This window comes from Gigantopelta aegis, chromosome 12, assembly GCF_016097555.1.
Source record: "Gigantopelta aegis isolate Gae_Host chromosome 12, Gae_host_genome, whole genome shotgun sequence".
NCBI classification, from domain to species: Eukaryota; Metazoa; Mollusca; class Gastropoda; order Neomphalida; family Peltospiridae; genus Gigantopelta; species Gigantopelta aegis.
This window is the reverse complement of record NC_054710.1, coordinates 46106661-46178749: the sequence shown is the minus strand read 5'-3', so window position 1 is coordinate 46178749 and position 72089 is coordinate 46106661. Positions and strand designations below refer to the sequence as shown.

At 37.9% G+C, this 72089-nt stretch overlaps 3 protein-coding genes across 3 annotated transcripts in view; 1 reads left to right on the top strand and 2 right to left on the bottom strand.

The window, feature by feature from the left end:
• LOC121386106 overlaps positions 1-6212 on the top strand; it is a 170565-nt gene extending 164353 nt beyond the window's left edge. The window contains exon 16 of the mRNA XM_041516903.1: positions 869-6212. Coding sequence (XP_041372837.1) covers positions 869-2780 — 1912 coding nt within the window. The 3' untranslated portion in view covers positions 2781-6212. The remainder of the gene's footprint in view (positions 1-868) is intronic.
• Positions 6213-11698: 5486 nt separating this feature from the next.
• On the bottom strand, positions 11699-47199 carry LOC121386104 (trehalase-like). Its single transcript, XM_041516902.1, has 14 exons — positions 47099-47199; positions 42296-42446; positions 40450-40471; positions 40112-40253; positions 37231-37318; positions 36006-36106; positions 34081-34173; positions 29435-29674; positions 23852-23901; positions 18526-18726; positions 16620-16852; positions 14401-14625; positions 13705-13758; positions 11699-12459 (listed from the first exon to the last, which is right to left on the bottom strand). Exons 1-14 carry the CDS (start codon positions 47188-47190, stop codon positions 12286-12288), a joined length of 1866 nt encoding a protein of 621 aa, XP_041372836.1. The 5' UTR covers positions 47191-47199; the 3' UTR covers positions 11699-12285.
• Positions 47200-57624: 10425 nt separating this feature from the next.
• LOC121386966 (sulfotransferase 1A1-like) lies at positions 57625-68095 on the bottom strand. Its single transcript, XM_041518020.1, has 6 exons — positions 67932-68095; positions 64866-65016; positions 63324-63493; positions 62570-62673; positions 60748-60922; positions 57625-57753 (listed from the first exon to the last, which is right to left on the bottom strand). Exons 1-6 carry the CDS (start codon positions 68086-68088, stop codon positions 57629-57631), a joined length of 882 nt encoding a protein of 293 aa, XP_041373954.1. The 5' UTR covers positions 68089-68095; the 3' UTR covers positions 57625-57628.
• Positions 68096-72089: the final 3994 nt, after the last annotated feature.

Here is a 72089-nt window from a genome sequence, read left to right as displayed (position 1 = left end):
TAAGATCATTGGCTTACTCACCACATCACTAGGATCACTAGCCCTCTATGGACTCCCAACCAGTGTCCTCTGACTTGCACGTTGAAGGCTGTGAAATACACTGTCCTGTTTTGGGAAAAATACACACAGCAGATTCCTTACTGTGTAGGGGAGAGGGGGTGCTATCGTTTTCTATATATATATATATATATATATATATATATATATATATATATATATATATATATATTAATGATGGTGGTTGTCTCATGCATGTTATACTTTGTAAATTCATTTTACAGCTCTAAATGCGATAGAAACATTTTTTTTTCTGTGTAGCACGACTGGTATATCAACGGTGGTGGTATGTGCTATCCTGTCTGTTGGATGGTGCATATAAAAGATCCCTTGCTACTAACGGAAAAAATATAGCGGCTTTCCTCTCTTTAGACAATATATCAAAATTACCATCTGTTTAACATCCAATAGCTGATAATTAATAAATCAATGTGCTCTAGTTACCCCCCCCCCCAACCTTTTTGTGGATAATGGGCCTTTAAAAACATTGCCACCACTGCACATAAACAGCTATAAAATGGTGTATCAGTGTGCTGTAGTGGTGTTGTTAAACAAAACAAACGTTTTTCTCTCTAAAACCATATATCAAAATTACCATCTGTTTGACATCAATTAATAAATCAATTAGTTCTAGTTTAAAACAAAACAACAAAACTTTAACAGCTATAAAACAGTGTATCAATGTGCTCTAGTGATGTCGTTAAACAAAACAAACTTTTAATTTTTTTTAGTGTCTTTAAAGAAATTATCACTTCCGCATGTAAACCGCTATAAAACAGATTATGTAACAATGATGTGATTCGTGTTTCAGTCAAGCTCCGCCAAAATGGGATCGTTGGCAACAACCTGGAGGAGGAGACTCTATGAGGCGCGACGAGGGCGGCCACCAGGGGGTGTACATCCTGCCCCGCACAGACGACGTTGACCCCGGCTACACTATGCGGTCGTCGTCGTCCATCCTGCGGGACCGCCGACTCTATGATCGCGACCACCCCATGTACGACCCCGCTGCTGGGTACCGAGTTGCCAGGCAGGAGGATGAGGATCCGAATCTCGTCGCCGATCTGTCACTCTCACGGTTGTCTGGCAACTACCCGAGGTCTCCTAGAGACTTTCCTGATCATCAGAGTCGTTTTCCCGATCATCCGAATCGTTTTTCAGACTCTAGTTGGCCTCCAGGATCAACATCACCGACAGCAGCATCAAGGTCGTATCCTTCAGACTACAACCCAGCACCACCCTCTAGTGCCAGACCAGGAGCATACCCTACAGAGACCTCTCCTCCTCCTCAGAATCCCTCCAGACACAGCCGGTGGTCGGACCCTCGAGATGAGGATCCCCGGCAGCAGAACCCATCCTTGTCATACGAAGGTCCGTACCACAGTTTCGAGGATGAAGATGACGAGAATGGGTTCCTGCCACCGACGCCGCATCATCATCATCAAAACGTGCCTTCCAGTCGTCCAGCGTTCCCACGCCACAGTTCGATGAAGCCCGCCCATCAGACTTACCTCACAGGTGAGCCGGTCCCACCGTACGCAATCGATGACATCAGTTCAGTCCTACAGTCCCCGTTCTCCGATCCATCGCGCGAGGACAGATCTCCTCCCAGTCACTATCCTTCATCAGCCAGCCTGCCCAGCCAACCAGCTTACCTTCCCAGTCAGCCAGCTTACCTTCCCAGCCAGCCCAGCTACCTCCCGAGTGAGATCAACAGACCCAGAGACTCAACGCATGAGCCGTTCAGACCTTACGAGCAGCCGAGAGTGTATGACAGAAACGTGAGAGGAAGCGATCGCGACTATCTGCCCAACATCCCCGAGGACAGCCAGGACACTAGTGGTGCCACACCTGACGGTCGAGGCGCGTGGGGTTCGCCGGTCAGGTCCCCAGGGGACGAGAATAACAGCAGTACGGGAAGTAGCGGCGGCCGTCCGATCGGCTACACGCGCGATCACCTGCAGGGCGTGGTGGACCGCGTCAGACAGGGCCCGCGAGGCAGAGCAGACGACACGCTCGACGACGGCGGCTTTCTTGACGCGTCTGGCTTGAGGCAGCAGTCTCCATCTGACGACAGAGTGTTTCGCTTCCCGGACCCCAAGCCAGCCAGACCTGGGGGAGAGAATCGCCAAGTGCCGTACTACACCTCTGACGTGGCCCCTTTCAAACCGCCGCGTCTAGGTCAGTACGGTCCAAACGTTCCCGACAGGCGTCCGCCGTCTCGGTCACGCGACGACACGGGTCCGGACACAGTGAGCCACAGTAGCGGTATAGGCAGTAGGAACACGTCCAACAGCAACAGCTCGTTCCCTAACCGCCTGGGCAAGAACAGCATGTCGTACAGCTCGCTCCTGACGCCGCAGGAGCAGGATCTGAGTCAGGACTCCTCCCCATTCCTGGACGGCAGTGCCAACAACCGCCGGGACACGTCTGGAGACGAAAACTATGAGTTCGATTCCCTTGGGGCGCTAGAGTCCGACATCCTAGACGCGCTACGCAATTATTCCCGCCTCAGCGATAACGGGCAGGTGTCGGCCAGCGATTTGTACAGCAACCTGTATCCGAAGTCGCGCAAACCGAGCCGCTACTCCGATTCGGACCAGAGGTTTAATAAACTGAGGGAGGAGTTTAAGCAGTATCGACAGAGGCAGGTGGAGATTACGAGAGAAAGTGCTGGACAAAGTTCCGAACCCATGTATCCTATGGATAGTGAAATGTTGTGATATTGTAACGAAGACTTACGTTCTGTGTCAAGTTATCGATTACCAACAGCAGTGCTTAGTTAAAAAGACTTTCCTGATTTGTGCTGCCATTGTAAGGTGGTTGTGATTAATAGGGGCGTTATAACGACTATAATCACATATCAAAGATACATTTTCTTGTTCAGAACCTAGTGTGTGTTGTAGCCAAAACTGGATTTTACTAACCTATAATTTCGTAGGCCTATAATGTGACTCAGAGGTGGGAATTCTCCTCGCATCAGCTGTTTTTCTCTCATGGAACATTACGTTTCCTCGCATTTTAATCGTCCTTTCCTCCAAAATGTGTCGGATGGCACAGATTTTAACCTAGGATTTCAAGAATTTCCGGGACCCCTCTAGATTTCCTCTTTTTTACAGTTCCTCAATTCCCACCCCTGCTACATAGAAACGAAATACAGTGCTTTAGATGTCGCTAATTTGGGCGCCACATTTGGGGGTTTTCAAATCTGTTCTGAGCACAGAGAGGTCTTTTTCGTACAGTAATGTTAACAGCTGCTGAAGCATTATGAATATTCAGAAAAGAAACGCAATTCAAATTATTTTAATCTCAACTTAACATTTCATTGGTTTTGTACTTTACTTGGACGTAATTACTGTGGGCATGCACATTGTGTGAAGAACACTGTCATTTTTACTCGTGCATTACGAAGCCCTCGGAAGTATGTAAATGTACATAAAGCATTACACAATAAAATAAAGTTTGAGCTGCAGCCATAGGCGTACAGGCTCCCATTTTTGCCGGAATTAAACGGAAATGCCCGAATCAGCGTAACGACATGCATTCATATTCGCATTTTTACCAAACAGCTGTATAGGGTTGCAAACGAAGCACTACGCATTTTTACTAATTTACAACTAATATTGTGGGTAGAATGATAGAGATACATGGTAAAAATGTCTCTGGTTAGCACATTTTCCCCGAATATTTCTATAATTTGTGCCTGAATTTGAGGTTTTCCTCCAGCACTAGTTGCCCCTTCCCCCACCCCCACCCCTCTTGTCTCATATGCTTACGGCTGCAGCAAACTTTAGGATGACCAGAAAACATTGAATATAGGAACTTTGAAATTCTAAACAAGAACATGTATTTGGGCCTAAAACAAATTGTGTGTTTTCTGGGAACTTGCCGAAAACAAAATAGGTAGAGTAGGTCAGAGTTCTAATTCACAAAGGTCTCTTAGGCTCTGCTAGACAACAAAGCATCCTCTTTGCAAGTCTTTTAGCATTGCACTGCGAGATCGCAAAGTTGCGAGAGTTTAGTGAATTAGGCCCCAGCTTTTAAATTTTATTATAATGGGTTTTTTTCTAAACTATATTTATCCCACGTTTTCAGAAAATGTTAAGTATGTACTTACTTCAACTACATATTACTAGTAATAAGAAACAAAATCAATAACAAAAGAAAGTACATTTTAAAAATAGGGTTGGCACTTTTTTGTAGGTAGGATCGGGTTCCCCAAAACACATTTTTTAGGCCTTGGTATGTAATTTTAGTCGTAATACATGTTCTTTGAATGTAAATTGAACGTGGAAGCAGCATACACCTAGAATTATTTCATACAGTGGAGTGTTGCTAGACAATGGTGTAATCAGGCATTGTTGAATTCCAAGCTCTGTGCAAATATTCCACATCCATAAATGATAATTTTGTATTTCATGGCGTGTACATCTGTATGTTTTCATGAAACACAAGGTGTGTGTGTATTAATTATGCATAATAATATGTGTACGAACTTCTCAGCACTGGTGTTTATATCTAAAAATGAATTCAGATTTCTACATATCAGACGATTGATGTTAAAAATAATAACACACACGATTTCATTTTTTTTTAATGTATATACCCAGAATGAAATTCGTCACAATAGATGAATTCTGTTCTTGATATACTGGTTATGTTGGAAAACTGCAAGGCGCAATTTTCTAAATGTTAGATGTTCACATTTTGTTTTGTGCGTTACGTGTTTGTACTGTTGACCTGTCAGTGAAAGCAAACCTTACCTCCCTTTCTCTTACCTCCCTTTCTCTTACCTCCCTTTCTCTCCTTGTGTTCAGCTATTTGGTGTAATCATGCAGCATGTAGTATATATACTGAACGACAAAGTAAAAGCAAATATTTAATATATTTATCTTTCATAATAAAATTAATTTGACACTGTCAAAATGGGCCTAAAATGCTGACAAGACATTAAAATTTTAATAAACACAAAAACAATATATTTAAAATGAATAATTTATATAAGTTAAGAAAACTAAATCAGCATTTGCGATATCAACCACGATATGAGCCCCACGATACGATACATCGATTGAGAGAAGCTGTACCGCGATATGAGCCCCACGATACGATACATCGATTGAGGGTATAGGGATACGTATCGTATCGCGACCCACGCAACGTGATATGTATCTTAACACAACCCACATTTCGGGATAGGTATCGTATTGCAACCCACGTAAAGTGATACGTATCGTATTGCAACCCACATATCGGGATACGTATCGTATTGCAACCCACCTAACGTGATATGTATCTTAGCACAACCCACATATCGGGATACGTATCGTATTGCAACCCACCTAACGTGATATGTATCTTAGAACAACCCACATATCGGGATACGTATCGTATTGCAACCCACCTAACGTGATATGTATCTTGACACAACCCACATATTGGGATACGTATCGTATTGCAACCCACCTAACGTGATATGTATCTTAGCACAACCCCCATATCGGGATACGTATCGTATTGCAACCCACCTAACGTGATATGTATCTTAGCACAACCCCCATATCGGGATACGTATCGTATTGCAACCCACCTAACGTGATATGTATCTTAGCACAACCCACATATCGGGATACATATCATATCGCGACCCACATATCAGGATACTTATCGTATCGCGACCCATGTAACGTGATATTATCTTATTGCGACATGCGTGTTGGGATACATATCGTATCCAGACCCACATATCGGGATGCATATTGTATCGTGATATGTATCGTATCGCGACCCACGTATAGCAATATGTATGTTATTGCGGCGACCCACATATAGTGATACATATCGTATCGCTACGTGCCCGTATCGTTACACCTCTACCATTTTGTATGTATTTAAAACTTGTAAAAGGCAGCATTTTATCTTAGTAGCAATTTACATTAGCTTCGTGTTCATCATCAGTTGTGGCTAAGTCCTTCAAACAAAATACGTAAATATTTCGTCAGAATGTGTAAGTACATAAACAAATGTCTATATTTGATGCCTCCTCCGAGCTTGAACCACTCACTGTCCTTCCACCTCCATTTTTTTTATCAGTCTGACAAGGGCGGATTCAGAAAATGTTTTACGGCGGGGGGGGGGGGGGGGGGGGGGGGGGGGAGGGGGAAGTAATGGAACAACTTGTCAAAAAGGAATTTCTGTGTGGGAAAAAAACAGTAGGGGGAAAAGGGGAGCACTTGAATATTTTTAAGAGGGGGGGGGGGGGCGAGTTCCCCTGCTCCCCTGGATCCGCCTCTGTCTGCTATTAAGTATGCTTTTCGATGTTTGTCGTGTCGACAGTAACTGTTTATAAATAGTTCGTCTGATACATTCCACTAGAACACATTGTTACTGAAAGGCGGGACCAATGGTATAGAAAGGAAAAACAGCACAAGGAAGATTCATTTGTGTTTTTGTTATGGGTTTACCACCCAGCACTTGATTTCACGTCTTTAGTATGCCGGTTAGTTGTTTTTTTTTACATCGATAGCGGAAAGTTATACTAGGCTTTAGGTGAGACACGTTCCGTGTACCATGACGTCATTGAATTGGTGCGTATAATATTGGTGTGTGCGCATGCGTGATTTAGTTGGTGTGTGCGAGTATGATGCATACTTTGAGCGAGTGTGTGCACCAGTCTTGTTAAAGTCGGATCTTACTGGTCTTCGTATGTCGATCTGACATGAGTCAACGTTATGAACTGTGTTTTTGAATGCAATAAACCACAGGGACTTCCAGTGATGTCTTCGGCAAGTCTTTCTCTACAGTATATACTGACATCGGTTGAAAACGCAACAGTTTGGGCCCAATTTCACAAAACACCGTACGAGTTTTGCACGTAAACGTAAATCTTCGACTCAACCACAATTTTTATTACTACTATAGTACAACAAATATAGTTGTATACATATTTCACTTACTTTTGTCCTTAAAATTGTTCCATCTTCCGTAATGATGTAATTTTCTGCGTGAAATAGACGTGCAAATGAATGACCGGTGTAACTGCTGGTTTCAGGCGTAAACTTACGATAATTTGTGAAATAGATGTCAAACACGTGCAAATGAATGACCGGTGTAACTGCTGGTTTCAGGCGTAAACTTACGATAATTTGTGAAATAGATGTCAAACACGTGCAAATGAATGACCGGTGTAACTGCTGGTTTCAGGCGTAAACTTAGGATAATTTGTGAAATAGGCCCAAGATTCGTAGTGGTAAAAAAGGATATGCGAATAAAAAATAAAACATTTTGGTATATAATAAATAACTCCCAAATTGTATAAGGGTTCGGGTATATTGTGTGTTTTATAGCACCTTACACATGCGGTAGCAACAACAACTTAAAACTGATGTGAGTTGTGAGTTGTGAGTTGTCATTGGCGTTAAGTAGATAGTGTATAGATAAAACGTGCTGTGTCGTAAAGATCGCTACAAGTCCCTATGCCTGTATTAAGGCGACGCAACATTTTACAATACGAATATTTTTTACAAACAAAAGTACACGAGTAAAGGATAACGCTTGATTTTCTCAGATCTTCAAACGGAGATTGGCACACGTGAGCACTAAGATCGGATTTCAGTTTGATTGGTCTGTGTTCAAAAGTGCGCTCGTGTGTGTGTGCGTGCGTGCGTGAGTGCATGTGTGTGACCGCCAGTCTTGTTATCGAAGATACGTTTTTGTGAGTTTACTTGTGAGTAATGAGTACAGAATAGTTGTTTCAAGTGCTCAAACAACTGAAAGGAATAAATTAATCCTATTTTGTACACCTGTTGTTTTGTCGTCTGTTTATTACAGTGGGTATCACAATATTGATGTAGCGCCGAATCTAGTGCAGTGATTGTGGATATAACCATCTTCAAACTGGACTTCACCTCGTAATGGTCAGAAAAAAACCCCCCAACCCCTTTTGACTTGAATTAAAAAGAAACTTGACAACCATATTCGCCCATAGTGAGGAGCATCGTCTGTTTATTGTGATTGAAATAACTGGTTCTTTAGTTTCCCTTTTCTAAAATGGTATATCAGAGGCCGCGGTATGTGCTATCCTGTCTGTGGGATGGCGCATATAAAAGATCCCTTGCTACTAATCTAAAAATGTAGCGGGCTTCCTCTCTATGGCACTGTTAAAATGACCATATGTTTGACATCCAATAGCCGATGATTAAATCAATGTGCTCAAGTGGTGTCGTTAACCCCCAGTACACTGTGATGAAGATACATAGGTGCAACTATAAACAAAATTTTATTGACCTAGAAGTTGTAGTTTGTGAGAAACTGATATTAAAATTGGGTCATGTTGAGAACATCCAGAAGTAGATCTCTGACAACGTACTTGTGTATCGGTATTGATCATGTATCCAAGTCTGAACCTGTGTACACACTTTTATTGACCTAGAACTTGTAGTTTGTGAGAAACTGATATTAAAATTGGGTCATCTTGAAAACATCCAAAAGTAGGTCTCCGACAACGTACTTGTGTATCGGTATTGATCATGTATCCAAGTCTGAACCTGTGTACACACTTTTATTGACCTAGAACTTGTAGTTTGTGAGAAACTGATATTAAAATTGGGTCATCTTGAAAACATCCAGAAGTAGATCTCCGACAACGTACTTGTGTATCGGTATTGATCATGTATCCAAGTCTGAACCTGTGTACACACTTTTATTGACCTAGAACTTGTAGTTTGTGAGAAACTGATATTAAAATTGGGTCATCTTGAAAACATCCAGAAGTAGATCTCCGACAACGTACTTGTGTATCGGTATTGATCATGTATCCAAGTCTGAACCTGTGTACACTGTTTTATTGACCTAGAACTTGTAGTTTGTGAGAAAGTGATATTAAAATTGGGTCATGTTGAGAACATCCAGAAGTAGATCTCCGACAACGTACTTGTGTATCGGTATTGATCATGTATCCAAGTCTGAACCTGTGTACACACTTTTATTGACCTAGAAGTTGTAGTTTGTGAGAAAGTGATATTAAAATTGGGTCATGTTGAGAACATCCAAAAGTAGGTCTCCGACAACGTACTTGTGTATCGGTATTGATCATGTATCCAAGTCTGAACCTGTGTACACACTTTTATGCTTTTACGAAGATGAAGGGGCGGGGCGTAGCTAAGTGGTAAAGCGTTCGCTTGATGCGTGGTCGGTCTAGGATCTATATCAAAAGGCCGTGGTATGTGTTATCCTGTCTGCGGGATGGTGCATGTAAAAGATCCCTTGCTGCTAATCGAAAAGAATAGCCCATGAAGTGGCGACAGCGAGTTTCCTCTCTCCCTCGATATCTGTGTGGTCCTTAACCTTATGTCCGACGCCATATAACCATAAATAAAATATTTCCTTCCTTTTACGAAGATCGGAACAATTCTTTCAATATTTTGCTCCTATCTGCCGCACTAATAGGAATATTTCCAGAAGCATGTTAAGAGGGCGAGCAGTGTTCGCAAACTTATGCCATCGTCTGCTATCTCATTCATTTAACATCAGGCGGAAAAACCCCCAGGCTAGAGAGCCCTTCTGAATATGACTTGAATAACACATTCTGTCATTTTAGTAGACCGACAAATTCTTTATTTACGTCTAACCTTGTGTACAGTTTAAAGTAAAAACAACAAAAGAAAGAAAGAAATATTTTATTTAACGACGCACTCAACACATTTTATTTATGTTTATATGGCGTCAAACATATGGTTAAGGACCACACAGATACTGAGAGAGGAAACCCGCTGTCGCCACTTCATGGGCTACTCTTTTTGACAGGGTAGTACATACCACGGGCTTTGATACACCACTGGCTGGAATGAGAAATAGCCCAATGGGCCCACCGACGGGGATCGATCCCAAACCGACTGCGCACCAGACGGGCGCTTTACCACCGAGTTACGTCCCGCCCCTAAAGTAAAAACGAGTTGAACAGTAATACTAGAATACAGCAATAAAAGTACACAAGCCACTCCTATGGACTTATGAGAGATTTTAGAGCTATTAAAAGTACACAAGCCACTCCTATGGACTTATGAGAGATTTTAGAGCTATTAAAAGTACACAAGCCACTCCTATGGACTTTATGAGAGATTTTAGAGCTATTAAAAGTACACAAGCCACTCCTATGGACTTTATGAGAGATTTTAGAGATTTAAAAGTACACAAGCCACTCCTATGGACTTTATGAGAGATTTTACAGCTATTAAAAGTACACAAGCCACTCCTATGGACTTATGAGAGATTTTACAGCTATTAAAAGTACACAAGCCACTCCTATGGACTTATGAGAGATTTTAGAACTATTAAAGTACACAAGCCACTCCTATGGACTTATGAGAGATTTTAGAGCTATTAAAAGTACACAAGCCACTCCTATGGACTTTATGAGAGATTTTAGAGATTTAAAAGTACACAAGCCACTCCTATGGACTTATGAGAGATTTTACAGCTATTAAAAGTACACAAGCCACTCCTATGGACTTATGAGAGATTTTAGAACTATTAAAGTACACAAGCCACTCCTATGGACTTATGAGAGATTTTAGAGCTATTAAAAGTACACAAGCCACTCCTATGGACTTATGAGAGATTTTAGAACTATTAAAACACTATCAGAATATTTTTTTAAATATTTTATTTACAAGAAATTATCTGAAATAGAATTAAAAACCATAAAAAATGTATTTTGTGTGTACAGATTAAAATAAAAACACAAGTTTAACAGTAATAATACAGTAATAAAAATGTACAAGCCACTCATATGAAGTTAACCGGCCTCGGTGGTGTCGTGGTAGGCCATCGGTCTACAGGCTGGTAGGTACTGGGTTCGGATCCCAGTCGAGGCATGGGATTTGTAATCCAGATACCGACTCCAAACCTTGAGTGAGTGCTCCGCAAGGTTCAATGGGTAGGTGTAAACCACTTGCACCGACCAGTGATCCATAACTGGTTCAACAAAGGCCATGGTTTGTGCTATCCTGCCTGTGGGAAGCACAAATAAAAGATCCCTTGTTGCTAATCGGAAGAGTAGCCCATGTAGTGGTGACAGCGGGTTTCCTCTCAAAATCTGTGTGGTCCTTAACCATATGTCTGACGCCATATAACCGTAAATAAAATGTGTTGAGTGTGTCATTAAATAAAACATTTCTTTCTTTCATATGAAGTTATGAAAGACTTCAGAACTATTAAAACTATCAGAAATAAAAACCCATAAAAAAATAAAATATTTATATGTCTACACGTATAAAAGTCGTGCTACGAAAACTATCAAATATGTATATGTGTGTACAGATTAAAGGGACAGACCCTAGTTTTAACCCGTGAAAATTAACACTAAGTTTAGTTCATCTACAAACCTGAAACACATTTGGATAAAGTTACAATTGAGTGAACCATGAGCCTGTGACTTTGAAATGGTAAAATACCCTCTGAAAACGGACTAATACTCGACTCCATAACTGTTACTTCTCAGACGCACGTGCGTTTTAAAAAATATGAGAAATGCATTTTGTGATGTTAAAAACACCAGGATAACCAAAAACACTTCGAATGTACGGACATTGTTAATCTAAACAATAAAATCTAAGTAAAGTATGATTTCAGTTATCAAAAACGGCTAAAATAGTAAAAAAATATACCTTAGTGTTTAAAAACTAGGGTATGTTCCTTTAAAATAAAAACACGAGTTCAACAGTAATACAGCAATAAAAATATACAAGCCACGCATATGAAATTATGACAGCTTTTAGAACTATTAAAATACTATCAGAAATATTTAAAAAGTATTGTATTTACAAGAAAAACCCACCCTAAAAACCATAACATATTTATATGTCAACACGTATAAAAAAAAGTCTGGTAACGTAATAAAATATGATGGCAACTTTTGGCTCTAATTTTAACAATATCCGGGCGGGTTGAAAGTAATGTCATTTTTTTTTCTTTACCTAAAAGGTTATGAAAGTTTACTACAGTCACTACTGCCTTTTTAACAATATCTACTCTGATGTCATCATAAAGAGGACCGTGAATAGCTTCACATTCTACATAAATAAGACCGTTAAAACACGTTCTTTTGTGAATATAAAAATATTAATATCTACCCGTTTCTAACATTAAAGGCGCTATGTCACTATGAAACATTGACAGCACACGTCGATACAACTTAGGCAAGGTTAAATGTTCACAACACTATGCTTTTTAGCTAAACAAATAGGAAATGATTAACACATTATAAATGAAAACAGAACTAGTATCTTGGCACCGTGTAGAACGGCAGGCTTTGGTGTCATCGGTTTGATCACTGGTTGTCAAGGAGTCTCCATAGCGATGAAGAAAATCCAGAAGAACGCCATTAGACCACCCGAAACCAGTCTGTGAAAATAAACGAGATTGAAGTCACACAATGCCTAGCACATCAACGGTTATTGGAAATACATGATAAATAAAAAATAACTGGTTACCGTGTTAAGTTATTGGCCTTTTCCAGGGAAGGTTTGAATGGCAAAGCTGTGTCATTCGCCATTCAACCTGGGCAGGATAAGGCCGATTTCTGAAGACCGTAAGCAGCTATTTTATTTATCCTGAAATCTACATAATACGAAATATTAATGAAATGATCCGTTTTATTTCACAACTTTACCCTTTTCTGGAGTAGTAAACAAAATAGTTCTTAAATGACAACAAATTATTTCTTAATTTTAATTAAAAAGTGTCTTTAAAACGGTTTATAAAAATCAAAACAATCGAATGGAAATAAAAGATTAAGTAACTTTGAACAATACAACATTTCTTTGCTGATGACAACTAATGTAAAAGTAGTTCTGTCGTAAAAAGCTATTTATCTAGTCATCGGGGGGGGGGGGGGGGGGGGGGGGGGGAATGGGGGGGTCTTGACAATTTTTGCAGGATAAATAAACAGATCGGCGCTAGAGGACACGCGAGCTACATGAGCCCAATTATACACTAATTTCGGCAACTGTGCTCTTGTGATGTCGTTAAACAAAACAAACTTTAACTTTACTTTCGGCAGTGCTTAAAAAACACTAAATAGATAATGTCAGCTGTTTTCTTTCTTTCTTTCTCTGTTTAAAATAATAAACGATTTGTGCTATTTTTTAATGTTCAATCACTATTATGTTATTGGTTACTAAAAAAATAATAATTTTTTTAAAAAGTTGTTTGTATGAACGCATGTAAGAATAAGAATTCCTCGTTCGGCTATTGACGGAAAACCCTTAAATGCTGCGTATCTTCATTTCATTTTAATTTATTTTCGTGCTCATATCCAATTAAGGTTCAAGCACACTGTCCTGGGTACACACCACAACTATCTGGGATGTTTGTCTAGGACAGTGGGTTAGTTGTTAGTGGTTAGCAAGAGAGAGAAGAGGGTGTAGTGGTCTTACATCTATCCATCGAGTCGTTAAAACTCGTACCGGACTGCGAACCTTGTATTCGCCAGCCTTATGTCCGATAGCTTAACCACAACACTACCGAGGCCAGTGCTGCGTATTAATTTCCTGAAGAGAGTTCGATTGTTATTGTAGGGATTCTGTTGTTCATACTTCCACGAACGTCGAAATAACCACGTTCAATTATTTAAAGGTACAAACTCGCCTGTACTCCATATTCCCCGCCACCGCCACGCCCACCCACACGATTGACATCATACTGAAAGAGAGAAAATAGTTACAAAATGTATTTATTTCCTCATCAACTACCAGTCATGTGAAATTTTAAACCTTGGCCTAAGTTAAACGTATTTTGGTAGCACTATACCAGAACAAAATCTTAAAACTGCCCTGAACTTTAGAGTATTTATTTTAAATTAATACTGTTATGCCTGTCATTAGTGAAATATGCTACGCGTCTTTAATTATAAACGGTGTTTGTGCATGCGTCTCTCTCTCTCTCTCTCTCTCTCTCTCTCTCTCTCTCTCTCTCTCTCTCTCTCTCTCTCTCTCTGTTATGTGTGTGTGTGTCTCTCTCTCTCTCTCTCTCTCTCTCTCTCTCTCTCACACACACATACACACACACACACACATTATCTCTCTCTCTTTCTGTCTGTCTGTGTGTGTGTGTGTGTATGTGTGTGTGTGTGTGGTTGCTTTTGTGTGTCTTTTTGGCGTGTTCTAGGCCTTACTACGTTGTTATACCATTTCCTTTTTTAATTGACGTTAACTTTACAACTATTGGAAAAATGGCTTTTGGTATCCTAGCGTCGTCAATTCGAAAGGAACACATAGAGTACATTTCGAATTATGTATTCCGTGTGACTCAGCCTTTAGTGAGTCCACATCGTTATAATCAAACCTTTTCAAACATGTGATTTGTTTCCTTCCACCCTTTCCAGTTGGAGAAGACGTATTTCTGAGCCAAGTGTCGAGCAATCTCGCGAGATTCGGCGAGATCACTTGTTGCCAGCGTGGTTACCATGATGTGCTGCAATGGCGGCCAGACATTGGGGTAGTCCCACTGCTGACCGGAATTCACCAGAGAGGTCGGGATACCTCCGGCGAAATCGAGAGCGATGTGAGACTGAAAGAAACACAATTATAATCCTAGGCCTCGTTTTAGGAAGCGATCATAGTGCTAAAATCAACTTAAATGCACAGTTACCGTATGCACTTATGATGATCCTAACGCTAAGATCGCTTCGTAAAACACAGGGCCATACCCTAGTGTTGGGAATCGGTTGGAATTCCCATCATCGACCATAGGTTATAATTGGTTTGCACCAACCGATCAACTTTCGATTACATAATCGGTTAGAATTATATGAACATAAAGAAGGATTGGAATAATTATAAGCACTGTACAACTATTGTGTTTTACGGAATCTACACTTGCAGGGCCGTACCCTGATCAAAATCCAGGGAGGGGGTGGGGCGGCACTGCTTTTTATAAACAAATGAAAAACTATACAAATTAAACCCTGGGATGTGTATGCTATGTTTTTGGAGCAAAAAAAGAAAGAAAAAAAAGGAGGAGATTATCTGGGAGGCAACTGCCCCCCTGCCCCCGGAGGGTAGGTCCTGACCTGACAAATGGCTATTTTTACTTGTAATAACCATTTAATATATTTTTCTTTAAGTACACATGAAAACAAACATCGACCCCCAACATATTTACATATGGAGACACAATTATATTTAACATTTCCCACGACAATCGATTAAAGGCATACTGTCACAGACCACTGACCTATTTAATGGACTAACAAAGTATTACCTGAACAACTATAATTTGATTTGTCCCTAAATGTCCTTTATTCAGCCATCTTCATAACCACCATACACCATGGCAATGGTCCATAATTCAAAAACTAAAATTGCCGAGAGGGATGACATGGATTTCACTCCATCATGGTTCAGTTATGGTGATGCGATAGCTAGATTTGGTTTCCAACAATTATGTAATTTTTATTTATTATCCATTTTTAGAGAAATAAGGTCCTTAAATCTGTGACAGTATGCCTTTAAGAATGTTTATACTCGATCATCACATCGTAAGAGACAATCCGATAAAAAAAATTATTATAAAAAATCATTGGAATATCACTAGATTTTTATAATCGACACGAAGAAACCCGTCAGCAACTACGTATTTAACCGGAACATTATTGAAAGTGGGTGCTGTCGGGTTTCTTCATGTATTATTATGTATTAGTGATTAATATGTGAAATTTTTTTTTTTTTTTTTATCCAAAACAATTATCGATGGAAAGGTATTTAATGTCAAACATATGATCGTTGTTGTATTAGAGTGGGAATCTTCGACTACCGTTTGGTAAGCAGCGATTGCGTAGAATTTATATAGATTGATCTCTGACAATCTGATTAAAATTAGTTATACTGGTCTACCAGTAGATCTAACAGCATTGCGTGGACTCCCATGTCCAGGTGACATTTCATCTATAAATAACAATTTAAATATCGACCAATTAAACTTCGCCTTTTATAGCGTTATTCGGGAGCATACAAATTCTAAAAATATTGGGCAAGACTATTTATGCAATAGGCGAACTTGTTGGTCTATTTCAACATTAAAAAACAGGGGGAAAAGTACAGTAATAAACTCTGGATTGTATACTAGTATAAACAGATTTTGTGGCTATACCATCACGGGTTTTTTTCCGTCTTGAAACCAATTTTATATAAAATTTTATATTAAAATTAGTTTCCGGCATACTTCACCCGAATCATTTCGTATACCCTCGGCATAATCCCGAATGTTTTCAAATTCTTTTCAAATCACTGGCATAATTTTGCAAGTAAGGTTTTGATTGGTCGAATGAACGGTCAACTGGACATGAGCTCCAACGGGCTGCTGTTAGATCCACAGGTAATAGTAATTAACCAGTGGAGCTAATTTAATTAGATTGGATCTCTGACTGTTCGAGAGCGCGATAACTTTCCAAATGTCCGTCTAGCTCTCTTGCTGTCAAAGTACTCGGGCTAAGGTGTCGTTAAATATTCCTTTCATTTTGATTCAAGAAAAAAACCCTTGTTTAGACTGTTCGTTCAAATCACCTTCAAATAGTCCAACACCCGGGTCTCATACCACGTTTTGTTGTGATCCGCGCTGCCGACGCACTCCGCGAATAGCGGGAAGACGTTGGATGGGAAGAAGTAGTTCCTGTGAGATGCTGTCGGGTCGTAGTAATCCTGCCAAACTCCCTGAATCTCATTCCAGAGAACAGAGTTTATAGCCTCCTTCCTTTCTTCAAATGTTTGTCTGAATTCAGCAGATTTTTCATAATTTCCTAGGTAATAATATAACGTAACATTCAGTGGTTATTACCAACTACATGTGTATTACTATACCAACTATTACTATACCAATTATTACTATACCAACTTCTACTATACCAATTATTACTATACCAACTTTTACTATACCAACTATATTCCACGTATACCAGCCTTCACTGATCTGGTTTCTGTCAATAATTTCCATTTGGCTTGACGGAAAAAGAAAACTCTTTTGGATATAACAATAATGCCAATTGTTTTTAATTTTATGTGCAGTTGGCATTTTACTTGTAAACACTGGTCAATATATAAATTTAAAATACACGTGCACTGTTAAACCATTGTAAATCTGTTCATTACCTTTCAGTAATGGATTTAAAAAAAAACCCACTAGTGTATTACCCCTCCAGAACCACTAACGTTAAAATTTGATACATAATATGTTTATTGGTGTATTTTAGGTAGGGGAATATCCTCGATATTCTCCATTCGTGAAAAATAATGGAACTCGACTTTAGCGGGCCTCGTCTCAGGAATGGAGAGTTACTCGGACATTCATCTATACATATACATCAATACTCGCCTATAGTGAAGATGGCCGTCTGCTTCTCAAAGTTTCAAATTGTATTTTTTTTTATCCTACATACATACATACATACATACATATATACACATACGAAAACGGATGTCCAGCTATTAAAGACAGTTTAATAAAAGCACAATGAAATATGGAGTTTATATTAGCAAAATACGAAATTCAAACCCTTGAGCAACCGACATTCGTCAAGAGTATTGATGAGCACCTGTTATATTGTAGAACTTTGCTAACAGCTGGCACGGCGGAAGCAAATAGATATCGGAGGGGGGAGGGGGGTTGGGGGGGGGGGGTCTGACTGAGACCAAGGGCCAAGATTTTAGTGGGGTTTGGGGGATTTACTACCAATAATATTTTTGATTCAGAATTATTGGGTAGGGGTAGAGCCCACCTCCCAGCCGCCTGCTCCGCCTTGCCTTTAATACTCTTTTATTAAAATTGTATCTCTGCACAAGGCAGAGTCGAAATGATGTTTTAGGCAAACTTGTCATTGCTCCCGTGATCCACTAGCATGTGCTCGTTCTTAAGAGGACTGCCACTCACTAGGTGATCCGTAACAGGATGTTTCATCGCTACTGCACCGACCGTAGGACTGCCACTCACTAGGTGATCCGTAACAGGATGTTTCATCGCTACTGCACCGACCGTAGGAGGACTGCCACTCACTAGGTGATCCGTAACAGGATGTTTCATCGCTACTGCACCGACCGTAGGAGGACTGCCACTCACTAGGTGATCCGTAACAGGATGTTTAATCGCTACTGCACCGACCGTAGGAGGACTGCCACTCACTAGGTGATCCGTAACAGGATGTTTCATCACTACTGCACCGACCGTAGGAGGACTGCCACTCCTAAGGCTAGCCTACAAATCCCAAACGTGCACAGGATAGAGGTCAATGGAATGTAGACAGCTGTGATGGCATACAGAGTCTTGGTTGATAGGAAATGGAAATGGAAATGTTGTATTTAACGACGCACTCAACACATTTTAATTACGGTTAGATGGTTGATGGAGACTATATACTTGTTATATTGTCAAACTTGGCTAGACGTCTCACAAGAGTGCTGACTGATCGACACTAAATACCTGTTATATTGTAAAACTTGGCTAGAAGTCTCTCGTTCATACACATGATGCCGTTCAGATCTACTGGTACTATATCCTTTATCACTGTTGATTGGAGTTCAGGCTTAGACAGCGCATCATCCTTAAACCACCGAGTACTGAAGTCCCAGCCACTTTCAGCCGCGGAGGCCAGGTTAGAATACAACGTGGATTTCTCTTCGTCTACAAACATGGCAAATTAATAAACAGAGGTAGAGGAATACACGGTGGATTTCTCTTCGTCTACAAACATGGCAAATTAATAAACAGAGGTAGAGGAATACACGGTGGATTTCTCTTCGTCTACAAACATGGCAAATTAATAAACAGAGCTAGAGGAATACACGGTGGATTTCTCTTCGTCTACAAACATGGCAAATTAATAAACAGAGCTAGAGGAATACAAGGTGGATTTCTCTTCGTCTACAAACATGGCAAATTAATAAACAGAGCTAGAGGAATACAAGGTGGATTTCTCTTCGTCTACAAACATAGCAAATTAATAAATAGAGGTGGAGGAATACAAGGTGGATTTCTCTTCGTCTACAAACAGCAAATTAATAAATAGAGCTGGAGGAATACAAGGTGGATTTCTCTTCGTCTACAAACATGGCAAATTAATAAATAGAGTTAGAGGAATACAAGGTGGATTTCTCTTCGTCTACAAACATGGCAAATTAATAAATAGAGCTAGAGGAATACAAGGTGGATTTCTCTTCGTCTACAAACATGGCAAATTAATAAATAGAGTTAGAGGAATACAAGGTGGATTTCTCTTCGTCTACAAACATGGCAAATTAATAAATAGAGCTAGAGGAATACAAGGTGGATTTCTCTTCGTCTACAAACATGGCAAATTAATAAATAGAGCTGGAGGAATACAAGGTGGATTTCTCTTCGTCTACAAACATGGCAAATTAATAAATAGAGCTAGAGGAATACAAGGTGGATTTCTCTTCGTCTACAAACATGGCAAATTAATAAATAGAGCTAGAGGAATACAAGGTGGATTTCTCTTCGTCTACAAACAGCAAATTAATAAATAGAGCTGGAGGAATACAAGGTGGATTTCTCTTCGTCTACAAACATGGCAAATTAATAAATAGAGCTAGAGGAATACACGGTGGATTTCTCTTCGTCTACAAACATGGCAAATTAATAAATAGAGCTAGAGGAATACACGGTGGATTTCTCTTCGTCTACAAACATGGCAAATTAATAAACAGAGCTAGAGGAATACAAGGTGGATTTCTCTTCGTCTACAAACATGGCAAATTAATAAACAGAGCTAGAGGAATACAAGGTGGATTTCTCTTCGTCTACAAACATGGCAAATTAATAAATAGAGCTGGAGGAATACAAGGTGGATTTCTCTTCGTCTACAAGCATGGCAAATTAATAAACAGAGCTGGAGGAATACAAGGTGGATTTCTCTTCGTCTACAAACATGGCAAATTAATAAACAGAGCTGGAGGAATACAAGGTGGATTTCTCTTCGTCTACAAACATGGCAAATTAATAAACAGAGCTAGAGGAATACAAGGTGGATTTCTCTCTTCGTCTACAAACATGGCAAATTAATAAATAGAGCTAGAGGAATACAAGGTGGATTTCTCTTCGTCTACAAACATGGCAAATTAATAAATAGAGCTAGAGGAATACAAGGTGGATTTCTCTTCGTCTACAAACATGGCAAATTAATAAATAGAGTTAGAGGAATACAAGGTGGATTTCTCTTCGTCTACAAACATGGCAAATTAATAAATAGAGCTAGAGGAATACAAGGTGGATTTCTCTTCGTCTACAAACATGGCAAATTAATAAATAGAGTTAGAGGAATACAAGGTGGATTTCTCTTCGTCTACAAACATGGCAAATTAATAAATAGAGTTAGAGGAATACAAGGTGGATTTCTCTTCGTCTACAAACATGGCAAATTAATAAATAGAGCTGGAGGAATACAAGGTGGATTTCTCTTCGTCTACAAGCATGGCAAATTAATAAATAGAGTTGGAGGAATACAAGGTGGATTTCTCTTCGTCTACAAGCATGGCAAATTAATAAATAGAGCTGGAGGAATACAAGGTGGATTTCTCTTCGTCTACAAACATGGCAAATTAATAAATAGAGCTGGAGGAATACAAGGTGGATTTCTCTTCGTCTACAAACATGGCAAATTAATAAATAGAGCTAGAGGAATACAAGGTGGATTTCTCTTCGTCTACAAACATGGCAAATTAATAAATAGAGCTGGAGGAATACAAGGTGGATTCTCTCTTCGTCTACAAACATGGCAAATTAATAAATAGAGCTGGAGGAATACAAGGTGGATCTCTCTTCGTCTACAAACATGGCAAATTAATAAATAGAGCTGGAGGAATACAAGGTGGATTTCTCTTCGTCTACAAACAGCAAATTAATAAATAGAGCTGGAGGAATACAAGGTGGATTTCTCTTCGTCTACAAACAGCAAATTAATAAATAGAGCTGGAGGAATACAAGGTGGATTTCTCTTCGTCTACAAACATGGCAAATTAATAAATAGAGCTAGAGGAATACACGGTGGATTTCTCTTCGTCTACAAACATGGCAAATTAATAAACAGAGCTAGAGGAATACAAGGTGGATTTCTCTTCGTCTACAAACATGGCAAATTAATAAATAGAGCTGGAGGAATACAAGGTGGATTTCTCTTCGTCTACAAGCATGGCAAATTAATAAATAGAGCTGGAGGAATACACGGTGGATTTCTCTTCGTCTACAAGCATGGCAAATTAATAAATAGAGTTGGAGGAATACAAGGTGGATTTCTCTTCGTCTACAAACATGGCAAATTAATAAATAGAGCTGGAGGAATACAAGGTGGATTTCTCTTCGTCTACAAACATGGCAAATTAATAAACAGAGCTAGAGGAATACAAGGTGGATTTCTCTTCGTCTACAAACATGGCAAATTAATAAACAGAGCTAGAGGAATACAAGGTGGATTTCTCTTCGTCTACAAACAGCAAATTAATAAATAGAGGTAGAGGAATACACGGTGGATTTCTCTTCGTCTACAAACATGGCAAATTAATAAATAGAGCTAGAGGAATACAAGGTGGATTTCTCTTCGTCTACAAACATGGCAAATTAATAAATAGAGCTAGAGGAATACACGGTGGATTTCTCTTCGTCTACAAACATGGCAAATTAATAAATAGAGCTAGAGGAATACACGGTGGATTTCTCTTCGTCTACAAACATGGCAAATTAATAAATAGAGTTAGAGGAATACAAGGTGGATTTCTCTTCGTCTACAAACATGGCAAATTAATAAACAGAGCTAGAGGAATACACGGTGGATTTCTCTTCGTCTACAAACATGGCAAATTAATAAATAGAGCTAGAGGAATACACGGTGGATTTCTCTTCGTCTACAAACATGGCAAATTAATAAATAGAGGTAGAGGAATACAAGGTGGATTTCTCTTCGTCTACAAACAGCAAATTAATAAATAGAGGTAGAGGAATACACGGTGGATTTCTCTTCGTCTACAAGCACGGCAAATTAATAAATAGAGCTAGAGGAATACAAGGTGGATTTCTCTTCGTCCACAAACATGGCAAATTAATAAATAGAGCTAGAGGAATACAAGGTGGATGTTCCTCACAAAGATAAACAGGAAGGAAATGTTTTATTTAACGACGCACTCATTTTATTTACGGCTATATATCGCCGTGAATACAGGGTGGATTTTCTAGGTTACAATTAATAAACAGTGAAAGATTAGAGTGGATTTTCCTCACCCCCAATCAATAAATAATGAATATATAGTGGACAAATGAATATAGAATAAGCGTTTCTCATTACAATGAATAAACTGTAGCCGATAATACAATCTGGATTCTCCTCTTGCAAGTAATAAGCAATTGTAGATGAATACCCTTCATTATAATGAATAAACTATGACCGATAATACAATCTAGAGTTTCCTCTTGCAAGTAATAAACAATTGTAGATGAATACCCTTCGTTATGATGAGTAAACAGTGACAGATGAATACAGGGTTGGTTTTCTACAATACAGTTAATAAATTGTGTAAGATGAATAGAGTGGATTTTTTTCTTATTTCAATAAATAAACCGTGTTAAATAAATACAAAGTGGAATTTCGTATAATAGTGAATACAACTTGGCATAAGCATGAAGGGTGAATCGTTCTCATAACAATAAACTGGAATCAAATGAATTTATAGGCTGGATTTTCCTCATTACAATCGATAAACACAATTTGCTGATGAAAAGAGGGTGGATTTTGCTCACAAAGTTAATTAGTAGCAGATGAGTAATGGGTGGATTTTCCTCATTACAATCGATAAACACAATTTGCTGATGAAAAGAGGGTGGATTTTGCTCACAAAGTTAATTAGTAGCAGATGAGTAATGGGTGGATTTTCCTCATTACAATCGATAAACACAATTTGCTGATGAAAAGAGGGTGGATTTTGCTCACAAAGTTAATTAGTAGCAGATGAGTAATGGGTGGATTTTCGTCATTACAATCGATAAACACAATTTGCTGATGAAAAGAGGGTGGATTTTGCTCACAAAGTTAATTAGTAGCAGATGAGTAATGGGTGGATTTTCGTCATTACAATCAATAAACACAATTTGCTGATGAAAAGAGGGTGGATTTTGCTCACAAAGTTAATTAGTAGCAGATGAGTAATGGGTGGATTGTCTTCACTAAACAAACACATGAACAAAGTCTGATGAATACGGGATGCATTTTGTTACAATTACTAAACATTCAAATAAATATACGGCGGATTTTATTTACCGATGAAGTGTGGAATGCATTTATTTTTGCGTTAATTTTATTTTATATATATTTTATAATATATTACAATAAATAAATAAATAATAATATATTACAATAAATAAATAAATAAAGTCCGGTGAATACGGGATGCATTTCGTTACAATTACTAAACAGTTTAATAAATATAGTGTGGATGTTCGTTACTGTGGAAAACAGGGTTTTTTTGTGGTTTATTTGAGTATATGTATTGTTTTTTATTACATTACATTACAATTGATTTGATTTGATTTATTTTGTGTGATATGATGTGTTATGTTATGTTGTGTATTTTATTTTATTATATTTTATTTTAATATATTTTATTTTATTATTTTATTTTATTCTATGTGATGTGATATGATGCGATGTGATGTGAGAAGTATGAACAAGTGAAGTACAAAGATGGACTGGTAAGAATACAATGTATGTAATAGCCAGTTGGCAGCGTAACGCACAATGACGTACCAGTCGGCAGATGGGCTGCGGTGGCCGTGTCTTCTCTGAATGATTCTGGTCTACAAAGAAAAATTAAAAATTTGTTTTCTTTAACGACATCACTAGAGCACATTGATTAATTAACCATCGTCCAGTGGATGCCAAACTTTTGATAATTCTAACAGAGTGAAAACCTGCTACATTTTTTCATGAGCAGTAAGTGATGTTTTTTATGCACTTTCCCACAGACAGGACATCATATACCATGTTCTTTGATATACCAATAGTGTTTCCTAGCCTGTTGATATGTTCGGTACATTTGTAATTCTTCCTTTCAATAAACATTAATATGAACTACCTTGGTCTTTTGACATTTGTAATTCTTTCATTCAATAAACATGAATATGAACTACCTTGGACTATTAACATTTGTAATTCTTCCATTACATAAACATGAATACGTTACTTTGGACTATTGGCATTTGTAATTCTTTCATTTACTAAACATGAATACGTTACCTTGCACCATTGACATTTGTAATTCTATCATTACATAAACATGAATACTTTACCTTGCACCATTGACATTTGTAATTCTATCATTACATAAACATGAATACTTTACCTTGGACTATTAACATTTGTAATTCTTCCATTACATAAACATGAATACTTTACCTTGGACTATTGACATTTGTAATTCTATCATTACATAAACATGAATACTTTACCTTGCACCATTGACATTTGTAATTCTATCATTACATAAACATGAATACTTTACCTTGGACTATTAACATTTGTAATTCTTCCATTACATAAACATGAATACTTTACCTTGCACCATTGACATTTGTAATTCTATCATTACATAAACATGAATACTTTACCTTGGACCATTGACATTTGTAATTCTTCCATTCAATAAACATGAATACGTTACCTTGGACTATTGACATTTGTAATTCTTCCATTCAATAAACATGAATACTTTACCTTGGACTATTGACATTTGTAATTCTTCCATTACATAAACATGAATACGTTACCTTGGACTATTGACATTTGTAATTCTTCCATTCAATAAACATGAATACGTTACCTTGGACTATTGACATTTGTAATTCTTCCATTCAATAAACATGAATACGTTACCTTGGACTATTGACATTTGTAATTCTTCCATTACATAAACATGAATACTTTACCTTGCACCATTGACATTTGTAATTCTATCATTACATAAACATGAATACTTTACCTTGGACTATTGACATTTGTAATTCTTCCATTCAATAAACATGAATACTTTACCTTGGATTATTGACATTTGTAATTCTATCATTACATAAACATGAATACGTTACCTTGGACTATTGACATTTGTAATTCTATCATTACATAAACATGAATACTTTACCTTGCACCATTGACATTTGTAATTCTATCATTACATAAACATGAATACTTTACCTTGGACTATTGACATTTGTAATTCTACCATTACATAAACATGAATACTTTACCTTGGACTATTGACATTTGTAATTCTATCATTACATAAACATGAATACGTTACCTTGGACTATTGACATTTGTAATTCTATCATTACATAAACATGAATACGTTACCTTGCACCATTGACATTTGTAATTCTATCATTACATAAACATGAATACTTTACCTTGGACCATTGACATTTGTAATTCTATCATTACATAAACATGAATACTTTACCTTGCACCATTGACATTTGTAATTCTATCATTACATAAACATGAATACTTTACCTTGGACTATTGACATTTGTAATTCTATCATTACATAAACATGAATACTTTACCTTGCACCATTGACATTTGTAATTCTATCATTACATAAACATGAATACTTTACCTTGGACTATTGACATTTGTAATTCTATCATTACATAAACATGAATACTTTACCTTGGACTATTGACATTTGTAATTCTATCATTACATAAACATGAATACGTTACCTTGGACTATTGACATTTGTAATTCTATCATTACATAAACATGAATACTTTACCTTGCACCATTGACATTTGTAATTCTATCATTACATAAACATGAATACTTTACCTTGGACTATTGACATTTGTAATTCTTTCATTTACTAAACATGAATTGACATTTGTAATTCTATCATTACATAAACATGAATACTTTACCTTGCACCATTGACATTTGTAATTCTATCATTACATAAACATGAATACGTTACCTTGGACTATTGACATTTGTAATTCTATCATTACATAAACATGAATACTTTACCTTGCACCATTGACATTTGTAATTCTATCATTACATAAACATGAATACTTTACCTTGGACTATTGACATTTGTAATTCTTTCATTTACTAAACATGAATACTTTACCTTGGACTATTGACATTTGTAATTCTATCATTACATAAACATGAATACTTTACCTTGGACCATTGACATTTGTAATTCTATCATTACATAAACATGAATACTTTACCTTGGACCATTGACATTTGTAATTCTATCATTACATAAACATGAATACTTTACCTTGGACTATTGACATTTGTAATTCTATCATTACATAAACATGAATACTTTACCTTGGACTATTGACATTTGTAATTCTATCATTACATAAACATGAATACTTTACCTTGGACTATTGACATTTGTAATTCTATCATTACATAAACATGAATACTTTACCTTGCACCATTGACATTTGTAATTCTATCATTACATAAACATGAATACTTTACCTTGGACCATTGACATTTGTAATTCTTTCATTACATAAACATGAATACTTTACCTTGGACTATTGACATTTGTAATTCTATCATTACATAAACATGAATACTTTACCTTGGACTATTGACATTTGTAATTCTTTCATTTACTAAACATGAATACTTTACCTTGGACTATTGACATTTGTAATTCTATCATTACATAAACATGAATACTTTACCTTGCACCATTGACATTTGTAATTCTATCATTACATAAACATGAATACTTTACCTTGGACTATTGACATTTGTAATTCTATCATTACATAAACATGAATACTTTACCTTGGACTATTGACATTTGTAATTCTTTCATTTACTAAACATGAATACTTTACCTTGGACTATTGACATTTGTAATTCTATCATTACATAAACATGAATACTTTACCTTGGACTATTGACATTTGTAATTCTATCATTACATAAACATGAATACTTTACCTTGCACCATTGACATTTGTAATTCTATCATTACATAAACATGAATACTTTACCTTGGACTATTGACATTTGTAATTCTTCCATTCAATAAACATGAATACGTTACCTTGCACCATTGACATTTGTAATTCTATCATTACATAAACATGAATACGTTACCTTGGACTATTGACATTTGTAATTCTATCATTACATAAACATGAATACTTTACCTTGCACCATTGACATTTGTAATTCTATCATTACATAAACATGAATACTTTACCTTGCACCATTGACATTTGTAATTCTATCATTACATAAACATGAATACTTTACCTTGGACTATTGACATTTGTAATTCTATCATTACATAAACATGAATACTTTACCTTGCACCATTGACATTTGTAATTCTACCATTACATAAACATGAATACTTTACCTTGGACTATTGACATTTGTAATTCTATCATTACATAAACATGAATACTTTACCTTGCACCATTGACATTTGTAATTCTATCATTACATAAACATGAATACTTTACCTTGGACTATTGACATTTGTAATTCTATCATTACATAAACATGAATACTTTACCTTGGACTATTGACATTTGTAATTCTTCCATTCAATAAACATGAATACTTTACCTTGCACTATTGACATTTGTAATTCTATCATTACATAAACATGAATACTTTACCTTGGACCATTGACATTTGTAATTCTATCATTACATAAACATGAATACTTTACCTTGGACTATTGACATTTGTAATTCTTCCATTCAATAAACATGAATACTTTACCTTGCACTATTGACATTTGTAATTCTTCCATTCAATAAACATGAATACTTTACCTTGCACTATTGACATTTGTAATTCTTCCATTCAATAAACATGAATACTTTACCTTGGACTATTGATATTTGTAATTCTATCATTACATAAACATGAATACTTTACCTTGGACTATTGACATTTGTAATTCTTCCATTCAATAAACATGAATACTTTACCTTGGACTATTGACATTTGTAATTCTATCATTACATAAACATGAATACTTTACCTTGGACTATTGACATTTGTAATTCTATCATTACATAAACATGAATACTTTACCTTGGACTATTGACATTTGTAATTCTATCATTACATAAACATGAATACTTTACCTTGGACTATTGACATTTGTAATTCTTCCATTCAATAAACATGAATACTTTACCTTGCACTATTGACATTCAATAAACATGAATACTTTACCTTGGACTATTGACATTTGTAATTCTTCCATTCAATAAACATGAATACTTTACCTTGCACTATTGACATTCAATAAACATGAATACTTTACCTTGGACTATTGACATTTGTAATTCTTCCATTCAATAAACATGAATACTTTACCTTGGACTATTGACATTTGTAATTCTATCATTACATAAACATGAATACTTTACCTTGGACTATTGACATTTGTAATTCTATCATTACATAAACATGAATACGTTACCTTGGACGATTGACATTTGTAATTCTATCATTACATAAACATGAATACTTTACCTTGGACTATTGACATTTGTAATTCTTTCATTTACTAAACATGAATACTTTACCTTGCACCATTGACATTTGTAATTCTATCATTACATAAACATGAATACTTTACCTTGGACTATTGACATTTGTAATTCTATCATTACATAAACATGAATACGTTACCTTGGACTATTGACATTTGTAATTCTATCATTACATAAACATGAATACTTTACCTTGGACTATTGACATTTGTAATTCTATCATTACATAAACATGAATACTTTACCTTGCACCATTGACATTTGTAATTCTATCATTACATAAACATGAATACTTTACCTTGCACCATTGACATTTGTAATTCTATCATTACATAAACATGAATACGTTACCTTGCACCATTGACATTTGTAATTCTATCATTACATAAACATGAATACTTTACCTTGCACCATTGACATTTGTAATTCTTCCATTACATAAACATGAATACTTTACCTTGCACCATTGACATTTGTAATTCTTCCATTACATAAACATGAACACTTTACCTTGCACCATTGGCATTTGTAATTCTATCATTACATAAACATGAATACTTTACCTTGCACCATTGACATTTGTAATTCTTCCATTACATAAACATGAATACTTTACCTTGCACCATTGACATTTGTAATTCTTCCATTACATAAACATGAACACTTTACCTTGCACCATTGGCATTTGTAATTCTTCCATTACATAAACATGAACACTTTACCTTGCACCATTGACATTTGTAATTCTACCATTACATAAACATTAATACGTTACCTTGCACTATTGATATTTGTTCCGTACTTGTTCAGCACATACTGTTTTCCACTTGTATTGACTGCTGTCGTTCGATTGGTCATCCAGAAAATGTATTCTTTCTCCAACAGAGGAAGCGCCTGTTTGAGAAACATGACGTCACCAGTTGCCCTGTAGTAAAGGTCTACCATTCCAGTTAGAAGTGGGGGCTGAGATCGACGAGTGTAGTACACCCGGAGACCGTTTGGGACGAAGCCAAACCTGCAATGATATAATTGTAACAGGGTAATTTTATCATGTTTATTACATACCTATTCAATAGTACTATAGTGATAAAGACATTTTGAGACCGTGTGATAACTTTATTTGTATCGCATATATGTGCCATATGGACCGGAACTTTTAAATGGCGGAATTCCCTTTTTCTTTTTACTGCAGTTAGCGCCTTTTATTTTATAAACGTCACATATGATTTACAAATGACGTCACATTGTATTTGAAACATTACCAAAGGCTGCCGCAGAGTATGATTCTTAACGTTAAGTAAATCCATGAAAGGAGTTTTGATCATAGATTTAACAAAGTGTTGTTATGACGTTAAATTAAAAACCGTTTGTGTAAAACATAAAAGAACGTATGTAATAAATACAGAACTTCACATACGTTGTTTTCGCTTCCTATTTATTGCACTCGTTTATTTTGCGAACGAATATACCACTCGACTGCTACGCAGTATCGTGAACTATATTCTTGCGCAAAATAAACTCATGCAATAAATAGGAAGCGAAAACAACGTATGTGAAGTTCTATATATGTATGTCATTTATTTATTATATGTACCGGTATTTGAGATTTGGAATCATGGAATTTACCATTGGTCTGTTATCTTGTGTAAACCTGAATTACGTTTTCAAATTGTAGAGAGAGGCCTTGATATAGGCATTTTGCCGGTTGGCCAATCCCCAACCAGCATTATAATTGGGAATAAATATTGTTTAAACTATATGTATTTTAGTAGTTTTATTTCAGAACTCATACCAAGCTACCAAGCTTTTCACTACTCACCTGAACACATACATGCTCTCTGTCAACCCTTTCCCTTTGTGTGTTAGGCAACATACCTGGGTAAAATCTGTACAACCCTTACATTCTGGGCATTCCAACTCAGACTTTTGAGATAGACAAAACATACCAGTTTAGTAGTTTTTAAGTGTTGACGTTACCAAGATTTAGAAGATCAAATTAAGATTAGTAAATATATAAAGTATTACAATGTTAAACTGGTAGCATGTAGTTTATAGAATTAAATATAATTAATGGGTTTAATATATAAATCAAAATATGTTATGAGTTATGAGTATTTGTACGGTTTATGTACACTGTATTAGTATTTATATAGTGAATGTGTTGTAAAAAATGTTGTCTTTCGATTAAATTAGTATTTATGTATTGAAAGTGCGATATAATATATATATAATTAGATTATAATTAGAAAGGTAGTATTCTTTCTCCTAAACTATATGTTTTATACATAAACGAATTGCTAAGCGAGTTAAGCGGATCAAAAAAAGGAACTATGATACTTGATGTTCACGTATCTTGCCCCACACATCTATCACAAATTCTATAAAACATGTTGGCATCACTTTGAATAAAAATCTAAATAACTGGGATCGAACCTTACAAGCATGTAAGACTATCAAGTCTACAAGTATGGTACTTTTGCAATCAGGGTGTCACCCACGCGGCCTAAATCCAGCTACAAGTGTAAAATTAGTTAATGCTCTTTGCTTATCCAAAGCTCTATGGGTGTGAACTATGGAACTCTATTACCAAAAGCGAGTTATTAGCACTAGAAAGGGCCTTCAGATTTGCAATAAAAAGTATTCAGGGTTTACCAACAAGGACACGAACAAACATATGTTTAGGGTTAATTGGTACTATTTCAGTTGAAGCAAAAATAGACACTAATAAACTATATTTCCTAAGACATCTCCTTCGCTTACCTACATGGACGTTACACTATAAGGTTATAACAAGCAGATTATTATGTTTAAAAAATATGTGCATTTCTTCTCCAGTTGGATTTGCAGCAGACATACATAGGATCCTTTGCAAATATAAATTAATTGCATACTTAAATGACTACTATAAAACGTCCATATTTCCTCCCAAACAAATATGGAAAATAATAGTGAAGAATTGTGTCTTCGAGTTTGAGGAAACAGAATGGAAAAGACAAATATCTGTAACTCCGGATACTAACCATTTTCTACAAATCCACCCAAACCTACAAATACATAAAGCATGGGATTTTTCTCGTTCAAACCCTTTGCTAAAAGAACAGGCACATCATGTTATAAGTATATGCGCTACATGGAGGCCTCGATCATCTCAAGGTTTTTGTTCCCTTTGTAATTTACATTACTCCGATCTTCTTATACATGTTATAATTAGTTGTCAGTATTTATCTAAAACCAGAGATGACTTTTGGTGTTCAATCTTAGATATTGGTCCAATTGAGCTAAGCACAGAATTGCATTATCTTTCAGACGAGGCGTTCATTACTCAATTACTATCTTGCAATCCGCCCTTAAACCTTGATAAAGATACCACGAAATCCTATGTTGAGATTGTCATAGAATTCATATATTTATTAAGTAAAACATATTTTAACACGTTAATTAATAACTGAGATACAGTGCACAGTAAAACGGCACACCTTGTGTGCATGTACAATTGTAAAATACATTTAATATTATGTTTATTTTGAAAATCGTTTTCTTTTAATTCTTCTCTGTAGTTATCACTAATATGTATACTTGTTTGTCTCTGTGCTGTAATTATTTCTTTGTATGTATATCTGTATATCTGTTGTTTTGTTGTTACAACTCTGTTTAAGAGGAATAAAGAATATATATATATATATATTGTTTGGCGACAGTTGTGAAAGCCGACAGCAGTAACGTGGTATGTTTTTTCTTTTCTATAGTTAATCGATATGACTGCAGACAAGCGGACAGGCAGTCTTACAAAGCTTGAATGCTAAGTAATCCTCACACCGTCACGCACATAACCACACACCACATAGCAAACACCTAGTTGAAAGTAGACCATCATGATAAACTTCGACAGAACGTCAAATGCGAAATTTATTTTGATAAGTAAATTTTTGAAAGTAATTTTTGCCTTTGCAAATACCCAGACCAAGATACATATAGTTTTAACTGATGTCAGTAGTTGCATCTTTATAATATGGCACAGAGTAAACTAGCAACACTGGTTATTTGGTCTATGAAGGCATACCTGTGTTTTGTTAAAAACATGTCTACAAAAGCTATTTAATGAAATCTATATAGACCTTGACATGCATTAATAGCTGTTTTTAAATACAGTGAACAACTTGTTACAAATATAATCCGTATGTCAATTTTTAAAATTTGTTTATTCTTTTATTTGTTTATTTCTTTTTATTTATTTCTAATCATTCTCTTCTTCTTTTTTTTCATTTCTTGATTTCTTTTAATTATTTCATTTATTTATTTTAAATTACATTTGGGCATGATATTAAATGGTATAAATACTATATATAATAGAAAAAAGAATAGGATTTTTAAGGTGGTCCAACCTTTTGTAAAACATTTTAATAGTTAAAGTTTGATTTTATTTAACGACACCACTAGAGCACATTGATTACTTAATCAGCTATTGGGTGTCAAACATTGGGTAATTCTGACACATAGTTATCAGAGGAAACCCGCTACATTTTTCCTAATGCAGCAAGGGATCTTTTATATGCACTTTCCCACATCGGGTGCACTGGCTATAACGAGAAATAGCCCAATAAGTTCACCGACGGGGGTCGATCCTAGACCGACCGAGCATCAAGCGAGCGCTTTGCCACTAGGCTATGTTCCGCCAGCGTACAAAATAAATTACCTACCATCATACCAACAGATATATTTGTACTAAATAAATTACCTACCATCATACCAACAGATATATTTGTACTAAATAAATTACCTACCATCATACCAACAGATATATTTGTACTGCATTGTAAGATGTTTCCGACTTAAAAAATATTTCTACGATTAAACTTACATATTAAATATATGTTTTTGTTTAGAATATCAGTGTCTGTATATTCAATGTGTTTCTACCCATAGACAGGGTAGTACATACCACGGCCTTTGATAAACCAGTTGTGGTGAACTGGCTGGAACGAGAAATAGCTCAATGGGCCCCCCGACGGGGATCGACCCCACAACGACTGCGCATCGATCGAGCGCTCTACCACTGGGCTACATCCCGCCCCCTTGCTAGACTAACTGATGTTAATTATGGCGGTCTGATATTGTCAATAGATCTGATCATTTCTTCACTGGCCACAGCACTATTGTTTTGTACGTATTGAATAGTCAATATAGTATACTGTAGGAAGGGGCGGGGAGTGCTGGGAACAATTTTGGGGTTTGTACTATTACGGTTACCTGTCGACAACATCAAGGAAATTCTAAACAATTTTGATGTTTGTACTATAACCGTTACCTGTCGACAACATCAAGGAAATTCTGAACAATTTTGATGTTTGTACTATTACGGTTACCTGTCGACAACGTCAAGGAAATTCTGAACAATTTTATTGTTTGTACTATAACCGTTACCTGTCGACAACGTCAAGGAAATTCTGTAGCATGCCTTTGACAGTTGTGTTCATTTCACACAGTATCAGACCCTGGATTATCCAATAGGAATCCCTGTAACAAACAATATTCAATCATAAAATCATATTACATGTTCACTTGTATAATAAGTAAATATATATTTGTGTGTGTGTGTGTGTGTGTCTCTCTCTCTCTCTCTCTCTCTCTCTCTCTCTCTCTCTCTCTCTCTCTCTCTCTCTCTCTCTCTCTCTCTCTCTCTCTCCGTGTGTGTGTGTGTTTGGTGTGTAAATGTAAGTGGATACAACTCTATCAACAACTATAAAGTATTTAAGCAAGCAGCATGCATACATGTAGCTAGGAAGGAAGATACATGTTTTTAAGACAAACAGACAGACTGGCATACATTCAGGTAGGCAGACATCCAAGTGCGCCATGACGATGACCTAGACGTTACAGACAATCCGTCCACTGAAATGAATACTAACGAAACCGATTTCTGCCTGTGACGTATATGTTAACATTGGAAATGCAAATGCCTTTCGAAAATATCTTTAAACGTTTTTAAGCTTTAGGGTTTTTTTTTAGATATTATGTGAGAAATAGAAAAGTATGCACGTGTTCTCTACATGCCATTTAAAGGGACATTCCTGACTTTGCTGCAATATTTAAGATGTTATCGATTAACAGAGACTTTTTAACGATTGTAATTAAGCATCAAATATATTTTTCTGCATAAAATATTAGTGGCTGTATATTAAACGTGTTTCTGATCGTTCTAAAATTTGTACCAAGTTAAATTTCATTTTATTTAATAAAATAAATTTTTGTACGTACGAAATAGTTCGAAGACAAAATCCATTTTGGGTTTCTTACAAATATTAAGATGACCAGAAACACATTGAACATACAGACATAGAGAATACTAAACGAGTCCCCGTGAGAGACCGTTTATATTACAACGAGTGTGTTTTCGATCGTACATCACGAGCGGAAGCGAGTGATGTACGATCGACAACACACGAGTTGTAATATAAACGGTCTCTCACGGGGACGAGTATAGTATTCTATTTATTACAACGCGCTACATTATTAATTTGCGTCGCCAAATATATTTTTTGTCTCTCACTAAACAGGACACTGAACGTAAACAAAACAGCGGAGTGATTCAGAGCGCATAACCCTTCTTTGCCTATGCACTCTTTTTATACTATTAAAGTATTTATGCTTTCGCAATGTCATAGAGTCCCTCCATCCCAAAAATAAAAATAATTAAAACAAATAACACACACTAGTAGTAAACAGCTGTAAATTGTAAAGCATGTGTATACTAAAAAGCAAACATATACACAGGAATTGAAATAATTAGTTTTGAATTTGAATGACGTCAGTATTCCAATGACGTCACTTTTCATTTCCTTACAATAACTATAAATTGGGTACATGACGTTTCCGTTTTAAGAATGCTGGAAAAATTTCAGTGCAAAATATTTTTTGAACAACACACCTGAATGTGTTTGAAGAAAATCTTGTGATTAAAACATTGTACCTTTTACTAAATATGGCTTTCAGGTGAAATTACGGTAAGATATGCTACATTTATTATGTACAAAGCCAAAACAAGGGTGCGAAAAGTGATCGGAGGTCATGACCTCTCAAAAAGCATATCTGACATTGTGGGATATGAAAAATCTCTCACGGGTATCTCCGTCACCGCAGTGTAATAAACTGATATTCTAAACAAGAAAATATATTTAATCTGTAAGTTTAATCGTAGAAACATCTTACAATGCAGCAAACTCAGGAATGTCCCTTTTATTAAAAAGTATCGCAACACGCACGTTTTAAAAAAACCCTCGTAAAATCTTATCTAACATATTATTATATCTATGTGATAATCACAAACCATGGCAAAAGTGAGTACTCACCAGTAATATGCCTCTCTGAATCTGCCCCCGGGAACGATAAAGGGGTGGGTGACGTACAGCAGGGAATATCGGTCGCCGTTGTCGCGTACATCTTGTTTAATCTGAACACAAACATCGGTTAGAGCTATGATGTCATACAATATTTTATAGCTACATAGCTTTCTATGAAGTCATTAATTCAAAGCAGGTATGTTTCTAGCCATTGAAAGTCCTAAATTTACCTGTTTTCTTACAACACACAATATATATACAATTTTCCTTGAAGCAAATAGTCCAATATTGTCTTGGTAGTACCATGGTTAGCACTAAAAAATTAAAATAAATGAACATTATATTTAAAGTAACATTCCTGAGTTTCCTGCAATTTTTAAGATGTTATCGACTAACAGATACTTTTTGACGACTGTAACTACATATCAAATATATTTTTTTGCATAAAATATTAGTGGCTGTATATTAAACGTGTTTCTGATCGTTCTAATATTTGTACTAGGTTAAATTTCATTTTATTTTTCTAAAATGTTATTTTTTCGTACGTACGAAATCATTTGAAGACAAAATCCAGTTTGGGCTTCTTATAAATATTCAGACGACCAGAAACACATTGAATATACAGACACTGATATTCTAAACAAGAAAATATATTTAATATATAAGTTTAATCGTAGAAATATTTTTTAGTCGGAAACATCTTACAATGCAGAAAACTCAGGAATGTCCCTTTAAGAATACAGTACACGTTACAAACGTTTTGTCCAACCACACGTCAACATGAGAAAAATGAAAATCTTAAAGGAACTGTCCCGAGTTTTTTTTTACACTGTAATATGTTTACTACCAACAGACAGTGTTTGAGGACTAGTGTTGAATATCAAATATAATTTATCAGTGTCTGTATAAACAAGGTGTTTGTTGTCCTAATGGTTGTAGTAGTCCAAACAAGATTTTAACTTCCAATAATTATATATATTACGAAGTAAAATGTAAAGTGACTGCTATACACATTAGCACACATCGGATATATAGACACTGATGTTCTAAACAAAAACAAAAACAAAACAAATGTATTAAGTATATAATATTAAACGCTAATATCTTACAATGGCTGCAAACTCAGGACAGTCCCTTTAAACTCGTGTGTGTGTGTGTGTGTGTGTGTGTGTGTATGTGTGTCTCACGCGTTTCACGGACGTTTTCCGTAGACACATCTTAAACTCTCCATTACCTTTCTGCCGAGAACTTTCCACAAGCCACACAAAGATTTTCCAAAATTGCGCAGTTTTCCATCGGCCACACCGGAAAGGAATTGTGGACTATAATATCAACAAAGTTAAAACATTGAAACATGTCATCATGAATCTGAAACTGCTATTTGTTTACTACAGGAGCATATTTCACAAAACATCGTAAGTTTACGTCTGCTATTAGCAGTTATACCGGTCATACGTTTACATGTGTTTGGCATCTATTTCACTAAACATCGTAAGTTTACGTCTGCTATTAGCAGTTATACCGGTCATACGTTTACATGTGTTTGGCATCTATTTCACTAAACATCGTAAGTTTACGTCTGCTATTAGCAGTTATACCGGTCATACGTTTACATGTGTTTGGCATCTATTTCACTAAACATCGTAAGTTTACGTCTGCTACTAGCAGTTATACCGGTCATACGTTTGCATGTGTTTGGCATCTATTTCACTAAACATCGTAAGTTTACGTCTGCTACTAGCAGTTATACCGGTCATACGTTTGCATGTGTTTGGCATCTATTTCACTAAACATCGTAAGTTTACGTCTGCTACTAGCAGTTATACCGGTCATACGTTTGCATGTGTTTGGCATCTATTTCACTAAACATCGTAAGTTTACGTCTGCTACTAGCAGTTATACCGGTCATACGTTTGCATGTGTTTGGCATCTATTTCACTAAACATCGTAAGTTTACGTCTGCTACTAGCAGTTATACCGGTCATACGTTTGCATGTGTTTGGCATCTATTTCACTAAACATCGTAAGTTTACGTCTGCTACTAGCAGTTATACCGGTCATACGTTTGCATGTGTTTGGCATCTATTTCACTAAACATCGTAAGTTTACGTCTGCTACTAGCAGTTATACCGGTCATACGTTTGCATGTGTTTGGCATCTATTTCACTAAACATCGTAAGTTTACGTCTGCTACTAGCAGTTATACCGGTCATACGTTTGCATGTGTTTGGCATCTATTTCACTAAACATCGTAAGTTTACGTCTGCTACTAGCAGTTATACCGGTCATACGTTTGCATGTGTTTGGCATCTATTTCACTAAACATCGTAAGTTTACGTCTGCTACTAGCAGTTATACCGGTCATACGTTTGCATGTGTTTGGCATCTATTTCACTAAACATCGTGTTTACGTCTGCTACTAGCAGTTATACCGGTCATACGTTTGCATGTGTTTGGCATCTATTTCACTAAACATCGTAAGTTTACGTCTGCTACTAGCAGTTATACCGGTCATACGTTTGCATGTGTTTGGCATCTATTTCACTAAACATCGTAAGTTTACGTCTGCTATTAGCAGTTATACCGGTCATACGTTTGCATGTGTTTGGCATCTATTTCACTAAACATCGTAAGTTAACGTCTGCTATTAGCAGTTATACCGGTCATACGTTTACATGTGTTTGGCATCCATTTCACTAAACATCGTAAGTTTACGTCTGCGATTAGCAGTTATACCGGTCATACGTTTAGATGTGTTTGGCATCTATTTCACTAAACATCGTAAGTTAACGTCTGCTATTAGCAGTTATACCGGTCATACGTTTACATGTGTTTGGCATCTATTTCACTAAACATCGTACGTTTACGTCTGCTATTAGCAGTTATTCCGGTCATACGTTTACATGTGTTTGGCATCTATTTCACTAAACATCGTAAGTTTACGTCTGCTATTAGCAGTTATACCGGTCATACGTTTACATGTGTTTGGCATCTATTTCACTAAACATCGTACGTTTACGTCTGCGACAAGCAGTTATACTGGTCATACATTTACATGTGTTTGGCATCTATTTCACGGAAGACATTTACATAATTGTGGAAGATGGAGCATTTTAAGAACAAACGAAAATTAAATATGTGTACTTCAAACTATATTAATTTTCTATTAGTAGTAATAAGAATCATCATTTAGTCGTAGATTTAAGTTTACGTGCCAAACTAGGCGTACGATGTTTTGTGAAATTGGGTCCAGATCTGTTGATTTTTATTTTTCCATTAGGCATATGGGTTCGCTAATTACATTTACACGCACACGCACACACACAAGCACACACACATACACGCGCACACACAAACACATATACACACACACATAGACACACACACACCACACACACACAAACACACGGACACACACGCACACACGCACATACATACACATACACACACTTAACCACACACACATACACACACACACACATACACATACACACACATACATACACACACAACATACATACACACAACACAGACAGACACACACACAGGCACACATACACACACATGCACACACACACACACACATACAAACACACACAGACAAACACACAGACAGACAGTCACACACACACACACACACACGCATGCACGCGCGCGCGCGCACACACGAACGCACGCACACGTATATATATATTTGCTTTTCATGATAAAATGAATTCGGTAAAAAGACTGTCAACATAGGTTACATATTCAGAAGACATTGCTGTTTTTAACAGACACAAAAACTGATAGGGTAAAAGTTGAATAATTAAAAATAAATTAATATTCGCATATATTTCTTGTTATTCAGTAAACTTAGGGTAGTGATACACAGATTACGTAACTTGCAATATACACCCTATGTAAGTTGCTTTTCAACTAACATTCACTTCCATACGCAGTTTTATAATTCACACAAGCTATAATTTAATTAAATACCATATCGATAACTAATGGGATACAACGAATATGCAACCAGTTGACTAAAGGACTTCTCAGAACAAAGTGTACGTATATATTTTCAGATACTATTTTGTTGGTTTATCAGAATAAAAAAAATAAAAAAATAAAAATACTTGTCCACGAAATCGGTCGGTTCCCACGTCTCGAACTCGGTGCCGGGTCCTTCAAATGACGTCTGCACGAAAGCGCGGACTTCTGTTTTGTTTCCGAGCGACCCATTACGAATCAGCGATGCAAAGTTTTCCAAGACGGTATCTGTGAATAAGACAGTTCCAGTCAGCGAGTGTTGTTAAAAAAGACTAATTAGTAATTCAGTATGTGAATACATGTTAATTTTTTAAACACTAGCCGGGAATCAAACCCACAGTGCGCCGGAACTTCCTATAAAACTAAGCTTTAAGCTCGGCTCAAAATTCCTGTCCTGGATGGAGGAGCCGGCTGGGGTCAGCACCTGTGTCCATGACAGGCTTGCGCTAAAAAAAACCCACGTTTACTCTGAATGTGCACGTTAATCCCTATACCATACCATGCCATACCATAGGCTCAAACTACCAACTGTCACGACGAAGTTGTCCAGTTCTCCGATCTCACGACTTCTACGACTATCCAATAGCTAGTCTGGGCGCTCTCACACCTCGAGTCTCGTCGTATACAACTCCTACGACCGATCGGTTGTTAAAGGGACATTCCTGGGTTTGCTGCAATTTTAAGATGTTATCGACTAACAGAGACGTTTTAACGATTGTAATTACATATCAAATGTATTTTTCTGCATAAAATATTAGTGGCTGTATATTAAACGTGTTTCTGGTCGTTCTAATATTTGTACTAGCTTAAATTTAATTTTATTTCCTAAAAAAATAATTTTTCGTAGGTACGAAATTATTTGAAGACAAAATCCAGTTTGGGCTTCTTACAACTATTAAGATGACCAGAAACACATTGAACATACAGACACTGATATTCTAAACAAGAAAATATATTTAATAGGTAAGTTTATCGTAGAAATAATTTATTAGTCGGAAACATCTTACAATGAAGCAAACTCAGGAATGTCCCTTTAATCTGGCCCATCGCAAGTCTGGAGTTGGGGGAAATTACAACACAACCATCGAGTTGGCCAACTCCGTCGTGACAGTTGACAGTCTGACACTAGCATTAGACTACTTGAGCATAGGCGTTGGAAGATTCCTGCAACTGGAGGGGACAATTATAAATTAGCTCGCCTTTCATCTGGAGGGCGGGCTATTTTTAGAACAGTGCCCCAACTCTGTTTAACCATCGGTCTACAGGCTGGTAGGTACTAGATTCGGATCCCATGGCATGGGTTTTTTAATCCAGATACCGACTCCGTACCATGAGTGAGTGTTCAGCAAGGCTCAATGGGTAGGTGTAAACCACTTGCACCGACCAGTGATCTATATCTGGTTCAACAAAGGCTATGGTTTGTGCTATCCTGCCTGTGGGAAGCGCAAATAAAATATCCCTTGCTGCCTGTCGTAAAAGAGTAGCCTATGTGGCGACAGCGGGTTTCCTCTAAAAAAAACCCAGTGTCAGAATGACCATATGTTTGACGTCCAATAGCCGATGATAAGATAAAAAATCAATGTGCTCTAGTGGCGTCGTTAAATAAAACAAACGTTACTGTTTAACCTCTACCTCGCGCTGGCGAGAACAGTAAAGCAATCGATGGCATTATTCACCAAACGTGTACTACAGTTTATATATCATGTTCCTCATATGCCGTTGTGTAACGGCCTGAGCATAATAAAGTTCTGTTCTGTAAGTAATAATGAGAATCTATTGTTACAGAATGAAAACAAAATGGACGATTGTCCTGTCAGTTGTAATATAAATGTAAACCACAAGATGAAAGGATTCTGATTTTCATTAATATTCACGATTGTGACAATAACGAATTATTTGAGATGATTGTGTATGGCAGTTATGCCCCAGTAATCAATAGCGAATCCAGAATAATTGTGATGGTTGGGGTTAAAAAATATTAACTAGCAAAAAAGTATTGCTGAAACATAAACACACACACACACACACACACACACACACACAAACACAAACACACAAACACACACACACACACAAAATAATAATTTTTAAAAAAATCCATAAAAACACCCCAAACAACAACAACAACGACAACAAAAAGCCAAACAAACCCCCCAACCCCCCAAAAAATCAAAACAAACAAACAAACAACAACAGGCCCCCCCAAAAAAAACAAAACAACAAACAACAACAACAAACAAACCCCACAACAAAACCCACCAAACAACAACAACAACCCAACAACAACAAAGAGACAAAAAACCCAACAACAAACACTCACTTGGCGAATATCTCAATTTCATGTCTACAAACGTTTTGGAGTCTTGAAATAAGCCAGCATTCTGTACGGTTTCCAGCAGCTTGCCGTGACAGTAAATCGGCCTGGAACCAAACAGAATAGTAATCACATACGAATGTTTCGAAATAAATATTCTAACCCCCAACAAAAAAAACCCGAAAAAAAACAAAACAAATAAAACCCCCACAAACCCTCCACCCCCCCCCCCCAACCCCCGAAAAAAAAAAACAACAACCCACAAAAAAACAACAACAAACAAAACCCAAAGCAAATATTAATTTAGTTTTCTGTAATTTTATTTAAAATTATTCAGTTTTGAAGCCACTTTGTTTTTGTGCCTATTAAATGTTATAAAAGTCGTGTGCCCATTTTTGACTGTCTATTTACTTTGAACACAACAGTTATCAGTATATCTGCTGTAAAACGCAGAACTTGAACACAACAGTTATCAGTATATCTGCTGTAAAACGTAGAACATGAACACAACAGTTATCAGTATATCTGCTGTAAAACGCAGAACTTGAACACAACAGTTATCAGTATATCTGCTGTAAAACGCAGAACTTGAACACAACAGTTATCAGTATATCTGCTGTAAAACGTAGAACTTGAACACAACAGTTATCAGTATATCTGCTGTAAAACGTAGAACTTGAACACAACAGTTATCAGTATATCTGCTGTAAAACGCAGAACTTGAACACAACAGTTATCAGTATATCTGCTGTAAAACGCAGAACTTGAACACAACAGTTATCAGTATATCTGCTGTAAAACGCAGAACTTGAACACAACAGTTATCAGTATATCTGCTGTAAAACGCAGAACTTGAACACAACAGTTATCAGTATATCTGCTGTAAAACGCAGAACTTGAACACAACAGTTATCAGTATATCTGCTGTAAAACGTAGAACTTGAACACAACAGTTATCAGTATATCTGCTGTAAAACGTAGAACTTGAACACAACAGTTATCAGTATATCTGCTGTAAAACGCAGAACATGAACACAACAGTTATCAGTATATCTGCTGTAAAACGCAGAACTTGAACACAACAGTTATCAGTATATCTGCTGTAGAACGCAGAACTTGAACACAAGTTATCAGTATATCTGCTGTAGAACGCAGAACTTGAAAACAACAGTTATCAGTATATCTGCTGTAAAACGCAGAACTTGAACACAACAGTTATCAGTATATCTGCTGTAAAACGTAGAACTTGAACACAACAGTTATCAGTATATCTGCTGTAAAACGCAGAACTTGAACACAACAGTTATCAGGGCTTCTAGACTGTTTACAATATCTACTAGATATGGGACCGGCCTCGGTGGTGTAGTGGTTATGCCATCGGACTTCTGGCTGGTAGGCACTGGGTTCGTATCCCACCTGAGGCGATGGGGGATTTTTCATGCCAGTAACAGCTCCAACCCAGCGTGAGTGCACCGCTAGGCTCATTGGGTAGGTGTAAGGCCACATACACCGTGTTTTACCCACTTCACGGGTGCAATAATGGGTGTGTCTCCTGACTGTATGACCCCACAGGTTCCGTGTACCCCCATCTTCATAAATTAAGGCTAATATTCGTTCCTTGTATTCAGCCTTGATACATGAAGTCAAGATTACTGATATCCACTACTAGCGCCCTCTATTGGAAGAAAATTTGTAACACCGATTACAGTGTTCGAGATTAAAAAAAATTGGCAGTATCCCAGTTGGATACTAACATTTCAAAATCTGGTATCCCACCTGAGAATTTAGTATCCCACTTAAATGAAAGTCATAAATAACATCGTAAGAAACTTGGACGACACTGTTCTCGTAAAATTGGCAATCAAACAGAATCTGCAGAAAGATTTGCTGCATCTATTTTTGCGTAATAATGACATAAATTAATATTTAGCAGTAATCTATAATGATAAACCTACCTGTATCAATTTCCTACACACGTGGAATCAATATCTCAAATAAAATTTGAAAGGAGGAAACATCCAACAAAAACAATAGCGACTTAGCGATTCCCAGTCTATTGCTACCTCGCTAATGCTCTAATGTAGCATTAGACTGGGTATGAGCTGGGGGAGATATTTTTACGGCATAGCATTAGACTGGATACGAGCTCGAAAATACTTTTACCTAACTTCAATAAATGACCGACGTTCATTGTTTCAGCGAAAAATGAAAATGCAGGATTAAAAAAAACCCAACAACAATGTTACATTACATTAGTATCCTGGTGGGATACTGGGTTATTGAAGTCTGGTATCCAAAATTAAATTCTGGTATCCCTGGGATATCGGGATACCGTTAATCTGGAACACTGGATTATGTCCCTTACACGATGACATCGCTGACCAATCACAGCATCGGTAACATGTGACAATCTTGAAAGCAATATCAAAAATTAACTTCCGAAACCTTTTTTTTTAACATATCGTGACAAACACGACACGTTTCCACGGACGCTGACGCAGCCCGTGACCCAGTGTACGAGACGCGATACTCCAAAAGTTTTCCATAACTGCATAAGAGTCCCCCCAGGTGGGGGGGGGGGGGGGGGTGCAACTCGAGAGTACAAGGCGACACGTCTGTTCTCATCGTGAATCAGTTCGGAAGTCGCGATTTCTTGACGACATGTATCAAGGCTGAATACGAGGAACAAATATTAGCCTTGATTTATGAAGAATCTGATGGTGTACCCCAGGCTCGGGTGATACCGAGATAGCTCAATTCAAATCGTATCTGTGCACAAGGCAGATAGGAAGACTGCCACTTCGAGAAATCCATCCTACTTTGTAGGAACGCTGCCAATCCCATGGATGATTAGCCAAATCTAAAGACTGAACGTAACCTTTTTGTTTAACGACACCACTAGAGCACATTGATTTATTAATCATCGGCTACTGGATGTCAAACACTTGGTAATTTCGACATATAGTCTTAGAAGGGAATTTTTCCATTAGTAGCAAGGGATCTTTTATATGCACCATCCCACAGATAGGATAGCACATACCACGGCCTTTGATATACCAGTCGTGATACAGACCGATCGCGCATCAAGCGGACGATTTACCATTGGGTTACGTCCCGCTCCCCAACGTAACCATTTTGTCCTGTGTCAAGGGCGGACCCAGAAATTACTTTAGCGTGGATACTCAATAAACAAATTTTACATTCGTGAAATAAAAATTGCAAACAAATTATTAAAAAAGAGACAATTAATTTGGTGTGTGTATGTGTGTGTGTGTGTGTGGGGGGGGGGGGAGGCATGTCTTCTTGGTCCCCTCCCTTGGATCGGTCCTTACAGTGGATGTACCGATGATGCGCGATCGGTTCGGGATCGATTCCCGTCAGTGGGCCCATTGGGCTATTTCTCACTCCAGCTAGTGCACCACGGCTGGTACATCAAAGGCCGTGGTATGTGCTATCCTGTCCATGGGATGGGGCATATAAAAGATCTCTTGTTGCTAATCGAAAAGAGTAGCCCATGAAGTGGTGACAGCGGATTGCCTCCCTCAATATCTGTGTGGTCCTTAACCATATGTCTGTCGCCATATAACCGTAAATAAAATGTGTTGAGTGGCTGGATTTAGCTCAGTCGGCACAGTGCTCGCCTGGGGTGCTTGCGTCGCAGGATCGAATCATCTAGGTGGATCCATTCAACTGATTGGGTTTTTCTTGTTCCAACCAGTGCACCATAACTGGTCAAAGGCCGTGGTATTTGTTTTCCTGTTTGTAGGAAAGTGCATATAAAAGATCCCTTGCTGCATTAGGCAATCTAGGGAGACACCCAACGACGGCCATCAATATGCTAGGTTACAATAACGAGCTACTCTCGGCATGATAAGTTCAACATCCCTTTTTACAGACACACACATACAGCCACACACACACACACATACACATAGACACATAGAGCCACACACACACACACAGCCACACACACAGACATACATACACACAGACACAAAGCCACACACACACACACACACAGACACAGACACATACAGACACACAGACACATACAGCCACACACACAAACACATACAGCCACACACACATACACACACAGCCACATACACACACATACATACACACAGACACATACAGCTATACACACACACACACATACACACAGACGCATACAGCCATACACATACATACACACAGACACATACAGCCACATACACACACACATACACACATACACATACAGCCACACACACATACATACACACAGATACATACAGCCACATACACACATACACATACAGCCACACACATACACACACACACACACAAACACACGCATGCACGCACGCACACAAACACGCACACACACAGACATCCACAGAGAAACAGACACATACACATACGCACACAAACACGCACGCACGTACGCACGCACGCACACACACAAACACACACAGACACGGGTTGAAACTGTATGAATGTTGCTGTCCGATGTTAACCGAAGCTTAGCTGAATGTGGGTGCTGTCGGGTTTCTTTCTGTAGTGTGTGTATTAGTGATTAATATTTTGATTTTTTGGGCATGAGTTCGACCCGTACCCCACTTCCAATGGTTAAGGTAGTTTTAGGGATAGGGTTAGGATTAGTCTTTAGATCCTTTGATATAGAGGGGTACGGGTCGAACTCTTTCTACAAATCTCCATCTAGCTCTCTTACAGTCAGAATACTCGGGCTATCTTTGCACTAAATTTTCACACTTACCTGTCACACGCTGGAACAACTTGATAGCTGAATACCGAACGGAAAAACACAAATATGCCAACCGTGGAAGCAAGAGTTTTACAAACGAACATTTTAGTACCTGTCCGGCTCAGAGGTAATCTTAATATGACACTGTCATCTACCGCATCTCGTATACGCATTAGCAATTTAAAGGGACATTCTTGAGTTTGCTGCATTGTAAGATGTTTCCGACTAATGAAATATTTCTACGATTAAACTTACATATTAAATAAATATTCTTCTTTAGAATATCAGTGTCTGTGTATTCAATGCGTTTCTGGTCGTCTTAATATCTGCAAGAAACCCAAACTGGATTTTGTCTTCAAATAATTTCGTATGGAGGAAAAAACTATATTTTAGGAAATAAAATGAAATTTAACCTATGTAATTACAATCGTTAACAAATCCCTGTTAGTCGATAACATCTTTAAAATTGCAGCAATCTCCGGAATGTCCCATTAACCAAGAATACTGTTTAATGTTCCCCACACATATCTCGTATGTCAACTCAACAAACTGTTGACATTTTCACTTCGCTGACATTTTCACCATGTTCATTGTACGGTAGCATAGAAATGCCATCAACATAATGACATGAAAGTTTATAGTTTGTTTTGTTTAACGACATCAATAGAGCACATTGATTTCTTACTCATCGGCTATTGGATGTCAAACATTTGGTAATTCTGACACGTAGTCATCAGAGGAAACCCGCTACATTTTTACTAATGCAGTAAGGGATCTTTTATATGCACTTTCCCACAGACAGGATAGCACATACCAGGGCCTTTGATATACCAGTTGTAGTGCGCTGGCTGGAACGAGAAATAGCCTAATGGACCCATCGATGTGGATCAGTCCCAAACCGACCGCGCATCAAGCGAGTGCTTTACCACTAGGCTACATCCCGCTTCGGGTGAGGGGGAGATGTCCTAGCCACCTCAACTGAATTGGGAGGGGGGTACAGTGCCGCTCAGTGTCCCCACTTTCATTCATTCATTTGACAGATTGCTACACAATTTTAAAACATTAAACAGTAGTTGCTAATTAGTTTTCAATTGACTAGAAATATTTCTAATACATTTTTTTAAAGCAAAGTGTTCCCTGCATTTGTATAGAGAATATTAAATAGGTTTTCTTACATACACCCGTTGGTGAGAGCATCATGCGTTATTTTTTTTATAGCACATGGGTTGTTTACACACGTACGTGTGTTAACAATTTCAAGACATACGACTGGCTGCTCCTAGGTGAGGACCAGGTCACCAGTGTCATGCATCCAATAAAAAACAGCACGGTGGAAATCGATTACACTGTGACGTATAGTTAACCTGACAATCATCTGTCTGTGACGCGTAAGTCAGCTACAAGTGCAACGGCTGTAAATAACCTTTAGTCAAAAATTTTTAAACATTGCTTAAAACATTCGTGTCCGTTAGATGCCATTTATCTCAAAACTCATTGTGCGAAACAAAGTTACATTCATTTGCGACTAAGATTAATTAAAATAATTTCAGTATGATTTTGTTTCCCTTCAGTTTAAATTATTAACATTACTTTATAAAATAAAGAAATATAGTTTTCAGTTTTTAAATATTATATTTGTAGCTGAACTTCACTTATCACAAGGGTTATGCATTCACACTCAACACATTTAAAAAAACAAACAAAAACCCCCCAAAACCAACAACCAAAAACAAAAACAAAACAACAAAACAAAAACAAACAAAAAACAAACACTATTTTTTGTGCAATTTAGAAAATAATCGACTCAGAAATAAATAACTTCTTGTGAATACCATGTAGTAAGAAAACGATTAATCTAATGGCGAAATTCGAAATATTCAGTTAGTATCATGATACATATTGACAGCATACGATACAAGACCCTTAAAAACAAGATTTCTGTGTACTCGTGTTAACATAACATTCAGTAAGTTGAATAACAAGGCAACACCATGGGTGAATACACTTCATCGCTGAATCATCGTTATTATATAGCATAGACGTAATTGTGACACGGGGTGATCTGCAACTAGGGCTCTGAATATTTCTGAGGTAAAAACACTGCAGAGGCGGATCCAAGATTTTATAGAGGGTTTAGAAAATTCTTTAAAAAAAAAGTAATTTCGAGTTTGTTGAATGTAAATGAGCCGAAGTCTCAAAGAGAGCGAGATGTGTTAGGGCGTTCAGGGGTTAGCTCCCTGGAACATGGTCAAGTAAAGATACTCAGAGACACGTTTTCAGGGACCCTTGTACCCCCCCCCCCCCCCCCGGATCCACCAATACACTGACATGATACTTCTATACTTTGTATTGTTTGGAAAATGGTGTTATGACAGGTTTGTTGTAAATTACTGGGTTTTATATAAGAATATATATATATAATACGAATACAATTATGCGATCATTTCATAGCGTGTTCCACACATAAATCCATTAGAGAGAGAGAGAGAGAGAGAGAGAGAGAGAGAGAGAGAGAGAGAGAGAGAGAGAGAGAGAGAGAGAGAGAGAGAGTGTGTGTGTGTGGGCGTGGGCGCGCATGTGTGTGTGTGTGTATATGTGTATATATAATAATTGCCAGAGGGACCTCTTTGCTACTCTTACCACAAGCATTAAATATAAACAGTTATACTGTAACGCAGGGAACAGCAAGTGTGGAGTATAGTTAACCTGACAATCGTGTGTCTGTGACGCGTAAGTCAGCTACAAATGCAACGGCTGTAAATAACTTTTAATTGAAAAAATGTTGAAATTTGCTTTGAACCTGGTTTTTGAGGATATGTAAGAAATAGAATAATACATTTGTGTCCGTTAGATACCATTTATCTCACAACGTATCAAACTCGCTTTCGTTCGTTAGATACATTTTAAAACAACTCGTGAGATAAATGGTATCTCACGGCAACTCATGTATTATTCTCTATATATGCTGATAGCAGGCGTGAGGGACATGCCACGGATTTCCGACTGGGTCTTCAGTTCTGTGTTAGAGAGCGAAACGTGTTAAGACGGTGGTGCGAAACAAACAAAGTTACATTCATTTGTAACTAAGATTAATTAAAATAATTTCAGTATGATTTTGTTTCCCTTCAGTTTAAATTATTAACATTACTCTATAAAATAAAGAAATACAGTTTTCAGTTTTTAAATATTATATTTATAGCTGAACTTCACTTATCACAAGGGTTATGCATTCTCACTCAACGCATATACCTCCTACCCTCCCCTACCTCTCCCCTCCCACCCCTCACATCCCCTCCCCTCTGATTCTCCGGCTACGGACTTGAACATAACATCAAAATAATGTCTTATCAATTCTGTTTACGGGGAGCTATCACTCTCGCTCGCCATCGCTCCCCTGAGACTAGTTCAAGGAGAATGATTTTTAGCTCTCCTTAACACGTAAATATACATGGTATCAGTATGATAATATCTGAAATGGCTCCCCCGTATTTTCTCTATCACGGCGAGGACTAAATAGAGGTAGCTACAGTAAACCTTTAGTCCTTCATAAATAATGTTTTTTTTTATGTAAATATTTTCAGTTGGTTTTGATGCAAGAAGAAAATAAAAGTGTTTTGAAACCCCCCCAAACCCCCCAAAAGACCCCCCCCCCCCAAAACCAACAACCAAAAACAAAAACCCCAAAACAAAAACAAACAAAAAACAAAACAAAAAACTAACTATTTTTTGTGCATTTTAGAAAATAATCTACTCAGAAATAAATAACTTCTTGTGAATACCATGTAGTAAGTAAACGATTAATCTGATGGCGAAATTCGAAATATTCAGTTAGTATCATGATACATATTGACAGCATACGATACAAGACCCTTAAAAACAAGATTTCTGTGTGCTCGTGTTAACATAACATTCAGTAAGTTGAATAACAAGGCAACACCATGGGTAAATACACTTCGTCGCTGAATCATCGTTATTATATAGCATAGACGTAATTGTGACACGGGGTGATCTGCAACTAGGACTCTGAATATTTCTGAGGTAAAAACACTGCAGAGGCGGATCCAAGATTTTATAGAGGGTTTACAAAATTCTTAGAAAAAAAGTCATTTCGAGTTTGTTGAATGTAAATGAGCCGAAGTCTCAAAGAGAGCGAGATCTGTTAGGTAGTTCAGGGGTTAGCTCCCTGGAACATGGTCAAGTAAAGATACTTAGAGACACGTTTTCAGGGACCCTTGTAACACATCTTCTGGATCCACCAATACACTGGCATGATACTTCTATACTTTGTAATGTTTGGAAAATGGTGTTATGACAGGCTTGTGAATTACTGGGTTATATATATATATATATATATATAATACGAATACGATTATGTTTATTTAGATCGGCGATCATTTCACAGCGTGTTCCACACATAAATACATGAGAGAGAGAGAGAGAGAGAGAGAGAGAGAGAGAGAGAGAGAGAGAGAGAGAGAGAGAGAGAGAGAGAGAGAGAAATTGAGAGAGAGAGAGAGAGAGAGAAAATTGAGAGAGAGAGAGAGAGAGAGAGAGAGAGAGAGAGAGAGAGAGAGAGAGAGAGAGAGAGTGTGTGTATGTATGTACGTGCGCGCGCATGTGTGTGTCTGTATGTGTATGTATAATAATAAAAAATCCCAACCAAAAACAAAAGCAACTCCCCCCCCCCCCCCCCAAAAAAAAAAGGAAAAATATAAACACTATTTTTTGTGCAATTTAGAACACAATCGACTCCGAAATAAATAACTTGTTGTGAATACCATGTAGTAAGAAAACGACGTTCGTTGTGGAAAGAACTATCGATAACTAAAGTCCATGTAAATGATTAATCTGATGGCGAAATTCGACATATTCAGTTAGTGTCATGATACATATTGACAGCATACGATACAAGACCCTTAAAAACAAGATTTGTGTATACTCGTATTAACATAACATTCAGTAAGTTGAATAACAAGGCAACACCATGGGTGAATATTTATTTATTTCAATTTATTTTCGTGCTTATATCCAATTAAGGTTCAAGCACGCTGTCATAGACACACACCTCACCTATCTGGGCTGTCTGTCCAGGACAGTGGGTTAGTTATTAGTTGCTAGTGGTTAGGGAGAGAGAAGAGGGTGTAGTGGTCTTACACCTACCTATTGAGTCGTTAAAACTCGCTCTGGGTGGGAGCCGGTACCGGGCTACGAACCCAGTACCTACCAGCCTTATGTCCGATGGCTTAACCACGACACGACCGAGGCCGGTCACGGATGAATACACTTCATCGCTGAATCATCGTTATTATATAGCATAGACGTAATTGTGACACGGGGTGATCTGCAACTAGGGCTCCGAATATTTCTGAGGTAAAACACTGCAGAGGCGGATCCAAGATTTTATAGAGGGTTTACAAAATTCTTACAAAAATGTCATTTCGAGTTTGTTGATGGTAAATGAGCCGAGGCTCGAAGGGAGCGAGATCTGTTAGGGCGTTCAGTGACTTGCTCCCTGGAACATGGTCAAGTAAGGATACTCAGACACGTTTTCAGGGACCCCTGTAACCCCCCCCCCCCAACCCACCCCTCTGGATCCACCAATACAGTGGCATGATACTTCTATACTTTGTTTGGAAAATGGTGTTATGGCAGGCTTGTGAATTACTGGGTTTTATATAGGAATATACATGTATATACATACACACATCCATCCATCCATCCATCCATCCATCCATCCATACATACATACATACATCATACATACATACATACATACATACATACATGCATACATCATACATACATACATACACACACACACACACACACACACACACAGACACATACACATACACACATACATAGACACACAGACACAGATACAGACACAGATACATACATACATACATACATACATACATACATACATACATACATAAATACATACATACATACATACATACACACATCCATTCATCCATACATACACACATCCATACATCCATCCATCTATACATACATCATACATACATACATACACACACACATCTATCCATCCATCCATACATACATCATACATACATACATACACACACACATACATCAATCCATACATCCATACATCATACACTCATACATACATACATCCATCCATCCATCCATCCATCCATACATACATCATACATACATACATCCATCCATCCATCCATCCATCCATACATCCATCCATCCATCCATACATACATACATACATCATACAGACACAGATACATACATATATACATACACACACACACATACACACACATATACATACATACACACATACATATACATACATACATACATACATACATACATATATATATATAATACGAATGTGTTTATTTAGATCGGCAATCATTTCATAGCGTGTTCCACACATAAATACATTAGAGAGAAAGAGAGAGAGAGAGAGAGAGAGAGAGAGAGAGAGAGAGAGAGAGAGAGAGAGAGAGAGAGAGAGAGAGAGAGAGAGAGAGAGAGAGAGCGAGAGAGAGTTGTGTGTGTGCGCGCGTGCATGTGAGTGTGTATATATATGTGTATATATAATAATTTCCAGAGGGACCTCTTTGCTACTCTTATTACAAGCATTGAATGTAAAGGGAACAGTTCCTCAGCACCCACTCCACTTCCCCGTCATACGAAATAAGCCTACAGTTTTTACTTTTAAACGTTTAAAACTTCATACAAACAAAACAACACGGACGCATATTTAGATGTTTTCTTTATTTATATAGCACAGGCCCGTAGCAAGTGGGGGGGGGTCGACCCCCCTACCGGTGACTTTTTTTTAACAACATGCCCCCGGATCCCACTAAGCAACTCGGCTTTGCGCCCTCGTATGAGACATTGGTCAAAAACCAGTCACATGACTTTCCGTAAATAATGATATTACCCTGAGACGGTCCCACCGGTCCGTCAAAAGTGATATTGCCATGGAAGATTTAACCAGTGAAAATAAAGATGAGACAAAATGCTATTCAATTAAGGAATAGGTCACGTAATGCAACGTCAACTACTAATTCTAATGTAAACAACCACAAATTTGGGACAAAAGACTTTGTTATACTTCAAAAAACAATATAACATCTTTTGTCATATTGAGTTTAATACCGCAAATACGACAAAGACAAGGTCAGTAATCGTCAAATTGTGTAAAGAATATCTCGCAGATTTAGAAATGTACATGATACATCAAAATGCAGTTGGAATCGGCACTCTTAGGATTTTATGTTACAAATAAAAAAATGCATTTGGAGATAATCGGTAACCGTTTAGTATAAATGTATACTCAGATTTATCACATTTTGTCTTTTATTTTGCTATTAATATGATTTTGACACTCTTGCTGGTTATAATTTCTCGAATTTGATTTTTGTCTTGGTAATGGGACTACATGACGTCACTAAATCCCATCAGTTTTAACACATTGCGGGAAATTATAAGCATTGGCGTATTTCGATTCTCGTGATATATATACAATGTGTGTGTGTATATTTATCAATTATTGACCATCACTGAGGGCAATATCATGTTTTATGGTTGTAAAAGGCACCAAATTTCGCAAGCCTCGTCCCAGGTGGAAATGTCACCACCTCGGGTATACTTTTTCTATCCCACATGACCACATATGATGAGGTCGTCAGGCGCGTGCGCGGGGGGGGGGGGGGGGGGGGGGGGGGGGGGGGGGGGGGGGGGGGTTGGGGCCCCTGCTCAAGGCTAAAAAAAATTTGTCAGAAAGCAGCTTGGCTAGCCAGCAGAAAACACCTCAGAATAGCCCTAGAAGGGGTCAATTTTTCAAAACATTTCGGGGGGAGGACCCCCACACCTCCCTCCATGGGCTTCGCGCCTTCGGCGCTCGCGGTGTCGGGCTTCACCAGACACCTCGACCCCCCCCCCCCCCCTGTAAAATTTCCTGCACACGCCCCTGGTCGTCTTATAATTTAAATCGGGTTGACCTGAAAAACCCGCCGATAACCCTTCTAAATACAGAATTACTTCAAAGGTATGGGAACTGTAACTTAAATTGATCTTGGATTTAAATGATGATGCAATATCTGTTACAAAAATGTGGTTATAAATCAATTTTGTGACCCTAAAACGTTATCACTAACATCAATTTTTTTTGTCCAGGTTGATGTAACATGCGATAAATTGCAGTTTGTTTGTTGAAATGTTGTTGTAATGTCTTGATTGGCTGAGAGCCGTTCAGAATTAATTTTTAACCCCTAAAATCCAGTCATTGAGATGAATGTTTGCCATAGCTGATAGACAAGCCAAGCCAATGCTAAAGAGTGGCACATTTGTACTCCCTGGATCATTAGCTAATACCTTCCAAACATGCAGAAACTACAAAGAACAACTGAGGGTTTATAATTAGCAAATAAACTACTACGGTAGTTTAACTGTGCGAAATTTGGTGCCTTTTACTTCATTTCTTGAATACCATTTTAGTTTGATCTTTGACCTTGACATGAACATGGAGCTGTCGCTTCTTAAACATTCTGTAGATACTTAGGGTGAATAAATGCCTAGTGTAGTGCTTTAACATAGCTTTTCTGGATATCGTCTAAATTTGACCTTTGACCTGACCTAACCTTGACCTCTAAAATCGGGTAGCCCCCTTCTAAAAACATTGTACTGTCCTAAAGTACTACTGTGCTAAATTTGATGCTTTGGGCCAGCAAGTCCTTATTATTCCCCATAGCCACTCCTCTGATACAGTTTTTAGCTTTTATAGAGTACGACCGGCCTCGGTGGGCGTCGTGATTAGGCCATCGGTCTACAGGCTGGTGGGTACTGGGTTCGGATCCCAGTCGAGGCATGGGATTTTTAATCCAGATACCGACTCCAAACCCTGAGTAAGTGCTCCGCAAGGTTCATTGGGTAGGTGTAAACCACTTGCACCGACCAGTGGTCCATAACTGGTTCAACAAAGGCCATGGTTTGTGCTATCCTGCCTGTGGGAAGCGCAAATAAAAAATTCCTTGCTGCTAATCGGAAAGAGTAGCCCATGTAGTGGCGACAGCGGGTTTCCTCTCAAAATCTGTGTGGTCCTTAACCATATGTCTGACGCCATATAACCGTAAATAAAATGTGTTAAGTGCGTCGTTAAATAAAACATTTCTTTCTTTCTTTCTTTTTTATAGAGTACGCTACATAACAGCTGGATACTAAATAAAACAGTATATTAATTTATTGGCAATGTATAACTACTGTAGGTCTATTTTTACAAATAATCAGTGTAGCGTGTCATTACTACCAATGAGATCTGCCGTTGTTTTTATGGCTGTTCAACATGTTACAGGTTCTAATAGACCAAATCAATTCCTATTGCCGATAATGTTAACGTTTACTAATAAAACTGATATAAGCAGCATATCAACACAACCAGGAATAAACGTGTGGAACCTCTAATCTGCATGCAAGAAAATGGGGGGGGGGGGGGGGGGGGGGGTGGGGGGGGGTCCCTGGGCGTGGGGGGCTGGGGGTGGCGGGGGGGGGGGGAGGGGTGGGGGGGGGTCACGTATCATTTAAGATATTTAATTAATGTTTTAACAGCAACCGTCATTTTTGCTGAAAATTGCAGTTCCATTTTGGGGGTACATCGCATTAGTTTCAACCTCTGGTATAACAACTGTATAACAAATAAAAGTGTATTTATTTATTGTTAATGGATAATAGTATTTGCACAAATAATCAATGTCACATATTACTACCAATCACAAACACAGCTGCTTTTACTCCGTAAATATTTGGTGCTATGTAACCTATATGGGCAAGTTAGTCATAACAAAGTTTTCATGACAAGTGATTTGATGTCTCCGTGAAAATTCACAATGAGTTTTTGTAGTTGTGCGGCCAGCGTTGGCTTGCGGCGTATGCACGCCATAATAAGAAAAAGTTTGCTTTGTAAAACACCACCACTAGAGCACATTGATTTATTAATCATCGGCTATTAGATTTTAAACATTTCTTAATTTTGACATGCAGCCTTAGAGAGAAAACCCCGATACGTTTTTCCATTATTAGAAAAATATATTTTATATGCACCATCCCATAGAAAGGATAGCACATACCACGGCCTTTGATATACCAGTCGTGGTACACCGGCTGTAAAAAAAAAAAATTAGCCCAATGTGCCCACTGACGAGAATCGATCCTAGACCGACCGCGCATCAAGCGAGCGTTGTACCACTGGGCTACATCCAGCCCCGGAGGAGATTGACTCGGTCCCACTAGAAACTTAGCTCGCCATAAGTCTACACCCCTCCACCCCCCTGCATAAATTCCTGTATTCGCGCCTGATTTCGTAGTCTACAGAGCAGCCTTCATTAAAATAATAATAATAATAATAATAATAATATGTATGTATGTATGTATGTATGTATGTATATGAAAATAATAATAATAATATATATTTTTTTTTGTATGTATGTATGTATATGAAAATAATAATAATAATATATATTTTTTTTATTTTTTTTTATTTTTTATTTTTTAATTGTTTATGTGTAGGTCCGCCATGGTGCGTATGAACTGGGAGACGTCTTTGTCATCGCACATCTGATCAAACGTCTCACTCTGTGCAACGGTGAACCAGCTTTTCCATTCGTCCGTAGTTCCTGAAAATAATAACACAAGGGGTTTGTTCCATGGAAGAGGCGAAACATTTTAACTGGCTACAATAGAGGGGCTCCGCAACATACCATTACTGTTACGGAAGAAGACATTTGTTTTGTTTAACGATACTACTAAAGCACACTGATTTATTAATCATCGGCGATTGGAAGGAAATGTTTTATTTTCGGTTATATGGCGTCGGAGCGGCGATTGGATGTCAAATATTTGGTAATGTTTTTCATACAGTCTTAGAGATGAAACCCGCTACATTTTTCCATTAATAGCAAGGGATCTTTTATATGCACCCAATCTAATTAAAATTAGCTCCACTATTACATGTGGATCTAACACCAGCCAGTTGGAGCTCATGTCCACCAATCAAAACCTTACTTGCAGAATCCTGCCAGTGATTTAAAACTAACAACACTGCGTAGTCCCCAATGTCCAGGTAACATTTCGTCTGTAAATAATAATTTATGGGTATGGGTAACTATATTTACGTGCCCCTATCCACGAGGGTTCAGGCACGCCCACCCCGGATTCAGCCTCTGACATCGCCAGTTGTCGATTCCCGGGGCGGGAGGGGGGGGGGGGGGGGGGGGGGGGGGGTAGTTGTAAAAATGCATGGGGTAATTTTTAAATGTTGTGGTATGACCACTTACAAACTAAATAGTTATATCATTTATAATTAGGGATCTATCATATTTATATATTATCACTCTCATATTTATAGTAGCACCGTAAATAAAAGCCTTATATCTTTCTATTATTTTAATATATAATTAGTAGGTGCACTTACTTAAAATTTCGATCGGGCAAATCTAAATAATTATATAATATAATTAATTAATTACTAATAGTATTTATATATATATATTTTTTTTTATTTTATTAATTAGGCCCTGGAGGATAAAGGATTCGTAAAGCGGGGAGCACCGCGCCACCGGCAATCAGGCGATCAAACAGGCGGGAGGCCCACTATAATAATAATTTAAATATTGACCAATCACACTTCGCCTTTTATAACGTTATTTGGGAGCGTACAAATTCTAAAAATATTGGGCGAGTCTATTTTAGTGGCCGCAGTACAGCGAACCATACCAATACGTACGAGGTGGGTTATCAGTCTTCAATTTTATATTAAAAATTATTTATTTATTTATAAAAAAAAAAATACTAAATCAGTCTTCAGTTTTACATTACAAATTATTTATTTTATGAAATAAAACATGTTTTAAGGCATTGGTAATTCACACAAAACATGTCGTATACCCTCAGCATAATTCGGAATGTTTTCAAATTATTTTTAAATCACTGGCAGGATTCTGCAAGTAAGGTTTTGATTGGTGGACATGAGCTCCAACTGGCTGGTGTTAGATCCACATGTAATAGTGGAGCTAATTTTAATTAGATTGATATGCACCATCCCATTGACAGGATAGCACATACCACCACCTTTCATATACCAGTCGTGGTACACTGGTCGGAACGACAAACAGCCCATTGGGCCCACCGACGGGGATCGATCCTACCGTTACGGATACCGACAGCTAATCATAATGCTCCGAATTTTCAAAGCCAGTTTATATCTACAACCCGTGTAACTACAGGCATTTACCTAGAGAATAATACATGAGTGGCCGTTAGATACCATTTATCTCACGAGTTGTTTTAAAAGGTATCTAACGAGCGAAAGCGAGTTTGATACGTTTTTAAACAACGAGTTGTGAGATAAATGGTATCTAACGGACACGAATGTATTATTCTTTTTCTTACATATTCTCAAAAACCAGGTTTAAAGCAAATTTTGACATCTTTATCGACTAAAAGATATTTACACTTTGCACTTGTAGCTGCCTTACGCGTCACAGACACATGATTGCCAGGTTACCTATACGTCACAGTGTAATCAATTTCCATCGTGCTGTTTTTGTATTGGACGTATGGCATCGGTGACCTGGTCATCACCTAGGAGCAGCCAGTTGTATGTCTTGAAATTGTTAACACACGTACGTGTGTAAACAACTATGTGTTATCAAAAATAACATATGGTGTTCTCACCAACGGGAGTGTAAGAAAATGCTTAAACACCTGCATTTAACAAAACAAACAAACAAACAGGCTTTGTAAATTCATCCCAATATAAATCAGTAACAGTAATCGTTTAACCGGTTTCGCAGATCGGCACGGTTAGGGACTTAATGATGGCGGCATTATTAGCAATTTTATTTATTTATTATTTTCGGTGGGCCCATTGGGGTGTTTCTCGCTCCAGCCAGTGCACCACGATTGGTATATCAAAGTCCGTGGCATGTGTTATCCTGTCTGTAGGTGTGCATATAAAAGACCCCTTGCTGCTAGAGTAGCCCATGAAGTGGTGACAGCGGATTTCCATAATTTCAATTACATACGTATTGATTTTTATGCCACCTCCACCATCGCTTTTTTAACGATTTATTTACAATCTTTATTTCAAGAATACCAAACTCTTATTGAAAGTAAAGTTTGTTTTATTTAACGACGCCTCTAGAGCACATTGATTTTTTATATTTATCATCGGCTATTGGACGTCAAACATATGGTCATTCTGACACTGTTTTTTAGAGGAAATCCGCTGTCGCCACATAGGCTACTCTTTTACGACAGGCAGCAAGGGATCTTTTATTTGCGCTTCCTACAGGCAGGATAGCACAAACCATGGCCTTTGTTGAACCAGTTATGGATCACTGGTCAGTGCAAGTGGTTTACACCTACCCACTGAGCCTTGTGGAGCACTCACTCAGGGTTTGGAGTCGGTATCTGGATTAAAAATCCCATGCCTCGACTGGGATCCGAACCCAGTACCTACCAGCCTGTAGACCGATGGCCTAACCACGACGCCACCGACGCCGGTAAACTCTTACTGAAGTACCCTTTTGAGAAACTGTGTCATGGAGCCTTTTTACTCTCTGCCACCTTCCCCAAAAAACTGTCCTGGGTGCGTCCTTGTTACACACCTTTCCTGAAATATTTCTTAGCTCCGTCTTCTACTGTAGCATACTTCGAGTCCTTTTTCATGTGGGCGTTCTTGAGATTGTGAAAACTGCACGCTTCGACGATCTCTTCCAGTACACCATCAGCCAGGTCCAGACCTAGGAACGTGGCAGTCTTCTTCGCTTCTGCCACAGGATCCTGTGATACACGGTAAAACAAGAAGAAAACATAATACTTACGTTAACAGGCATTGACTCAGGCCTACGAGTTCTCATTTTTGTAGGGGGGGGGGGGGGGGGGGGGGGGGTGATTTTTGCCCGATTTAAACGAAAATACTTGAATCTGGATAACAACATTAAATTTTAATCATATTAGCATTACTACCAAACATATGTGTGTGTGCGTGTGTGTGTGTGTGTGTGTGTGTGCGTGTGTAGGCCTATACATGTTGAAATATATAAAAACCATCGTTGCTTCTAAACGTCTTAAGCCAAACAGCTGTACAGGGTTGCAAACAAATTATTGCACTTTTTCATCATTTCACATCGATTACATCTAATATTGTGGTTAGAATGATGGAAATATATAGTAAAACATTTCTGGCCTGCTCATTTTGCCCGAATATCTGTATCGTTTTTTCTCCAGCACTAGTGTGTGTGTGTGTAGGGGGGGGGGGGGGGGGGGGGCAGGTGACCTCCATGCCCCTGAGTGTCGTACGCTTATGGACATTGAAATAAGCATAGTGCCTGGTAACCCACGTACGTGTTACCATAAAACACAGGCCTGGTAACCGATAGGTTACAACAAGTTTATGATGTATATAAGTCACATTATCATTCCTTCCTGAAAAATCCTGATACTTTGTTATTCATTTATATCATTACTCTCATTGTACTCAGACCAAACAAAATACAATTCTGGTCTCTGGTCAGCGCCCGCGTCTATTTTGAACCTCGCACGTCAACATGTTTTTGTTTTTTTAATTTCCTGCGGTATGGCGTCGATTTCTGTAGGAATAACGTGTGGGTTGTACAGAACTCCTCGTACTTATGTTTAGGAAACATTTAGTGTACCAAGGCAAAGGAAGGGGCACCATAGCCATTGAGGATGTACCAAGGCAGGTGAGGAGGACACCCCCCCCCACCCCCACCCCTAAATATACCCATCTTTTCTATGCAATCCATGGTTACAAAGAAGAAGAAGAAGAAAAAAGAAAAAGAAAAGAAAGCTGCATCCCCGCATCAATTCTGGAACTTTGTTCTGACTAGAGATCGACTTCTTGTTTTTTTTTAGCCCTAAACGTGTATTTAAAAAAAAAAAAAATTTAAACACCAGATAATTAATAAAAATTTAGGTTTTTAATTTTTTTTATAACAATGTGCATATAGCGTTTGTTGACTTTCTTGACAAATGGTAACCTCCTGGTAAAGTGAACTGTTTACGAAAATGAAAATAGCCTACCATTTGAATTTCACACGTTTGCTTTTCAATTTTTCTTTTTTGTATTTTTCAATTTTAATTCATGTTTTGTTTGGTAAGGGACATAAAAAAAGAATAGGGATGATGCAAAGCTGTATAATTTAAACATATAAATAATGTTCTTTTTTCGGATTTTTATTTGACAATTTGAAACGTGAAATTTAATTTTTGTGTAAGAAACCATCATATTGGACAATGTATGTGTCCGTGTGTGAGAGTGTGTGTGTGTGCTTACATGTGTATGTATGTGTTCCTGCGTGTAAATGTGTTTTCGTATGTGTGTGTTTGAGTGTGATGTATATGTATGATGTGTGTGTGGGTTGGGGAAGAGGAGGTTTGTTAGTTTTTGTTTGTGTTTTTTCTTACCGCTTTCAGTGCTTCGTAGTGAAGGAATAAGACAGGAACATCCGGGAACTGCGCGCGCACTCGTCTCCAGTCATGACACACCTCGAACCAGGACCCGTATGGCACTGAAACACCAATCACTTTGCTAGTTAAAGTTTGTTTTTGTTTGGTGTTCCATTTCGACACACAGTAGCTGTAGTTGAAAATGTGCTGGGATGTTGTTAAATAAACATTCCTTTCATTTACGTCACAGTATACCGATATATTATTGTACGTATTATGACATATTTGTGATATATATTACGATATATTGTGATACGTACTACGATATATTGTGATACGTATTACGATATATTGTGATACGTATTACGACATTGTGATACGTATTATAACATTGTGATACGTTTTATGATCAATCGTGATACGTATTACCATATATTATGATACGTACTACGACATATTGTGACACGTATTACGATATATTGTGATACGTATTATAATATATTGTGATACGTATTATGGTATACTTTGATATGCATTATGGTGTGATACGTATTATGATACACCCAACCTGCACCGATAATTCGTTGACAGTCGGAAACCCCGATCTCTGGATTCGACTGTGTTTCTGAACTGTGTTTAAAGATGTAATAAAAAGAAGCGCCTGACATTATTAAATAAGCTTTAAGTAATATAATATGATACATAGTGAGATACAGGAGCACCGAAATATCGAGATATAAAACATTTCTTAACACCCATCCCTAATATTTACCTGTACCGTTGAGGAACATGGTGAGAAATTGTGGCCAATCAACGCCCTCCCTCAGCTGCTTCCGGTCTCTCAGATGGTTAAACAGCGACACGCAGACTGACTTCGGGTTTCTCTCCACGTAGATGATTCGACATTTCTTATCGACCACTTGCTTAGGTAGGAAGCGAAACCTTGGACCAATAAGACAACTTTGACAATTAAATACAATGTACTAATACATATTTATTAAAGTTGTATACATCTACACACAGACACACGCCGTCACCTACACCACACACACACACACACACACCACACATATTGAGAGAGAGAGAGGGAGAGGAGAAGAGAGAGAGAGAGGAGAGAGAGAGATTTGGAGAGCGCGAGAGCGAGGAGAGAGCGCGCGAGAGCGACACATACACATACATATATACACACACACACACACACGCGCGCGCATACAGAGAGAGGAGATAGCGAGAGAGAGAGAGAGAGAGAGAGAGAGAGGAAGAGAGGGATGAGAGAGAGAGAGACCGAGAAGAGATAGAGAGACACCACACACACACAAACACACACACATATATCTAGATATAATATATATATATATATATACACACCACAACATTAGAGAGAGAGAGAGAGAGAGGAGAGAGAGAGAGGAGAGGAGAGAGAGAGAGGAGAGATTCGAGAGAGACAAGAGAGACAGACAGACAGGACAGACAGACACAGACATACATACATTAGTTATATATATACATACACACGCGCATACAGGAGAGAGAGAGAGAGGAGAGAGAGAGAGAGAGAGCGACGAGAGAGAAGAGAGAGGAGAGAGAGAGAGGAGAGACACATATATATATATATATATATATTATATATATACACACACACACAGAGAGAGGAGAGAGAGAGAGAGAGAGGCGAGAGGGAGAGAGGAGAGAGAGAGATGAGAGAGAGAGAGAGAGAGAGAGGACCATACGTCTGTATATATATATATATATATAATATATACACACACACACACACACACACACACACACACACGTAGACATGGCGACATAAAGTGTGTCATATGATGTCTATTAACGAAAATCGTCGCCAGTAATACACAACTTTACCAAAACTAGTTAGTTTGTAGTTTACATTAGTAAATTATATTATAACGTGGTACGTCGATATTGCAACTTTAATTTCACACGGAACCTTTGCTCCCCCCTCCCCCCATCTTTTGTATTTGCCTATCGCCCCATATCACGACTGCCTCCACTCAATACAGGGGCGTAGGCTAGGGGGGTTCGGGGGGTTCCACCCCCACCCCCACCCCCCCCCGCTGAAACAAATGGTCCGCTTTCAGAACTAAAACATATCGGTTTATACATATGGAGTTTCTGGTGGTGCAAAAACAAAATAGAAAAAGGTCCACTTGGTTCATATTCGACCCCACCCCCACCCCCCACCCCCCGGTCCAGATCACGGTACGCCCCTGCAATACAAATGGGTCTGTGGAAGGTAGTTTGTCAGAAATATATATATATATATATATATATATATATTAGACGTTACGTGGAGTGGGTCTGTAATATCCTGGGTGATGGTCGGTCCTTGAATTCCTCCACCGGGACTCGTTCCAACATACTGGAATTCTTCCAGTGTTCCGTGTACTCTGCTTTTCCTTTGATTAACATGTTTAAAATCTCAAACACCCAATGCGTTCCTGAAACGTCAATTAAAGGTACGTAATCAATCAGGTTATAACATTAACTCAAGTTGGCTACTTACTGTAACGTTTGTTTACGATCAATTAAATATAGTCAAAGTTCGTTATCTCGATGTGGAATCGACCGAGCCAAATATTTCGAGATATCGATGCCGGCTCGAGATAAACATGGGGAACGTCCCTAAAAGGATATTATGTGTGGTGACAGCCGTTTTCACATCTTACACCGTTGGTTACACTTGTGTGGGGTATTGTTAAACAAATACTCCCCTCAGTTACTCAGTAGTTTATATTATATAAACCATTACTATCCACCCCTTTAAAATAGGGCCATGGCGTCCCCTCTTTTTCCTTAGTACCCTAAATATTTTCCTAAACAGTAGCACGGGGGATTCTGTACAACCCACAGGTTACTCCTACAAAAATCGACGTCATATCGTGGGAAATAATAAAGAAAAGAATGTTGACGCGAGAGGATCAAAATCGACGCACGCGCTGACCAGAGACAAGAAATTTATCACAGAATAGTCAAAATGTCTTTTTTATCAAAGACAAAACGTAGCGAATACTGGATTACGAAATCTAAACATTATGATGGTTTTATGGAACAAATTGTTTTCAAAGATATTGTATATAACTATCGCTAACCCTAATCCTAACCTTAAACTAATTCTAACAAATTAATTTGTTTACATAGTTAGGTGTGTGTGTGTGTGTGGGGGGGGGGGGGGGGGGGGGGAGAGACATAAGAACGACTTGCCGTAAATTTATAAGCGTTTTATGTTTGGGAATCGTACATGGTTTCGCGGATAGAAATAAATATTTACAAGAGTTAAGGAGTGAGTGTGAGTAATGTTATTTCTCTAGTCGTACATATCTGGTTAATCTATTATTGGGATTCTTATTGTGTTATGAACGGGGGATTGAATGAAGGTGGGGGGGGGGGGGAAGAGAAAGTCTTGGTAATTATCATACAGGATGAACCTATTAATGTCAATTTAAGTGGTTAATTTATTAATTTTTACATTATATTTAAATTTTACTGAAGAGCTGTAACTTAAATAAACACTGTGAAACAGATTGTCCTGTGTCATTATTTTAGTTGTTAGAAAGTTTAATTGTTGGTTATTATTCGGGGATTTGATTTTTGAAGTTTATAACCGAATGATATAGCCGAACGCAGACAGACACGTTAACTTTGAATTGTATTCGATTCCAACACCGGCCAATTAGTGAGTAAAAGTGTTGAGAAGGCGAAATTGTTACATTACCATGGCGTTTAAGACATGTAGCGTCTTGGTTCTAAAGCATACACCCATGTGTTAAGGTGCTATTCATCTGTATATACAAAATAGGTAACATGTCCGCCATATTGGATTTAAAGATGGCCGCCATATGTTAATAGACCTCACTACACAGATCACTTCCGGGTGAACGTTGATTGATCACGGTCCACTATAGTTCCTAATTGTGACACATATTATGGTTCACATATTCACTTCTAGGAAATGGTGAAGAATTAAAACAATATGTATGTTTAATGGTAAGCCTTCTGGCTGTATTTTGCCCATGTTATTTTGTAATGTTGTGCATTGACCTTTTGGGACAATGGGTGTATAACGCAAGAGACAGCCGGAGTGAATCGGTTAATGAACCACCTGTTCGGACCGGCACTACAGCCAGATGCGGTCATATAGCAAAAAAACTGAGACACAAATGTTCTCAATGTATTAAACTTTCTGTTATATAGAAAAATATAAACATTACCAAAGAGGTACTGAACATAATCTATTTTAAAATGTTCATCCCTAACATCTAAGGGCTTCCAATTTACCTGTCCTAAACTGTAGTATTTTAGTATTAAACTGTATTTACGTGCCTATACCCTTTCACGGTTCAGACACGTCCATCCCAAACCAAATCTCTGGCAGGGCCAATGTTTGGCCGTAGGACAGAACCATAGAAGTGTTTACAAATCCTCTAGCCAAGGGATCAATCATTTGTTTAAATGTACTAGCCATGATTACAAATCCTCTAGCCATGGGATCAATCATTTGTTTAAATGTACTAGCCATGATTACAAATCCTCTAGCCATGGGATCAATCATTTGTTTAAATGTACTAGCCATGATTACAAATTCACTAGCCAAGGGATCAATCATTTGTTTAAATGTACTAGCCATGATTACAAATCCTCTAGCCAAGGGATCAATCATTTGTTTAAATGTACTAGCCATGATTACAAATTCACTAGCCAAGGGATCAATCATTTGTTTAAATGTACTAGCCATGATTACAAATTCACTAGCCAAGGGATCAATCATTTGTTTAAATGTACTAGCCATGATTACAAATTCACTAGCCAAGGGATCAATCATTTGTTTAAATGTACTAGCCATGATTACAAATCCTCTAGCCAAGGGATCAATCATTTGTTTAAATGTACTAGCCATGATTACAAATTCACTAGCCCTACTTTAAATAAATACAATTTTACTAATAGCAATAATCGGATATGTCACCTAAAGGACATAGAACTTACAAACCCTAACATTTGGGGGGTGTGGGTATGGGTGGGCAGAATATTCATATTTACAATATAGACTTAAATGCAACATTTGGCAACTTATTTTTACAAGCCATCGGGCAAGGTGATACACGTTATTTACTAGCCCAACATTGAATATCACTGGCAATGGGAGTGGAGCTACCATAATCTACAAGCCCTGCGTATGGGCTCCTATTTTTGTAGGGGGTGGGGGTGGGGGGGGGGGGGAGGAGCAGACTGGTTTTGGCCTTAGTAATACATGGTAAAAATGTCTCAGGTTAGCACATTTTTCCCGAATGTCTCTACAATGTTTGCCCCGCCCATGTTTAGTACGCTTATGGACAGAACCCTGCAATGAACCTACCTGATTTCATGTAAGAACACAATATGACGTCATCGGGTCTCATTTCCATAGACTTCAGCTCTCGGATTCTCTCGCTGATTGGCTGATATTCAAACGGAAAGGGAATTCCCTCCACGAAACTTACAGCCATTGGATAGTCATCCCCCTTGTAGTCCATTGTCGATATCAACTATATGACTTAAAGAAAAACGTCACCAGTTTCGTTGAAGTAGCATTATCAGTGACGCTAATTTGTGTGCGTATATTTTAATTATGTCAATACAATTTTAGTGAAATATTTATGAGGTATTCTCAACTATTCTATTAATAGTATTATTATTGAAATCGTATTATCCTGGTTGACAAAAGAAAATAAATTTTAATACTAATATCGATATTTTTCTAAATACTATTTTCGTTTCATTCCTTATGAATCGATTCAGATCATGGTTTATAGGGCCTTAAAAAAATAAGACGAATAAAAAACCCCCACCCCCAATAGAAAACCATATGATAATGAAAGTCAGTTTGTTTTGATTAACGACACCACTGGAGCACAGTGATTTATTAATCATCGGCTATTGGATATAAAATATTTGATCCTTGTGACACAAAGAAGAAACCCGCAATTTTTTTCTATATCAGCAAGGGATCTTTTATATGCAGGTTTTTCCCAGACAGAACAGCACATACCACGGCCTTTGATATACCAGTTGTAGTGCACTGATTAGGGCGAGATTAGCCCAATAGGCCCACCGACGGGGACCGATCGCGCATCAGGCGAGCGCTTTACCACTGGGTTACGTCCAGCCCCTATTTAATGATGAATACAATGTCATGGTCTGGTGGTAAGGGCCAACATTCTGTCAGTCTATGGGTTCCAATTCCGGCTTAGATATTTATTTTTTAAAAAGAAGTTTGTTTCGTTTAACGCAACCGCTAGAGCACATTGATTTATTAATTATCGGTATAACATAAGCCGTGATATGTGCTATCCTATCTGTAGCATGGTGCATATAAAAGATCCGTTACCATCACTATCGGCTATTGGATGTCCAACATTTGGTAGTTTTGACAGCAAGAGAAGATACCCGCTAAATTGTTTCTCATTAGAACTTCTAATAGAAGCAATAATAGTCCGTATGTATAACACGATGATTTGACATTGGAGGACTATGGTAAATATTACGAGATTAATACGTTAAAGTTTGATTTGTTTAACGACACCACTAGAACACATTGATTAATTAATCATCGGCTATTTGATGTCTAACATTTGGTAATTCTGACTCGTAGTCATCAGAGGAAGCCCGCTACATTTTTCCTGATGCAGCAAAGGATCTTTTACATGCACTTTCCCACAGACAGGAAAGCACATACCACGGCCTTTGACCAGTTGTGGTGCACTGGTTGGAACGAGATAAAAAAAAACCATAATGGATCCACCAAGGTGGTTCGGTCCTGCGACGCGAGTGCCTTAAACGAGCATTCAGATGGGATATTAAAATACACAGCCACGTTTGTTAAGAGCTGTTCATGCAGTTGTATAACTTACGGCGATTTAACGGGCACGCAGATTATTAGGTAGGCCTATGTTATGAATATATTATCCTTCCAGCTATCCGAAATAAGAACATTCGGACAATTATAGAGAACAATAAAACAAACGCAAATATATTAATATATAACATAATTGTTTCTTGATAAAATTAATTCGGTAAATAGAATGTAAAAATGGGCCTAAAATATTCACAAGATATTAATAATTTTAACAGACACAAAACCTAATGACATTCAATTGAATCATTTTAAATATACTAAAGAAAGAAAGGTAACGTTTGCTTTGTTTAATGACGCCGTTAGATCACATTGATTTATTAATCATCGGCTGTTGGGTGGCAAACATTTGACAATTTTGAAATATAGTCTTAGAGAGGAAACTCGCCACATTTTTCCATTAAAAAAGTTTGTTTTATTTAACGACGCCGCTAGAGCACATTGATTTTTTATCTTATCATCGGCTATTGGACGTCAAACATATGGTCATTCTGACACTGTTTTTAGAGGAAACCCGCTGTCGCCACATAGGCTACTCTTTTTACGACAGGCAGCAAGGGATCTTTTATTTGCGCTTCCCACAAGCAGGATAGCACAAACCATGGCCTTTGTTGAACCAGTTATGGATCACTGGTCGGTTCAAGTGGTTTACACCTACCCATTGAGCCTTGCGGAGCACTCACTCGGGGTTTGGAGTCGGTATCTCGATTAAAAATCCCATGCCTCGAATGGGATCCGAACCCAGTACCTACCAGCCTGTAGACCGATGGCCTGCCACGACGCCACCGAGGCCGGTCATTTTTCCATTAGTAGCAAGGGATCTTTTATATGCACCATCCCACAGTCAGGATAGCACATACCACGGCCTTTGATATACCAGTCGTGGTGCACTTGCTGGGACGAGAAATAGCCCAATGGGCCCACCGACGCGGATCGATACCAGAGCGATCGTGCATCATGCGAACGCTTTACCATTGGGCTACGTCCCTCTACCCCACCACCCCTTAAAGACAGGAAGAAAGAAAGAAAAACAACAACTAATCGCATTTCTTTTGTATTATAGCATTGTTTTCCATATTATTATGTTAATACTGGTAAATTGGATTTATACCAGTCGTATACTGACTGACTGACTAAATGAAAGAAAGAATGAAAGTTGTCCGACTGACTGGATGAATGAATGAATGAATGAATGAAAGGATAAATGGATAGATATGGTGGATATATATTAATGGATTAATTAACTTACGTTAGATCTGTAAGATGTGTTTGTTATGGAGACGAATCCGTTCTTTGAGAAACTTGTTTCCTTGTAAGACAAAGATTCACACATTTCTTTACATTGGGGTTGGTGTCAAAGGTTACAAAGATGGTCTTTGGTTAGTGTCAAAGGTTACAAAGATGGTCTTTGCTTTCACACGCTAAAATTCCATCTCTTTCTTTCTTTAACTTTATTAACGTGCCTGTATCCTCAAAAAAACAGTACAGGCACTCCATCTCTTTAAATTGCATACTATGGTCGAAGCCTTTATCCCGTCCCAACCACAAGCCCGCGACTGCGGTTGGCACATTGCTCTGTATTTGTGACGTGTGAAAAGCGGTGATATGTAGTCCTGTCTGTAGGCTCGTGGACATAAACGTTCACTGATACTAATTATTAGGTTGTGTAGGGGCCGTTTTACTAGCGAGGGGCGGTACGTAGTCCTGTCTGTGGGATCGTGTACATAAACGTTCACTGATACTAATTATTAGGTTGTGTAGGGGCCGTTTTACCTACGAGGGGCGGTACGTAGTCCTGTCTGTGGGCTCGTGTACATAAACGTTCACTGATACAAATTATTAGGTTGTGTAGGGGCCGTTTTACTAGCGAGGGGCGGTACGTAGTCCTGTCTGTGGGCTCGTGGACATAAACGTTCACTGATACTAATTATTAGGTTGTGTAGGGGCCGTTTTACTAGCGAGGGGCGGTACGTAGTCCTGTCTGTGGGCTCGTGGACATAAACGTTCACTGATACTAATTATTAGGTTGTGTAGGGGCCGTTTTACTAGCGAGGGGCGGTACGTAGTCCTGTCTGTGGGCTCGTGGACATAAACGTTCACTGATACTAATTATTAGGTTGTGTAGGGGCCGTTTTACTAGCGAGGGGCGGTACGTAGTCCTGTCTGTGGGCTCGTGGACATAAACGTTCACTGATACTAATTATTAGGTTGTGTAGGGGCCGTTTTACTAGCGAGGGGCGGTACGTAGTCCTGTCTGTGGGCTCGTGGACATAAACGTTCACTGATACTAATTATTAGGTTGTGTAGGGGCCGTTTTACTAGCGAGGGGCGGTACGTAGTCCTGTCTGTGGGCTCGTGGACATAAACGTTCACTGATACTAATTATTAGGTTGTGTAGGGGCCGTTTTACTTGCGAGGGGCGGTACGTAGTCCTGTCTGTGGGCTCGTGGACATAAACGTTCACTGATACTAATTATTAGGTTGTGTAGGGGCCGTTTTACTAGCGAGGGGCGGTACGTAGTCCTGTCTGTGGGATCGTGTACATAAACGTTCACTGATACTAATTATTAGGTTGTGTAGGGGCCGTTTTACTAGCGAGGGGCGGTACGTAGTCCTGTCTGT

What these genes read in the sequence shown, in the direction of transcription:
- LOC121386104 (XM_041516902.1), bottom strand. Translation starts at nt 47,190, where the DNA reads ATGTTCGTTTGTAAAACTCTTGCTTCCACGGTTGGCATATTTGTGTTT. An exon ending in CCGACCGATTTCGTGGACAA is followed by an intron (nt 37,319 to 40,111) that starts GTATTTTTATTT and finishes TTGATATTATAG; the next exon opens with TCCACAATTCCTTTCCGGTG. An exon ending in GCGGGGAATATGGAGTACAG is followed by an intron (nt 12,460 to 13,704) that starts GCGAGTTTGTAC and finishes TTATTTTCACAG; the next exon opens with ACTGGTTTCGGGTGGTCTAA.
- LOC121386966 (XM_041518020.1), bottom strand. Translation starts at nt 68,088, where the DNA reads ATGGACTACAAGGGGGATGACTATCCAATGGCTGTAAGTTTCGTGGAG. An exon ending in ATATTACAGACCCACTCCAC is followed by an intron (nt 63,494 to 64,865) that starts GTAACGTCTAAT and finishes TATTGGTCCAAG; the next exon opens with GTTTCGCTTCCTACCTAAGC. An exon ending in CATGTTCCTCAACGGTACAG is followed by an intron (nt 62,674 to 63,323) that starts GTAAATATTAGG and finishes TTGGTGTTTCAG; the next exon opens with TGCCATACGGGTCCTGGTTC.